The 72,089-nt window shown below is 42.8% G+C and overlaps 1 long non-coding RNA gene across 1 annotated transcript; it reads left to right on the top strand.

Annotated features, from left to right (window-relative positions):
• Positions 1 to 24,065: 24,065 nt before the first annotated feature.
• On the top strand, positions 24,066 to 41,139 carry LOC122733813. Its single transcript, XR_006353976.1, has 5 exons — positions 24,066 to 24,253; positions 25,615 to 25,814; positions 32,100 to 32,242; positions 33,262 to 33,448; positions 39,576 to 41,139. It is a non-coding gene; the product is annotated as an uncharacterized LOC122733813 (long non-coding RNA).
• The last annotated feature ends 30,950 nt before the right edge of the window (positions 41,140 to 72,089 follow it).

Here is a 72,089-nt window from a genome sequence, read left to right as displayed (position 1 = left end):
AAATAATAAACACATCCTAGTAAGAAAAATGCATGGGCTTAAAACAAAAGACATTTCCATATTTGCATTGTAAAAATCTCATGCCACAGTCTTCATCAGCTTTCTCGCAGGAGGTAGCAACATTTTCCAACACTGATCTTCTGAAATTGAGAGGAGTCATTGCATTGATCAGAATTCTTAAGTCTTTCAATGTTCTTTGTCTTTATAATGTTGTTATATAACTTATTGTCCTGGTTCTTCTCGATTGACTCTGTGTAAGGTCACAGAGATTTTCCAGGATTCTTTGAAACTCTCCTTTTCATGATTTTTTAATGGCGGCGTGATTATGTTTTGTTGCATTCATACACCATATTTGTTAAGCCATTCCCCCGTTGATAGACACCCTGCCCCATCTTAGTTTCAAGTTTTTTGGCACCACAAAAAGAGCTGCTATAAACATCTTTTTCACATGAGTCCTTTTCTTTTTCCTTTGATAGCTTTGAGGGATAGGCTTAATAGTGGCATCACTGTTAAAGGATGTGTGCGGTTTAGTAACTTGTGGGTCATAGTTCTACATTGCCTTACAGAATGGCTGGACCAATTTACAACTCTACCAACAGTACATTGCTTTGCCCCTCTGAGATTTGTTATTTTCCTTTTTTGTCATCTTTGACAATATGAGGATTATGGGGGTAGATCCTCAGAGTTGCTTTAATTTGGATTTCTTGGAAGAAAGAGGGTCAGCAAGAAATAAGTATAGTTCAGCTATCTGAACATGTCCCCTCCACCAAGATCTAGAAAATTCACCAGACCAACTCCTTATTTGGAAATCCAAGAAAAGAAATCACAGTGAACTGTTTTTTGAGCCCAGATCTCATAGGAAGACAGAAAGACTTGTGGGTACTAGGGCTAGAGTCTGACCAGAAACACATATGCAGCACTCCAGAGACTAAAACAGTGCTGAGGCCATTATACATCTGGGCAGGAAGCACTAGGGCAGTAAGAAGTCACAAGGGTTCCCTAAACCAGTAGAGAATGTGGGAACAAATGCCAACTGGCTGCTCTGTTGTTCATTAACCAGTTCTAGGTTATAGATTCAAGGTATACTGAGGAAGGAACCTGTGCCTAGAGATGACAGAAAGGAGTAGCAGTGGGCCCCAGGGTGTGAACTGAGCAAAGAATAAGTTCTAAAACAAGTAGTAACTGGGTATGGCTGCAATCCCAGAAGCTGAGTAGAAACTCTGTTCTAGCCTCCAGCCCAGCCTAAAGCTTTTGGTAGAACCAGGGCAGGAATCCTAGAACAAAGGAGAGCCTCAAGTTCTGCTACTCTGAAATAGCAGAGCTTCCCCAGTTGGCTGATGGTGGCAAAGTCTAGCAATAGCGTACTGGAATTCCCATCCAGGGACAAGGCCCCAGCCATTTTGTTTAGACCCAAACCTGGGTCATGAACTTGCAGAGCTTGGGACAGGAAGTTAGTTAGCTAACTTTGCTCTGGAACACAATGCTTTGGGAACACTGAAAACTTGCAGGTACCTGGTGTTGCAAACATTTCTCAGTCCAATGAAGAAAGAACAGAAACAGCAAAGTCTCCAAGCTGTAGAAAAATAGTTTTTGAGAGAGGACCTATCTCCCAATAAATCTGGTTTCAGGTGTAGGACCTGAAGACCCCAAACCTAGGGATCCAGGGGTTTCTATACCCACTCAGGGCTTAGACAAACTCTTCCCAAATATACAAAAGATTAAAAGTGCTCATATACCAAAAATACAGAGTGTACATATATTTTTCTTGACCCAAGTTCAATTTGCCACTACTAGTTCTCTTGACCTCCTCTCGACCTCTTTCAGTCTCCAATGCTGATTGGTCCCACACTGTCCTACACCCGTGAAGTTCTGACCTTGTATGGGTCAGTGACAAACACCTATAGAAAGGTTCATTTAGCACAGTTGATATTGGTAACTTTTTCTCTGGAGCTGATTGGCTCCTTCAGCTTAGAAGATGCTATTTCCAATACATTGTGGTTAACCACAAGGATCAAGGGACAACAAATTTACTATATAGGTGATACATAAGAACATATTACAGCATTTGCTTTATCCACTAAAGAATACATTAAGAACAAGTTACATAATTTCTAAGAGACTACATGAGTAAATTTCACCATTTACAGTCTATTATCACTTAAATCTAAGGACTGGGGAAAATCCCACTCATACTAGCTTAAGTTGTCCCTGTGATCCTGAAATAATACAACACTCAGCACCCCAGGAAAGCAGCAGAAGAACCCAAGAGTACAAAAGGTCAGTTCAGACATTCCTCCAGGAGTGTACAGAGCCTCACCCTGACATAAAACCCAGTCATAAAGTAGCTTGGCCTGGGGGGCAGCTAGGTGGCACAGTAGATAAAGCACCGGGCCTGGATTTAGGAGGACCTGAGTTCCAATCCAGCCTCAGATACTCAACACTTACTAGCTGTGTGACCCTGGGCAAGTCACTTAACCCCCATTGCCCCGCAAAAAACCAAAACTAAACAAAACACAACAACAACAACAACAAAAAACCCATAAAGTAGCTTGGCCTAATGAACAAACAAAATACAATAAAAAAAAAAAAGCCTCTTGTGATGACATGGAAGCGAAAGATAAAAAACCCAGAAGAGAATGACTGAAACATCTATAAGCAAAGCTTCATTTCAAGAAATTATAAAAGAAAAGAAAGAAAACTGCCCAGATATCTTAGAACCAGAGGACGAAGTAGAAAAAGAAAAAAAATCCATTAATCACTTTCTGAGAGAAACCCCTAAATAAAAATTCCCACGAAGGTCATTGCCAAAATTCAGAGCTTCCAGGTCAAAGATAAAATACTGCAATTGGTCAGAAAGTAAATTTAAGTATTGAGGAGCTAGTCAGCATCACACAAGACTTAGAAACCACCATGTTAAAGTTGGGAGAAAAACAAAAACAAAAACAATAAAGTAGGGAGAGTTTAGATATGATTGGAATTCAGTATGTCTATCTATAGAGGCAGCTAGGTGGCTCAGTGGACAGAGCACTGGTACTGGAGTAAGGGAGACCTAAATTCCAATATGGCCTCATACATTTACTCGCTGTGTAACCCTGGGCAAGCCGTGGCTCAATCTCTGTTTGCCTTAATCCACTGGAGAAGAAAGTGTCAAACTACTCCAGAGTCTTTGCCAAGAAAACCCCATGGACAGGATTGGCCTGATATGGTCCACAGGACGACAAAGAGTCAGACATGACTGAACAACAAATGTCTATATACACAGACAGCAATACATATATGTACAGATATTCATACATATGTGTGTATACACACACAGAACATCTGAAACTGTGTATTACATGGGCATGGAGAATTCCTTGGATGGAAACTCATTCTTACTAGTGCAGAGATAGTCTTAAGGGTTACATAGCCAGTATATGTCAGAGGTAGGACTTGAACTCAGGTCTTTATGACCCTGAGGCCAGTTCTCCACTCTGACATGCCAAGAGAAAAAGAAATAAAAAACAAAAAAAAATTGGTGGATTCATCAGTAAGTCCATTTAAAACATATCTTCAGTTTGGTTCAAATAACTAGTTTAATTGAATTTTTCACTTTCTTTTTTTTTTTTTGGCGGGGGCGGGGGAGCAATGAGGGTTAAGTGACTTGCCCAGGGTCACACAACTAGTAAATGTCAAGTGTGTGAGGCCAGATTTGAACTCAGGTCCTCCTGAATCCAGGGCCAGTGCTTTATCCACTGCACCACCTAGCTGCCCCCGAATTTTTCACTTTCTAATCGTTTGTTTTTGGTGGTGTGTAGACAGCAGCCTAAGACTAGATGTAAACATAAAGATTCTGTGGTTCTGTGTCATCTGACAACTCAGAGACTCATAGACTGTCTGAGCTAGAAGGAACTTGGAGATCTTCTGGTCCAAGCCCCTGATTTTACATATAAGGCAAAAGAGCCCCAGAGAGGGCCTAGCGTCTTGATTTTACTGGCAACCTTGGGGAAGGAGATATTCTAGAAAACTGACACCCTTTAAGGGACTTACCCTTTTTTCGACCGTTCATTTTTCTAAGTGAATTATATTCACCAGCTATATGATTAGAAGATGTTGAACATGACTCATGGCTGTTATTAGGAGATAGGTACTGGATTTGTGATTTGATTAATATAAGGAACTCCTATTTGAGGTACTTCCCACTACCAATGCAGGGCAGCACTTTCCTTGGAACTTACAGTCCTGGTTGCCTAGATTACTGAGAGGTTAAATAATTTTTTGTGTGCAACCAGGGTTACACAACCAGTATGTGTTTGAAGCAAGACTTGAACCCATGTTTTACTGTCTCCAAAGCCAGCTTTCTATCCATTATACATGCCTCTCATGAACCATGGATGTCATTATGAATATCATTTAGAGTTGTGTGCTCAGAAGTTAATCAGGACCACCTCCTCCATTAGGGGTGTGTGTGTATGTGTCTGCCTGTCTCCTTTCTTCCTTTCCTTCTTCTTTCCTTTCTTTCTTTCTTTTTTTTTTGTGAGGCAATTGGGGTTAAGTGACTTGCCCAGGGTCACACAGCTAGTAAATGTTAAGTGTCTGATACCGGATTTGAACTCAGGTCCTCCTGAATCCAGGGTCAATGGTCTATCCACTGCACCACCTAGCTGCCCCTCCTTCTTCCTTTCAAGAGAATCTGCTTCTATTTTTTATATGCACCTCCTCACCCCCCAAACCACCCACTATGGAGAGAAATAGGGCCATGTTCAAAGCCTGGAGGAAGCCACTTAATCCAACTCTCTTATTTTAAAGGTGAGGAAACCAAGTCCCAGAAAAAAATGAAGTGGTTTGCCCCAGGTCACATAGGCGGCAGGGCTGGAATTTGAACTCATGTTTTTTCATGATAAACCCAGTAATTTTTCTACTAAACTGTGTGATCATTTATATAAGATAAAAGTTTGTAGTCTCTATTAGTGATAGCATATATTACAATAACATCATAGAGCCATCTAAGTAGCAAAGCCTGGTAAATAAAAGCAATTCCACAGACATGGTATAATTGCATTCTAGGAAGACATTTGTCAAATTCTTTTATGGTATTTTGTTTGGACAAGATGGAGAGCTAGACTGTGATTTTTTTTGGCGTGGGGCAATGAGGGTTAAGTGACTTGCCCAGGGTCACACAGCTATTAAGTGTCAAGTGTCTGAGGCCGGATTTGAACTCGGGTACTCCTGAATCCAGGGCCGGTGCTTTATCCACTGTGCCACCTAGCCGCCCCCCCTAGCCTCATCATTTTACAGATGAGAACACTGAGGCCCAGAGAGGTTAGGCGATTTGCACAAGACTTTAGAGTGGGGGAGTGGTAGGGCAGGGAATAGAACCTAGTTCCTTTGACTCCAGTTGTGCGCAATTGAGGCTTAATATAGCCAGAAGTGAGGGAGAAAAGGAGAGAATAAGCATTTCTTATTATATATAATCTAAGTGTGTGTGTGTGTGTGTGTGTGTATATATATATGTATATATATATAAAAACACATAAAAATATATATGTATGTATATATGTGTGTATACATGTATATATAAATAAATAAATAAATAAATAAAATTTTTATTATTATTATTATACAAACAGCTTTTGTGTTCTAGGCCTTGTGCTAAAATGCTTTTAAAAAACACCCTAATATCTCATTTGATCCTTACTCTGGTGAATAGGTGCTATTATTATCTCCATTTTACAGTTGAGGAAATTGAAGCAGACAGAGCTAATATGTGTCTGAGGTCAAATTTGAATTCAGGTCTTCCTTACTCCAGGCCCAGCTCCCTATCTTCTGTACTACCACCTAGCTGCCATGAGCTGCCTTGCTTTGGCAGCAGTCTGTGTCGTCTACTCGCTGCCTGTCAGCAATTCCTTAGGGCACTCACCATGGTCCACAGCACCAAGGTGACTATAGGAAGGAGATGGCCAGGACTTGTGCTCTCCTCATGCTGGGGGCTGGGAAGTGCAGTGGGGATCATTGAGATAGTGCTGGAAGGAAGCACCTCTGACCTAACCTTGGAGGTGCCTGGCAGAATGTGCCACCTTGTCCTGCAGGTTCTCTATGTCACCCTGGGCTGCCCCATATCGTACTTCCCCTCACCACCCCCTAAAGGTTATCTTTCCTATTTGATTGTAACCTCCTTTAGTACGGGGGCAATTTCATTTGATTGTATCTATCCCCTACAATTAGCACAGTGAGTGCCTGGCACGTAGTCGTTGTTTGTCCTTTCATTCTCGCAGAGGACCATGCATGACACTGGGAGGAGATGTCATGACTTGCAGTAAATTGGATTTAAATGAGGGAGGTCTTTGCAAGGTCACCAGCTTCACTCTTTCCTCCAGAGCCATCTGGATCCAGTGGCAAGATATACATCAGGACAACTGGAGATGGCTCCAGATGTTTAAGGCAATTGGGGTTAAGTGACTTGCCCAGGGTCACACAGCTAAAAGTGTCTGAGGTGAGATTTGAACTCAGGTCCTCCCAACTTCAAGGCCAGTGCTCTAACCACTATGCCACATAACTGCCCCACTTGGTACATATTAGGTACTTAATAAATGATCTACATCTATATATACAATGCAATTTGTGGTGGGAAAGGACTCACAATGGCTTCTTTTTAAATTATATCAATGGTTTTGGCTTCTTATTGCCATTGTCACTTCCCACTGACCTGTTCCCTCCCCTTGCCCCTTTACTTCTTTACCCAGCCATCTAGTGTAACAAAGTACAGGCTGACATAGTAAGTCAACACCCTAAATTCATTTTCCACTTCGTGCCTACCATCTTTCAGCTGCCAAGATGTAGGATCTGACTAGAGGTGTTAAAGCCTTCTATGTTGTTTTCATTTATGTTATTTTAGTCATCATGTAAATTGTTTCTTATGTTCTGATGAATTTTTATCAGTTCACTCAAGTTACAAAATAATAGATTTAGAACTTAAAGGGACATCAGAGGTCAGATAGGCCAACACCTTCACAGCTGAGGACTGAGAGATTAAATGACTTACCCAGGGTAGTAGGATTTGATCCCCCAAGATTCTGACTCCTAACCCTAGTCTACTATATCTTCCTGAGTTTCTTTATAGACATCTTTTATGATTGCACAATAATCCTCCATTTCATTCGTTAGAGAAACAACATGGCACAGTGGAAAGCATTAGAGTCAAGCATAACTGTTGTGTGACCCTATTCAAGTCACTTAGTATCTCTGCAAAATAGGGGAGTGGTTGGATTCAGTGGGCTCTGCAGTTCCTTCCAGCTCTTTTTTTTGTATTTTATTTATTTATTTTTTCCCCGTTACATGTAAAGATAGTTCTCAACTTTTGTTTATACAAGCTTTACAATTTCAGATTTTTCTCCCTCCCTCCCCTCCCTCCCCCCTCCCCTAGACAGCAGGTAATCTGATATAGGTTATATATATATATATATATATATATATATATATATATATATATATATATATATATATATATATATATATATATATATACACACACACATAATAACATTAAACATATTTCTGCATTAGTCATCTTATAAGAGAAAAATCAGAGCAATGAGGAAAAACCTCAAAATAGAAAAACAACAGCACCCAAAACAAAAGAAATAGTATGGTTCGTTCAGCATCTATACTCCACAGTTCTTTTTTTTTCTTGGATTTGGAGATCCTCCTCCATCACGAGTTCCCTGGAACTCTCCTGTACCATTGCATTGGTGAGAAGAATATAGTCCATCACAGTAGATCAACACACAATGTTGATGATACTGTGTACAATGTTCTTCTGGTTCTGCTCATCTCACTCATCATCAGCCCATGCAAGACCCTCCAGGTTTCTCTGAACTCCTGTTCATCGTTTCTTACAGCACAATAGTATTCCATTACATTGATATACCACAGCTTGTCCAGCCATTCCCCAATGGATGGGCATCCCCTCAACTTCCAATCCCTTCCAGATCTTAATCAAAGCATTCTCAAATCTGAGTGCCCCGTGGGCATCTTTCCAAATCGTTTTCCAGAATGGCTCTGAACCAATTCACATTTCCACCAGTAGTTTAATGTGAATGGCCTCTGTGGCTTCTCCAACATCTAGTAATTTTCTTTTCCTGTAATCTTTGCCAGTCTAATAGATGTGAAATAGAACTTCATAGTTGCTTTAATTTTCACTTCTCTAATTATTAGTGTTTTAGAATACTTTTTCATATTGTTGTTGATAGCTTTGGATGTCTTTTCTTTGAAAACTGTCTGTTCATATCTTTTAATCATTTATTAATTGGGGAATATCTCTCAGGCTTATAAATATGAATCAGTTTCTTATACAGCTCAAAAATGAGATATTTTTCATATATAGTATCATCAGTACTAAATTATCATAGACAAAAGTAACAATGTTTGCTTTCGTGGTACATTTGCCCTTCCCCCAACCTACCTCCAACAAATATAACCCACGGTTCCCCCCATCAAAGGAAAATATTCCACAACCTATTTGAGACAAAAATCAATGTAGCATAATCAAAAGTTTCAAAACCTGTTCCCTCAATGATCAAAGTGTTGTCAGTTTAAACAGAGAAACTTGTTCTATAGATTTTTTCTCATTTATCTATTTCCCTTCTAATTTTAACTGCATTGCTTTTATATAAAAACTTAAATTTTATACCATCCAAATTGTCCATTTTTTTCCTTCTGTGAGCCTTTCTGTGATCTTTAGATTCAAAAAAGTAAATTCTTCCTTGCTTCTCTAATTTTTTATCATGCCACCTTTTATATCTAAGTGAGGTATATATTCAGAACGTCTGTCCGTCTGTCTGTCTGTGTATCTATCTATCTATCTATCATGAAATGTTAGGTTAAACTCACTTTCTGCAAACTACTTTCCATTTTCTTAGCAGTCCTAAGGTTTATCAAACACTGGACTTCTGTGTATGTTATAAACTTGATCCTTTTCACTGATGGATATCTTTCTTTACCAATCGGTACCAAATCATTTTGATAAGTACTACTATATAGTAACACAGTTTGAGATCTGGTACTGCTAGCTCTCACCTTCTTTCCCACTTTTTTCATTATTTCCCTTGAGATTCTTGATCTTTTGTTCTTCCAGATATATTTCCTCATTCCTTTCTAGCTCTACAAAGTAATTTTTAATTTGATTAGTATAGGGCTGAATAAGTAAATTAAATTGGGTATCATCTTTTTTATTATTTTGACTCAGCCTACCCATGAGCAATTAATATTTCTGCACTCATTTCAGCCAGTCTTTATTTCTGTAGAGTGTTTTGTAGTTGTGTTTATATAATTCCTGTGTATACATTGGTTCTTGAGTATTTTTTATGTTCTGCAGTTATTTTAAATTGATTTTCTCTTTTTCTTCCTTAGGGGTTTTGTTGTTAATCTACAGAAATATCTATGATTTGTGTGGATTTATTTTATATCCTGCACTTTTTTCTGGATTTCTTATTGTTATAATTAATTTATTAGTTAGCTCTCTGGTGTTTTCTAAGTAAACCATCATATCATCTTCAAAAAGGTATAATTTTGTTCCTTCTTTCCCTATGCTTAATACCTTGATGTCTTTTTCTTATCTTATTGCTATAGCTAGCTTTTCTAGCGGTATATGAAATAGTAATGATGATCATGGTGGCTTGATCTTATTGGAAAGGTATCTGGGTTATCCCCATTTTATATCATGCTAGTTCTTTTACTCCTATGCCTGTTAATGTTTTTAATAGAAATTTTCTACACCTCTTGATGTAATCATATGATCTGTGTTGTTCTTTTTAATATGGTCTATTATGTTGATAGCTTTTCCTAATAGTGAACCAACCTTACATTCTTGGTATCAATCCAAACTGGTCATCATGTATGATACTTTTGATATGTTGCTATAACTTCTTTGCTGGTATTTTGTCTAAAATTTTTGTGGAGATATTCATTAGGGATATTGGCACATGGTTTTATTTCTCTGTTTTGACTTTCCTTGACTTAGACATTAACAGTATTTGTATTATTGAAAGAATTTAGTAAGATTTTTTCCCCATTTTTGCAAATACTCTATGCAATATTGGAATTAATTACTGCTTTGAATGCTTAAAAGAATTCACCTATACATCTATGTAGTCCATAGGAGCAGGGGTTTTTCTTCAGGAAATTAATTTAAAGATTGTTTAATTTAGATTGGACTATTCAAATTCTACATTCCTTGTTCTTTTAAAGTGGATACTTTCTATTTTTGTAAATCTTCATTTCACTTTATTGGTTCTTTTGGTATATAGTTAGGCAACATAACTTCCAATTACTTCCTTTATTTTTTCTTCATTTGTTGTGAATTCTCCTTTTTAATTTTTGATACTGGTAACTTGGTTTTCTTTCTCCTGTTCAAATTAGCTAATAACGGTTTATCTCTTTTGCTAGGATAAAAAAAGCTCTCGATTTTATCTATTCATTTAATAGTTCTTTCACTTTCTCTTTTATTAATATGTTTTTGTTATTTTCATACTCAGAGAAGAAATAGCTCACAGACCTCCCTTATGCTGATCCATTTTTACTATGGGTAGCCTCACAGAGGTCTGGTTTTTCTTCTCCTTTTCTTCTTTTGTGTTTGCCTGGAAATTTCACCAACAGGACAGTGTAGTATTGAATTTGGTAACTAGTGAGTTAAGATTGGAAACGGAGGGAAGTGAAGTCAGAGGAGTAAGGGCCTGAGAAAATACTATAGGGTAGAGGATGGTGATAAACTAGTTTAGGAGGGATGGAGCATTGGGAGAGAAGGAATGGTGGGAGGGTACAGTCAGAGAGAATTGTCAGAATTTCTCACTGGAAAAGTGGGATATTTGTGAGTTAGTCAGGAATGACAAGTGACTGTTAGTGGAGGGCTAGATTATGGAATTCAAGGAGGCTGAGGAATGTGGCAGGTTGCGGGGGGGGGGGGGCGAGGAATCTGTTCACCATGCAATTTTTTATGGCTAAGCCAGTATATTTTGGATATCCATTAATGAGGCCTCAGAATGTTCCTCAGCCTGATATCATCTGGAGGTCTTCCCCAGCAGCAGATTGTCCCGCTTCTTTTTGTGGATCCTCCGGGACTCTGGTGAATATCATGAGTGAGCATCTTTTATTTTTCAGGAAAGATGTATTTGAAATATACTTCCTTTAGGTGTTAGGAGACCTTGGGCAAATCAGTTCACTTCTGGCGGCCTTTGTTTCCTCTTCAGCTGTGGCATTCTAGGCTCCTAAGAATTGGGGCTTAGTCTAGGGCATTATGTAACACAGACCGTCAAGAAGGAACGATGAGCACAGCACCTAGTGTTGTAGAATGAGCTCTGGATTTGAGTCCTAGCTCTGCCCCTTAGAGCATAGGTAACTTTGAGTGAGGCACTTGGCATTCTGGCGCCTCAGTTTCTTCAGCCTTAAAATGGCACTAAGACCACTTGTTCTTCCTGTCCCACAGGGGTGATGGTGAGGATTGAGTGAGATTCTGTTTCATAAGTGCTCTGTAAACTGGCAAGCATTTTATAAACTCCTCTATTATCATGAAGAAAATGCACAGCAGGAGATGAACTTTGATGTGATGCCATGGCAGAGGTCCCTTAAAGATGCTTCTTAAATCAACTCTCAAGGCAGAACATCTCACTCACCAGTCTTTTTGTCCTCATGTGAAAGGATTTGCTTGTAGCTAGAGGCTATTGCTACAGAAAGGTGGAAGAACTCTTGAGCTATTTTGCATACTGAAAACTCACCAACAAATTGTTTCCACACTACCATTGAACTTCCAAAAATGTGAAGTCCAAGGGCTAACAAACCTAAACGTTTAAAGAGTCATGAAATGGACGGTTTCCGCTTTCCATCTGGCTTTTATCAATTTTAAGTCAGTTTCAGAAGGACCGTTACACAATCAAAACACACCATCTCCTAGTCAGATAATTCAATTTTAGAAATGAATTACGTATGTGTCTATAAGTCAGTCCATCCCTATGCAGGAAGATATCGACTCCTGGCAATGAGCTAATCAGATCCAGTGGGAAAGGCTCTCCTTGTAAACACTTTCAACTCAAGAAGGCGGCCACATATTTCTGTGCTAGGATAAATCCAATCAGAAACATTTCAGATTTACAGAAAAGCCAAGTCAGAAAAAAGGCCATTCATTCCCAGCCCCGCAAGGCCTACGAGTGATTTGTCAGATCAACCAAAGGAGGGGCCAAGTCAGTGTTTAAAACAGCATTGAGCAGAACAGGGAACAGGAGCTACTCAATTGTATTTGGAACTTAGCATCCATGATTTGACATCCTGAACCTCTGACTACCTCCTTTGGAAATGGGAATAATTTCAGATGACTTCCTTTAATTATACAACAGTGCTCACAATACAAACAGAGGATAATAATGGTAAACCATGACCTTAGAAAGGAAGCTTTGGATTTTGACATGGACCAGGATCCATCTCGAGGCTATGTCACACATTTCTTTCTTTTCCATGCTTCCACCCTGAATTTCCACTGGAAACTTCACCATTAGGCTCATGTCTAGGCCTCTACAGAGAAGCTAACATGGCCCTGAGCTTGCAGGAAAGCATCAAGGCTAACAAAACATTGGCTATAGGCCAAGTCTTATCTCAACTGCCAGAAATTGCAAAGAATTTGGCCTGAAACCATCTCTTCTCTCACTGGACAGTCCTCCCTGATCAAGCAACCTTGACCTGAAGCCCTCCAACGAGGAAAACAGATTGAGGGTCACTAGAGAGGTTTTTCCTTTTCCTAGGACTTGCACAGTCTTCCTAACTCCACAGTACAAGGAAGGGCAGGCAAAGCCTGGGTTCCTCCTTCCCCTTCATGGAGATTTGGCCCAGAAACTCTACTATTGCCTGCACACTAACATCTCTGCTGCCACATATTCTATTTATGGACCGCTCTTGTAGATGAATAGGCTTTCCTTCCAGGTAACCAAACCCGTCCCAGAAGTACCTCTCATTTTGGTTCCTACCTAAAAATACTAGCTCTCCCATATTCCAGGAGGGAGGGGAAGGCGTAGGAAGAAGAGAGAAAGACAGACAGACACACTATGTGGTAAACCTTGGGCACATCAGCAGAAAAGGAAGTTTCTGCTTTCCAAGGATCTCACACTGTAATTGGGGAAGACAATAATACAGTGACAGTGGGGAAAACAGTCCGATAAGTAAATACAAAATATATACAAAATATTTCAGGCGGAAGTGTCCAGAACTAGGGGGATGCGTGTTGATCAGGAAAGGATGCTGATTTAGAACCAGAAGCCTTGTTTGAGGAAACTGAGGCCCAGAAATCTTCCATGACTTGCCCCAAATCATACAACTAGTGTCAGAGGCGGGATTTGGCCCATGGTCTTCTTGACTCTACATACAACATATTCATTACATAATGGACTTTGAAGGGAACTAGGGGTTCTAAGAAGTGGAGGGAGCCCTTGTGGGCATGGAGAAGAGATGGTAGATGGAATGTCATGTATGAAGCACGGGAAACTAGAATGTCCAGTACGTGAAGGGGAATCATGAGCAGTAAGCTGAAAAAAGTGGACTGGAGCCAGCTTGGGCTTTAAGTATCAAACGGAGGAGTTGGGTCTTTGAATCCTTTTCTAAGCTTCCTCATCCTGCTAGATTCTTATCCATGTCTTTGTTTCACTCCTTCACAAAGAATCCACCCAACACTGCTGGTTCTTTTCATATTTTGTGGATATCTGCGTGGTACCGAAGCTGGCCATTTATAAACCCTTGCTCTTGCTACATGACTGGCCTAGACGTTCTTAAAGATGGCTCGTGTGTACTCCCCCGACACTCTTCTTAACCTTACCATGCACCATCTACCTCTTTGACTGTTTGAATCACCATGACTCAGAAATGGATAGCATCACTAGAATTTAGATGATAGGAAATCTGCAAAATTTAAATCAGTTCAGTCATCCCAGGTCCTAAATGATGTTTCATCAGTAACAAAGCCCTCTTCTTAAAGGGTCCCAAATGTATAATATCTTGAACAAGAAAAGTCAGTGTGTTCAATTTGGTAAAGTGTTGGGGAAATTGTTGAGTATTCTTTTCAATGAAGGAAATTACCGACTTGAAGAAACTTTAAGAGTGGTGAATAACTTTCAGAATCAAGGGCAAAATGAGGCAATTGGGCTCCATGAGATCCAAGGTCTCTTCTGGTTTTCAAATCCTGGGAATCCAGAATCTGAACAAACATCACATCCATCACTTGCATCCTCTGAAAGCCTAATGGCATGATTCTTTTTCTTGGAGACCTTCCATTCAATTCAGATTTATACAGTGCATATGGCAAGTGAAAGAAAGTGGCTAGTCTACAAAAATGTTCCCCTCATCATCTCTGCTCTCCATCACCATCATTTCAGTACCCACTGTTTCTACCTGCCACTTCCAACATCAGGTTGCTGATGTAGTAAACCACTACAGACCAGGTGAGATCAACCTTTGCACTTTTTGATGCTTTCAGCACCAGAATGAAGACCATTCTAAGCAACCAGACTGTCGACTTCCCAGAAAATCTTGACATCTCTCTTAAGGGCTGTACAGTTATTGTGAAGGGGCCCAGAGGAATCCTACATAGGAATTTCAGCCATATCAATGTTGAGCTCAGTCTCCTTGGAAAGAAGGAAAAAAAGGCTCCAGATGGACAAATGGTGAGGAAATCGAAAAGAACTTGCAACTGTTTGAATTATCTGTAGTTATGTACAAAACATGATCAAAGGCATTACTCAGGGTTTATGTTTCGTCTTTTAGTTTAGTATGCCTGTAATGATAAGTGTCTAGAGAGCCACTGATTCCTCAGCACTGTTTTGGTGGTTGTAGCAAGATTTTCATTGGTGCTTTTGGCCACTTTGATGTCTCGTGAAGGAGCATTAGGAGGACAAGGCCAGTGACTTGTTTGGACGCTGGTAACCACAATGAGGAGATGGTTGGTATGAACCATTGGCTCCATGTTGGTATTTCTTGTCTTCTACTTCTCTAATAGCTAGGGCAGAGTGTGGTCCAGGAGGTCCCTTGCAGTATTATGGATGACAGTTGAGATTCTTGTGTATTGTTGACTTAAGTTGTGCTCCTCATCACTACTACGAGGGTGCCCATAATGCCAGCCACAGTAGCCATCTTGATAATAGAACAACCTAGGGGCTACCCTCCACTGGAAATCCATCTGGCCAGTCATATTGCCTTTTAGGTGATACAGTGGGTAGAGTACGGGGCCCTGGAGTCAGGAAAACCTGAGTTTGAATCTGACCTTAGACACTTACTAGCTTTGTGACCCTGACAGTCACATGACCTGTTTGTCTCAGTTTCCTTATCTGTAAAAAGAGGATCAAATGAAATAATAATTGTAAAGCACTTAGCATAGTGCTTAGCACCTAATAAATGCTATATAATCTTAGTTGTTGTCACTTCTCTTTCAACCACTCCATAGTTTTTTCCATTGTCCATACACAGATTTTTTAATGTGTTATTTTTCTTGATAGCCAATATATAAACATATCTTCTTTAGTGTCATTTGGATTGACATTGTTTTCTGATATAAAACCACTCGATGGTGCCAAAGATTTTGAGAGAAAAGAACTTTTCTTTTCTGGGTCTTCATGGATACAGGTGTGGCCAGGCCTCCAGGGCCTGGGGTGGGATGGTGGTTGTGGTGGTTTATTCATTCTGCCTCCTGTATCTACTTTGGCTTGAGTGGATGACTTGGCTTGGCAGCGATAGATGAATAGAACTTGGTGGTGGTCCCTTTCATGGTTTTCTTTTAGCCTCTGAATATTCCGTTCATATGCCATAACTTGTTTAGGCACTCTCCGGTAGATGGCTATCCCCTTAATTTCCAGTTAATTGTTAATACAAAGTATATATGTATGTATATACACACACACACATTTACATGTTTGAATACAAAGTGTCCTGTAAGTCTTACTGCAGTTTTAAGCTATATAACTTTAAGTGGCACCAAGCCTTTTGGAACACACTGTATAGTGAGAGATGATATAAATATTATACATAAATTTTTGTCTTCTTTCTTTGATCTCCTTGGAGTATAGGCCTAGTAATGGTATTGGTGGATCAAAGGGGATGCATAGTTTAGTGATATAGTTTTGGGGATATAGGTCCAAATTGCTTTCCAGAAGACCTAGACCAATTCATATCTCTACCAACAGTTCTCAAGTATGTCTGTGTTCCCACAGAACCTCCAAAATTTGTCATGTTCTCTTCTCATCATCTTTGCCAGTCTGATGGGTGTGAAGTATGGAATGTCGCAGTAGCTCTAATCTTAATTTCTCCAATTATTGATGATTTGGAACTTTTTTCATATGGTTGTTGAAAACTATCTGTTCATATCCTTTGAACATTTATCAACAGAGGAATGGCTCTTGATTTTATTAATTTGAATTTTCATTTCTTACATATTTTAGAAATGATATCTTAATCAGAAAAACTTGCTGTAAATATTTCTCTCAATCTGTTTACCTTATAATTGTAATTGAACTTGTACAAACACTTTAAAAAATTTTTATCACAAGAATTCTCTTTTTTCCCTCTGTGATCCTTTCTCTCTCTTGTTTGGTCATGAACTTCACTCCATACTTACATGTGAAGGATAATTTCTATTTTGCTCTCTCTAATATACTTCTGATGTCACCTTTGAAGTCTAATGTATATATTTGAAACTTATCTTGGTGTATGGTATGAGATGTTGGTCAGTAATTTCTATGAGATTGCTTTCCAGTTTTCCCAGCAGTTTTTGTTATGATGGAGTCTTTAACCCTAGTAGCCGAGCTCTTTGGGGCAGCTAGGTGGCACACTGGATAGAGTGTTTGGCCTGGAGTCAGGAAGATTCATCTTCCTCAATTCATATCTAGTCCAAGACACTTATTAGCTATGTGACCCTGGGCAAGTCAGTTAACCCTGTTTGCCTCAGTCTCCTCATCTGTAAAATGATCTGGAGAAGGAAATGGCAAACTACTCCAGTATCTTTGCTAAGAAAACCCCAAATGGGATCCCATCTGTCTGACAAGAGTCGGACACGACTGGAAAACCAAAGCTGCAATCTTCAAGTTTATTGAAGAAGTAAATTAATTTAGACAGTATTACAATTTTTATGATATCACCACAACTTACCCATGAGCATTTAATATTTCTCCAGTTATTTGGGTCTCTATTTTTGTAAAGAGTGTTTTCTAGTTGTTTTCCTATAGTTTCTGTGTGCATCTTGGTAAGGAGACTCCCAAGCATTGTATACATTCGGAAGGTATTTTGAATGAAATTTCTATCTTTACCTGTTGGATTTTGTTGGTAATATAGCTAGAAACACTCGAGATTTTTGTAGATTTCTTTTATATCCTGCAACTTTACTGAATCAATTGTTTCAATTAATTATTTGTGACTAGGTTTTTCAAGATAGACCATCAAATCATCTTGCATCTGAGTTTGTTCCTTTTTCTTCTCTTATTGCTATAGTTAGCATTTTTAGTACTATGTCTGCCACTAGTGAGGATAATGGGCATCCTTACTTTACCCCTGACATTACATATATAGTTTACTTTTGTCTTAGCTATATACTAGGTTAGGAAACAGTCCATTTATTCCTATGATTTCTATTGTTACTGTTGGAAACAGGTATTTTATTTTGTCAAGCCTTTTCAGCATCTGTTGATGTAATTATGTTTTTTATTATTTTAAAAAAATAATATACTCTATTGTCCTTCAACAAGCACTTGTGAAGTATTTACTATAGGTCAGGCACCATAATAAGCATTAGGAATACAAATGTAAAAAAGAAAGACAGTCCCTGCCCACAAAGAGCTTACATTCTTTTTTAAAAAAACCCTTTTTGTTTTGTTTTGTTTTTATCTTAATAGTATTTATTTTTTTTTCAGTTACATGTAACAATAGTTTTGTGAAAGAAGAATCAGAACAAAGCTGATGATTTCCATGGATTTATTTTATATCCTGCAACTTTGCTAAAGTTGTTCATTGTTTCAAGTAGTTTTTTAGTTGATTCTCTAGGATTCTCTAAGTATACTGTCATATCATCTGCAAAGAGTGATAGTTTTGTTTCCTATTCTAATAGGAATTCTATTCTAATTCTTTCAATTCCTTTTTCTTTTCTTATTGCTAAAGAAAGAGCTTACATTCTAATGGGGTTTGACAACACATAAAAGGAAAGTGAAATAGGATAGGAGAGGTAGCCACAGAGAAAAGGTGGAGAAATCCAGTGTGTCAGGTGTGGAACCTAGAGAAGAATAAAGACAGGACTGACTTGGGCATTTTCCTCGAAATGGAGGCAGTAGAGGCCATGTGTACTTATAGGGCGAGAAGTCTAGGGTAGAGTGAACTTCTAGACCAGTAGTGTCAAACTCCCATAGAAATGGAGCTCTAAGGGTTATGTACTGACTTAGAAAACAACATATTAACATCAAGTTCTGTTGTATTTTGATTTATTTTGTCAAGTATTTCCCAATCACATTTTAATCTGGTTCAGCCACATGTTCAAGACCTCCATTATAGAGTAAGGAAGTGGCAGGGCAGAGTGAACTTCCAAGGTGAGAAGGCTGTTTTGTCTTGGTGGAGAAAGCCAGGAGTGGAGCACTGAGGGAAATGAAGACATTCTTAGCTTGGGCTTTTTCCTTAAAATGGAGGCTCTAGCAGGAACCAGCCAATTGAAGAAAGGAGCCCTGTGGGGCAGAGTGAACTTTCAAGGTAAAAAAAAACTATGGAGAAAGCTCAGAGAATCAGGAGTAGAGTTCAGAGAGGAATGAAGATGTTGCTCTTCACATATTTATAGATTTCCTTATTTTAACCAACCTTGCATTCTTGGTACAAATTTAATCCAGTCATAGCTTATTATCTTTTTAATGTTGTTTGCAACCTATTTGTTAATATTTAATTTAATGTTTTTCCATCAATCTTCATTTGTGAATTTGATTTATAGTTTTCCTTCTCGGCTTTGTCTTTCCCAGGATTTGGTATCAAAACTTCATTTGTATCATAGAAAGTTTGAAAATGTACCCTTTCCCCCTATTTTTGCAAATAATTTATGTAATATTAGAATTAATTATTCTTTGATATAATTCACTTATGACTCAATCTGGTCCTCGGTTTTTTCTCTGAATATTCATTTATGGCTTAATCAGTTTCTCTGATCTGTTACTTTTTATATTAATCTTTTAAAAAAATTTTCTGATTATTCATCTATTTTGTCTAAATTATCATTTTGTTAACATATAATTGGGAAGAATACTTTCTCAGGGTTTTCCTCTTCAATTCTCCATTTTCATTTGTGATGTGAACAATTTGGTTTTCCTCTCTTTTAATTTTGTTAATAATATTTTCAATTTAGGTTGGGTGGTTGTTGCTTTTCTAGGTTTTTTTAACTTACATATCCAATTTATGGAATTATTTGTTCTTTCTTGTTGATGAATGCATTTAGAGATACAAATTTTCCTCTAAGGATTTCTTTATCTGTATCCCCAAAGTTTTGGTAAGTGGTTTTATTGCTGTTATTTTCTTATTATATTTTCTATTGTTTCTATGACTTGTACCTTGACCCACCAATTCTTTTTGTGTGTGTGTGTGGGGGCAATGGAGGTTAAGTGACTTGCCCAGGGTCACACAGCCAGTAAGTGTCAAGTGTCTGAGGCCAGATTTTAACTCGGGTCCTCCTGAATCCAGGGCCGGTGCTTTATCCACTGTGCCACCTAGCTGCCCCCCACCAATTTTTTAGGAATAAATTATTTAGTCCAGTGCTTAGGACAGTGCCTGGCATGTAGTAGGCATTTAAAAATGCTTATTAATTCATTTATTGATTTATAGTCTCTAGTTTTTCATTTTTCTTCACAGGGCCTTTATTGAATATAATTTTTATTTCATTATGGTAATTAAAGTATATGTGTTTAGTAAAGTTATGCTTTTCTATATTTTTGAGGTTTTTATTTGCCTATACGTTGTCAATTTTTATAAAGGTCTCATGCACAGCTGAAAGATGTATAATCTTTTCTGCTCCCATTCAGTAATAACCAGAGTTGTATCATATCTAACTTTTCTCAAGTTACATTCAGGTTCTTATCTCCTTTCTTGTTCATCTTTTAGTTAAATTTATCTAGGTCTGAAAGGGGGTACATTGAGGTCCATGACTGCTATAGTTTTGAGGTCTGTTTCTTGCTACAGTTGGATTACTATTTTTCTTTAAGTATTTAGATGCCATTTTAGGGTGCCCTATATTATATTAAATATTAATATCAAAATGTTATCTTTAGTGAATTTGTTTACTGTTTTTCAGCTTATCTATTTTAGCATAACTATTTTTATTGTAGTCTACTCTGAATTAACATTTGTTACCCTTGTTTTTTTGAGTTTTCCTGAAGCATAATAAATTGTGTTCCAGTCCCTCGTTTTAAGTCTGCATGATTTTTTTATGTTTTAAATGTTCTTACAAACAACATATTTTTGGGATTCTGCTTTCTAATCCATTATGCCATACTCTTCCATTTTATCAGTGAGTTCATTCCATTAATATCCACAGTTATGATTGTTAATTGTATCTCTCTCCATCTTCTCTTCTTATAGTTTTCCTCTCTTTAACTTCCTCCTCCCACTTTACAAAGAAAGTGAAGTTCACTTCGTAGTCTCTCTTCTTTTTCCCTTGCCTTGCCTAATATCACAGGTTTGTTTTCTTTCTTTCTCTCCCTACCTCTTCAAAGATAGTTTCTTTATTACTATTCCTTTTCCTATCCTTAACACCACAAGTCCTCTCTGTCCTTTTTTCCTTGTTGCATGTCCTTCCTCCCTCTCTCTTTCCCTTTATGAACCTTTGGTTCAGATGAATATGAATTTCATTCATATCATGTGAAATAATGAATTCTCTCTCCTTTCTTTCCTCCCCAGTATCATCTCCTATTCTTCCCATTTCCTTACAAAAATACCCCTAAGACCTTTGCCTGTCTTTTTAAACTTTCTAAGTGACCTTTAAAGACCTTCCAATTCTGAGAGGACACTTGTTTCTTCTCCCCCATTAAAAGGTAAACAATTCAACCTGACATAGTTCCTTTCAGTAGATTAAATATATATATTCTCCTATATTTCTCTTGTTTCTTACATTTCAACTTTTGGGGCAGCAAGGTGGTACAGTGGATAGGGCACTGACCCTGAAGTTGAGAGTTCAAATTTCACCTCAGCTGTATGATCCTGGACAAGTCATTTAACCTCAGTTACTTCAAACATCCAGGGCCATCTACCGTTGTTCTGATATGTATCTTGTTAGTGAACCCAGATGGCTCTGGAGGAGAGAGTGAAGTTGGTGACCTTGCACAGCCTTCCCTCACTTAAATCCATTTCATTAAAAGTCATGACATCACCTCGATGGCACGGTCCTCTTCAAGAACGAAGGAGAAGCAATAACAACACCAGCAGCAACATTTCCATATCAAAATGTTTACTTGGTTCTGGACTTTTCACCTGAAAATCCTTGGAAATTCTCTATTTCATTTTCCATTTCCCTTCCCTGGACAGCATTCTTGATTGTTAGCCTTTATATTTTACCTTGGGGAATATTATGTTCCAAGCACTTTTTTGTTTTATCTTGCCAACTTCCAGGTCTCCTGTGATCCTGATTGTGGCTCCTTGGTACTTAAGCTGTTTCTTTTTGGTGGTTTGCAGTTTTTTTTCTTTGACCTGGAAATTTAGAATTATGTCTCTGATGTTCCTGGAAATTTTTATTTGGGGGCTCCTTTCAGGAGGCAACTGTTATGTTATTTCTATTTTTTTTAATTTTGCTTCCTGTTTCTAAGAGTTCTGGGCCGTTTTCATTTATGTGTTCTTGAAATATGGGACTCAAACTTCTGTAGTTGCTTTGTTGTGATTTTCATATAGTAAGATTCTTAGATCATCTCTCCTTGTCCTGTTTTTCAAGTCAGTGATTTTGATAATGTTTACTTTTTTCAGGCTTTTGATTTTATTTTAATATTTCTTTTTTTTTTCAGAATCATTTTCTGTTTGGCCTATTCTTAATTTCTGGGAGTTCAGTTCTTGGGTTAGGTCAACTCTCCTAAGGAATTAATTTTCCTTGCCATTCTTTCCTTCCTAGATATTCTATTTTGTATCTATCTCCTACCCCTAGGTCACCTCATGCTGAATACTGGTATCCTGATGTGGCTAGGAGCCTGGGATCATCCTTTACCTACCCTGCCTTTTCTCTGTTTAGGGTTTCCACAGGATTTTGGTAGCTTTGCGTTGTCTTTGCTTTAGTACAGAACTCTATGAATGAATTTCTGATTCTCTTTGGTTTTCTTATGGTGCATTTTAAGAGCTCTACTGGGGTTATTTTTGTGGAATCTGTGCTCCTCTAGGACTGAACATTTCACTGTCTTCTTATGATTTTCATAGAATTCTGTTTTGATTGTTTTCTTGGCAATGCGTATGTTATTTCCCTAGTTGAGCTTATTTTGCTGCATCACTTCAGATATTTTCCCATGTTTTGTTGTATGTGAAGCTTTTTTATCACTGTCCTCACAGTACAATCTCTGTCAAAAAAACATTCTAGTTACTCTGTTCACATAATGACAAATGGTTCCACCAACAGTACATTGTGTGCTAGTCTTTCCACAATTCCTGCAACATTGACTATTCCCATCTTTGCCATTTTATTAGGTGTGAAGTGATTTTTTGATTTGCATTTCTCTTATTGTGATTTTGAGCAATGAGAGGCAATATGGTATAGTGGATAGAGCCTCGGACTTAGAGTCAAATCAATAAGTATTAAGTACTGTATGCCAAGTGCCATGTTGAGGATATAAAGAAAGACAAAACAGTTTCTGCCTTCAAGGAACTCACATTCTAATGGGGGGGGGGAGGTTAGGGGTAGGTCAGGAAGATGTGTTTGGATCCTGAACCAGACACATTAGCCGTGTGGACCTGGGCAAGTCACTTAACCCCACCCCTGGACCTCAGTTTCCTCATCTGTGAAATTAGGAGTTTGCCTGGATGACTCCTCGGGTTCCTTTCAGTTCTGTCTCTGATACCGTGACCTTGTGCTTCATATGGTCGTTAAAGAGTTTGTCATTCTTCTCTTAGTTCCCATATATCTTGGATATCGGACCCTTACCAGGATTATTTGATACAAAGATTTTTTTCCCCAAGTCAACTACTTTCCTTCTTATCCTAGTTTATTTTGTTCATGAAAAAGTATCTCAATTTCATATAATTAAGTTTTCCTATTTTGTCTTTAGTTATTGCTTCTCTCCCTTGTTTGTTTAATAATTCACCACCTAGCCATAGCTGAAATGGGTACTTGGATCAACTTCTAACTTTTTTATGGTAAGATCTCTAATAATTAAGTTACATATCTATTTTGGATTTAATGTGTTATAAAATGTTTATACCCAATTTGTCAGACTGCTTTCCATTTTCCCCAGGTAATTTATGTTTTGGGGTTTATCGAATACTAGATTATACCACTATGATTGTTCCTTGTGTAGTCTTTTCTACTGATCTACTTTTTGTTTTTTGTTTTTCCAGGGCAATGGGGGTTAAGTGACTTGCCCAGGGTCACACAGCCAGTAAGTGTCAAGTGTCTGAGGCTGGATTTGAACTCAGGTACTCCTGAATCCAGGGCCAGTGCTTTATCCACTGCACCACCTAGCCTTGGGGGAGGGAGAGATATTTGGTAGCAACTGTTTTATACTGTCTTAGTCAATATCCTTTTCTAAAAGCTAATGGAAGTCTCTTGCTGACTAATATTTAATGGGAAGTACACCAGTAGGAACTTTGGAGCCAGCCTCTTAGGGTCACTCCTAAAACCCTAAAGGAAGACCCAGTTAACCACACACTCAGAACCTGTTTCATCAATGTGAGTAGGAGTTGGAGAAGTAGCGTTGCAGGGGGTGTTATATTTTTGTAAATAAAAGCTTGTGATTTTATGGTTTTTTCTTTGTTAATTCCATTTTCCTCCTTCTTTCAATCAGGTTGCCTAAAGCTTGACTGATTCTGTTATTTTTTTTTTTAAAGAACCAGCTTTTAGTTTTATCAGTTCTATAGTGTTGTTCCCCATGGCCATTGCCAGTCGTCCTGACTTATGTCTTACCTCTGGACTCAGATGACTCTGGAAGAGAGAATGACTCTGATGACTCTGTACAGCTCCACCTCACTTAAACCCAACTCATTGCAGATCAAGACATTGTCCTCCTGCTGTCATTGTTCTTCTTCTTCCAGAATAAGGGACAAACAAAAATTTGTGAGTAGTAGCTGCCCTCTGGGAACCCAACCTGCTTATTCAAGTTGAGCAGTGCTGCTATTTCTCTTCCTCCTTCTCTCAGTGCATCAACTCCGCTCCCCCCAACTAATGAAGTTGTCTTTTCCCATTGTACCCCCGCCCCTTTTCAGGCACTGACTCAGTCTCTACCTTCCACTGTCTGTCCTATTTTGTAGCAGCTCCCTTTTTCTTCACTGTTTAACCCAAACACCTATTCCTCTGTCCCAGTATGTATACTCTTCCACTTGGAAATTCCATCTCACAAAATGCATTGGTTCACCTAGAGAAGTCTGTGGTGCTTCAATTCTGCTCCTGTTTCTTTAAGTGAAGTCTTTATGGTCTACCTGATTCATTGACTATAACTCTTTGTCCTTTTTTAAACCTCGTTTCAATCTTTTTTAAAGTAACCTCTGAACATCAGGTAATTGGTTTCCTTACTTCCTCTTTTTGTGACAGGTGTGCATGTTCACACTTGTGTTTCTGTTGTTTTCTTATGTGCAAGTTGACAGTTCCATTCTCATCTGTTGGGTTTCACTTTTGGTTCTTGTTTTGTTGCAAAAAAGCTTCCACCTCTCATTCATTGAATGTCCATATTTTTTCCTTGCAGAGTAGGTCATTTGTGACTCTAGCTATAGATATCTACTTTTCATTTTTTAGGGCTGAAGAACAAAGTGGATAGAAGAAAGTGATTTAAAAAGCAGCCTGAATATAGGAGAAGTTACTGATTTTATACAGAATTTTTCTTTTGTTTTTATTGATTAAATTCATAATAAAGGGGAAAAAATGTAAAGGTTAAAGGAAAGTTAGCTTCAGAGTTGTTCTGCTTAGCCCTAGAGGGCAAATTTCACGACATTAGGATGAGGAATAGGTCAGAAGGTACCTGTTGTGTGCTGACCCTCCACAATAGCTACTCTTCTTTAACAGTGCAGAAGTTGTCAATTCATTGTTTTTTAAAGTTATCCCTCACAGAAAATCACTTACACAATAGCCTAGATATTTATACATGCCATTATATAGGTATTATATAGTTTCATATATAATATACATCTCTCTCTCTATATATATATATATAAATATATATATATATATATGCATGTATATTCCTAAGCTATTAGATTTTTCTTATGTTGGTTTGTCCAAAGTGACAGCGGCTGAATGGTTATGAAAACAGTCAAAAATCCCAAGTAATCTAATCTCTGCAAATTCCTCCCAGTCCTTCAGTTTGAAATAACTAACTCAAGCAAAGAAATTGAACCAGATTCCAACAACGATGAATTGGTGGAGATGCATTTTAGAAAACTAACAATCAATCTCCTATGATACTCTGAATTCTTTTTTTTCAGGCTGAAAGCTTTATTGGTGATGACAGCTGACAGACATTCCTTACAACATCATGGACTTGGAAAGTGGTTCACATATTTTGGCACTTCATTTTCAAGAGGAACTGGAGTAAGTTCCTGCCAACATTCCACAAAATTACACCTTTCAAGGGCTTTTTTGATGTCTCCACTCCTTTGCTCCAATATTCCTGGAAAATCCTCGAGTAAGTACAGTTCGTTATTGCATTCCCCAAAGAATGGCCTCCCCGTAATCAACCCTTACAGAGTTCAGGAGGTCCCCATTTTCATGGGGGAAGTGCTTTAATCAAGATGAATTTTTTCCAGTTTTCAGTAATCGGAGCTCTTCCTGAGTTTGCTTCAACCCTCCTTTCAGATGAAATTATCAAATTTCCATGGCAATTAAATGAAAAAGTTTGAGCAAATGGATCACTCTGTACAATGGACAACTAGAAGCAAGTGAAATTGACTTGGGGGGAGGAAGGGAGGGGGCACAGGTTTCAGCATGCTGGCTGCAAAGCTGCCCTTTCACAATAGAAAGGTTTTTGTTTTCTTGCCAGATACATTTCCTCAGTCATTTTATCTGGATCCCCTACCAAACAAGGCTGATTCTAGCCAAAAGGACTGTAATCAAGAAAACAAATAACAGCATAAAAATTAATTATGCAATTAGACAGGAAAACAAATGGCTGCTCCTAATTCAGGGCAGATAGGAAGGATTGTCCAATTGGTTAGCCTTGTAATGCTAGCCATCACTGCAATATGATCTAAAAGACTTCCAAGGAAAGAGGTTTGAATACTGGATTGACTGTTTCTCAGAAATAAAAAACCTCGATTTTGAAAGCAGAGTTGTAACTGGGGTAGGGTAACCTGAGGCTTGCCCTAGGCCACTGCAATTTTGAGGTTGCAAAATTTGAAATGATTTTTTTAAATGTCAAATTTTAAAGATTGTTACATTTACATTTTAAGTACTTGTATCCCAGTAGCACAGAAATAACTGAGCTTACTATCTAACAGCAGGAGGTAACAGGTATCACAGTAATTTGGTAGCTTCTCCTTACATGCATGCCTTCCCAACAGGCCTGGGGTCCATCCCACCCATCTTGCTGCTCGTGCTACCCCTTCCCCCTTTACAAAGAATTTAGCAAGAAGTATAACATGTGCTTCTGCTCCAGTACCCCCTCTTCTCTTCCCCTCACCCAAACCTTGATCACAGGGTTTCTCTTTTTGTTTCCTTTAATCCTTCCTTCATTAATGCACCCTCCGAAGTTCAAGATTGTTTTGCTTCTGACTAATCCTTCCTGCCTGTTTCCCTGTTGAGTTTGATCTTTTTCTTCACAAAACTCTTTGTGTGGGTCCAAGCCTCACAGCGTTTGCTGTTTTCTCAAGCTGGAACAATGTCCCAGAGACTCCCTCCTAGGGCTAGTGTTGGGGTGCCCACGTTTCTCCCTCCTACTTAAAATAATTTGTGTTAATTACTTCCTGAATGGTTTGAATATCACACATTATGGGGGCAGCTAGGTGGCACAGTAGATTAAGCACCAGCCCTGGATTCAGGAGTACCTGAGTTCAAATCCAGCCTCAGACACTTGACACTTACTAGCTGTGTGATCCTGGGCAAGTCACTTAACTATCATTGTCCCGCCCCCCCCCCCAAAAAAAATATATATATATATACATATATATATATATATATATATATTATATTATGAAGTAGATTTGAGTCCTTTGAATACTAAGATCTTTACCTTGTTCTTGGGCTAACTTAGGGAATTTGTGTGAAGCACTGCAGAGTTCTTCCTGTATTTGTACAACAGAAGACCTGGTTTAAATCCTCATTTTGCCACTTCTCTGTGATCTTAACTTCTTTGGGCCTTGTGAGTGAAATGACCTTTAAGGTCCTTTTCGGCTCGAAAAACTATTCTACGATTTCTTGTATTATTTCAATTTCTAACACCTTACCTATATCGTTTCTCTGAAACATCTGAAATCTATTCTCCAAAAATCTAGGGTGCATATTAAACTGTATCCTGCTGTCTCTATCACCAGCTCTAAGATAGAATGGATAATTAGTTCTTATCGATTAGAGTTTTTATGTCACTGTAGTTGAACAAATAGTATTTTTAAAGGCAGAAAAGGAAAAAAATGAGCATAACTTTACATGGCAAAGGTCTGAAGATACTTGTAGACCTTTCTACCTCTATAAAGAGATGAGGTGGGAGTGTCTCCTCCCACCTTTTCTTTTGTGGTTGTGCTTCCCTTGGAGTCATGGTGTGTATTGCTCTCTTAGCCCAGCTTCTTTCATTTTCCATCAATTCATGTAACTCTTCCATTACGTTTCATGTACCACAATTTGTTTAGCTGTTCCCCTACGCGATAGCAAATAACTTATCACAAAAAGTACTACTGAAAATATTTTGGTGTATATGGGGACTTTCTCCTTATCAAGGGCTTCTTTAGAAGAGTAAGCCTAATAAAAGAATTTCTGGGTCAAAGAGGATGGGCGTTTTAGTCACTTTATTTCTGTAATTCCAAATTCCTTTCCAGAATGATTATACTTCTTTGAAGTTCTACCAGCAATGCAACAAGATGCCCATCTTCTCACAGTCCCTTCCAACATTGCTTAGTCTCATCTTTTATTGTATTTGCCAAGTTGCAGAGTGTGAGGTAAAATGTCAGTTGTTTTGATTTATGTTCCATTATTATTAGCAATAATATTTTGTAATTCTTCTGAGAAGTTTGTTCATATTCTTTGACCACTCATGTATTGGGGAATTAAATTAACATCCAAGACATATCTGTGAGAGGTGGGATCTGTTTCTCAATATTTCTTGATAGTATGATGGTCATGGATCCATTTCAGAATATGGTGTAAGGTGTTAGTCTAATCCTGATTTCTGCCAGGTTGCTTTAGTGTTGTCCCAGATGTTATTTATTGAACGAGGAGTTCTTTCCTAAATAATTCATGTTTTCTAGTTAATTGAACACTGGGTTATTAAGTCCTATTATTTCTGATTCTCCTTTGTCTAGTCTGTTCCCTTATTCTGCCTCTCCTTTTATTTTTAACCAATACCAGATGGATTCAACGACTGTGCTACTTTATATTACAGTTTGAGGTCTGTAACTGCTCTTCCCCCTTCATTCCCCTTGATATTCTTTATCTTTTGTTTTTCCAAATGAATTTTGTTATTTAATCAAGCTCTGTAAGGTATGTCTTTGACAGTTTGTTTTTAATGCTATCCAGTGTTAAAAGTATGAATTAACTTTGATATTGTTTTGTCATTTTTATCATATCGGCAGGCCTAGCCATGAATACTGAGTATTGTTTTCCCTTTCAATCACTGTCTTGGATTTTATCATATAGGAATGTTGACTTTTGAGGGTTGTAGCCTGAAATTTTGCTGAAGATGTTCATTGTTTCAATTAGCATCTTAGTTGATTGATTAAGGGTTTCTAAGCAAACTATATTATCATCTGAATATAGGGACAGTTCATCTCCTTTTCAATGTATCTTTGCACTTTTAATTTCTTATGATGCTCGACTTTGGATTTAGAGAAATGGCTTTGGGGATATTAAAAAGGTCTCTTTCTCTTTGTAGGGTTGGGATTTTGATTGTATAAATGAGTGTTGTGTTTTGTAAAAGGCTTTCTCTGCATCTATTGGGATAATCATCATTCTGTGTGTTTCTTGTAAGCAACAGTGTGGGGTTTGGGTTCCATATCGAATATGTCACCTTTTAATTTTAGTGGACTGTTTCCATTTAAAGTTGAGTTAGCTTTATATATAATATGTATTTCTGAACTAACTGTATCAGTTTGCTTTTCTTTCTCTTGCTCTTTTCATTACATAGTATTCCCTTTCTGTTTTTCTCTGATTTATGGTCCTCACACTTTTTAGTCTCTTCTGGCATTAAAGCTCCTAAGGTGCCCATTTTGTGTCCCTTACTCTTAAATTTCTATGTTATTGCCTTGCAGATGCTGGAGTGGATATTTGCTCTTTGGTAGAAAACTTCCTATTTCCCTGGTCGTGCTGTTCATTTTTCTTTCTTGCTCTTTTTTCCCATTGACCATGAAGCCTGATCCATGGCCTTCCCACTCTTCAGGAGGTCACTTGCCCCCAAGAGCCATGGTGAGGTAGGATTGCATGGTTTCAAAGCACCAAACGCTTGCACTGTAAGGTTCCAATATTCAGTGCTACCCCTCCTACAACTGAAACAAGAGTTCCCCATTTCCTTCCCCCGTGCCCCCTCATCCACTCTCCCATATGTTCTCTTTGTCCTGAGAGACTATAGGAGTTCTTTTTCTTAGCCTTGATTTGGCTCTATCACATATTCCCTCTTCCTCTTCTTTCCTCCTTTCACTTTGTCACACAAAAGAATTGATTCCCCTGTAGGCAGCCTTTTGTGAGGGTTCCTTGAGAATTGTTCAGACCTGTTTCTCTTAGATTTGCCTTTTGATTTCACCCTTATCAGTTTGTATATTTGTAGAAAAAAAAATCTCTTAATGGTTTCTTTGTTGCTACTTTCTTTGGTTGCTCTATCTACTTAGCTTTCTTGTATTGCTGTTGTTTGGGGTGTTTCTTTTCTAAGAATTCTTCAAATGCCTCAACTTTTTCCCTTAAGGATTAGGTTCCAAGTTTCAGGGTGTGGCACAGAGGCAGGTTCTCTTGAAGCTGGTATCATGCTTGCAACCACCCTTAGCATTGCCCGAATCCTGAGGGCCAGCCTGGACCTGAACTCTTCAGGGGCTGGGAAGGCCTCAGTTATGCCCCACCCTCTTCTCCCCGATCCTTGCATTTTCTTTTGCAAAGCTGTACCCAGGCCTGCTGTCTCCTGTTTTCCTCTTCTCCAGTTTCCTGTTCAGATGTGTATCTAGTAGAGGAATCTGGGATTGGATAAAACTATAGAAATCTGCTACCTTTTCTTCAACCACGGAAAGCCCTACATACCAAGGAATAACATTGTTCAAGTTAATCTCTGTGTCAAAGAGAATAACGACAACAATAATAGCAGCTAACATTTACACAGCACTTTAAAGTTCACAAAATGCTTTGCATATGTTATCTCAAAGAAAACTCTATATTGGATGAACTGATATTTTTGGTGGACCTTAGCAAGGAAGTGATGTAGAGAGGTAGGTTGGCTAAATGGGTGCTGAGATATCAACTCCCCAGGGCTTGATCAGAGGGGAACTATTAGAGTGTAAGGCCCTGAAGATTCCTAACTAAATTCATTCATTGTTAGTTTGTTACCCTACCACGGTTGCTGCTCTGATTTATTACTTACATGCTCTTTTATGTTTTCATCTGTGACAAATAACTTTAGTGGAAAATTAAGAGATGGTTGGTGAATATCTAGGAATGGAAGTAGTGATTACAAACAGCCAGCATCAAGAACAGGTCATGCCAGACTAACCTCATTTCTTTTTTTTCTTTTTCTTTTTTTTTTTTTTTAGTGAGGCAATTGGGGTTAAGTGACTTGCCCAGGGTCACACAGCTAGTAAGTGTTAGGTGTCTGAGGCCGGATTTGAACTCAGGTACTCCTTACTTCAGGGCCGATGCTCTATCCACTATGCCACCTAGCTGCCCCTCATTTCTTTTTTGATAGGATTGTTAAATAGGAGAGGAATACTGTGAATGTAGTTTACCTAGATTTGACGTATTTTAATTTTTTGAAGGGATTTATTTTTTGCAATATAATGCCCAACTGTAAGTATCACTAAAGCATCCTATCTTCCTTTTACATTAAATTTTATTTGTTATGATTGGCAAAAATCTGCCTTCTCTCTCTCTCCATCATTCCCCATCCCCACACAAACAAATTAAGAAAGAAAAGCAAAACCCATGTTGCAAACATGTGTAGTCAGACAAAACAAATCTCACTGGACATATGAGAAAAACGTCTCATTGGGTACTGTGAATCCTTCACCTCTTGGTCAGCAGGTGGGTAGCATGCTTCATCCCTAGTGCTCTGAAATAGTGGTTGGTCATTAAGGTGATAGGTGGTAACAGTTGCAGAGTCTTTCAGAGTTGTTTGACTTCACAGTATTGTTGTCAGTATAAAGTGTTTCCCTGGTTGTTTTCACTTCACTCTCCATCAGTTCATGCAAGTCTTTGTTTCTCTGAAATCATTCCTTTCGTCATTTCCTACAGGGCAGTGGTATTTCATTCTCTCCATATGCCCCAACTTGTCTATCCGTTCTCCGGTTGATGGGCACCTCCTCAGTTTCTAATTCTGTTCCCTGCAAAAAGAGTTGTAAATATTTTTTTTACATTTTTAAAGTTTGTTTTGCTTAGCGTTCCACTCATCCCATCCTTAGTTAACTCTCGCTCTTATTCTGCTTTTTCCCCTTTCCCTCCTTTAACTGGTTCAGATGACAGTCGGATTCTGCTCAAATGCACTCCCTGCCCCTTCCTCCTTGTTTGTATAAACTTCTACTTGTCCACCCTGATTATAATTGCCCCTAACCTTCTTCTCCATCCTTTCCCCCAGGGTATTCTACATCTGTTCTTCCCTTTTGTCTTCTTTTGACATCATCAAGGCATAAAAAACCTACTCCCAGACCTGTTGCCTAGTTAAACTCCTTCTGTGACCCCTGATAGAGTTCAGAGGGGTCATATGTGTCATCTCTCCAGGTAAGTATGAAAGTTATTTATTCTTGTTTAGTCTCTTGATGTTTCATTCATGTGTACCTATTCGTCTTTCTCTTGCCACCTTTGGTCCTCTCATCGGGAATGCTTGGAAGTCCTCTATTTTGGTCTTACTTTTTTACTCTGTAGAATTATACTGGGCTGTAAGCGTTGCTTTATTTCGCCTTCTGGAATACCATCAAGCTCTCAAATCCTTTATAGTGATGGTCACTAAATGGTATGTGATTATGACTATGGCTCCTCCGTACCTGTTTTTTTTTTTTTTCTTTCTAGGTACTTACGGTATTTTCTCTTTGCCCTGGAAACTTTGGGATTGTGCTATGCTCCTCAGAGTTTTTATTTGGAGGTTTCTTTCAGGAAGTAAATGGTGGATTCTATTTCTACTTCCTTCTCTGATTTTAAGAGATGTGATCAGGTTTTTTTTCTATGATTTCTTGAAATATGATTGATGCAAAGGCTTTTCTTTGCTCATGGATCTCAAGTAGTCTAATTTTTTTTTTACATTCTCTCTCCTCAACCCGTTTTCTAGGTCATTTGTTTATCCTAGGAGACAACTCACATTTTTTTTTCAGACTTTTGACTTTATTTAAATATTTCTTGATGGCTCAGAGGCATTAGCTTATATCAGGTCCATTCTAATATTCAGGGAGGTTTTTTCCCCAAACGTTTCTTCTTCTAGCACTTTCATAGGAATTCTGGTTAGACTAGTAGTGTCCAAGCTGCATTTTCTTAGTTACTTTTCCTATCACTGGAATAGCTGTTGCGGTAGCATTGTTTTCATTTGCTTATTCTTGTAACCTGTTTTCTAACTTGGTGTTTCATGTTAGGGTCGAGCTTGTGTCCTCTGGGGTCATTCTACTCCTTTCTTGGAATTTGGAGTATTGGGTTGTGCCAGGATCTAAGGGGGACAGCTCATTTGGGGGCCCCATGGTGGCCTGATACATGTCAAAGTCTGAGCACTGCCCCTCTGGTCTGAGGTTCCTCTCCTGGTCGTTCCTCCACAGGCTTCAGACTGGAACCAAGAGCCCACTACACTCACAGCATCAGAGCCACACAGATGCTGCTGCTGCTGCTTCTGAACTTCCTCTTCAGGCCACAACCCCTCCTCACTCAGTCCTGGATCTGCTACCCAGAAGCGGAGAGTGAGCAGCAGACCTGGCACTTGGCAGCTATTTCTGCACCCTTCATAAGGTAAGGATGCCCCCTCCAGCCCACACATACACTCCCTATTTCCTTTCTCTCCCTGACACATACTCTCTTCCTCTCTCTCTTCTCTACTTCTCCCACACATACTCTATCTCTTCTAACATTCCTGCTCACACTCTCCCTCTCCCTATCTCCCTCACACACTCATACTCTTAACCAATCTTCTTTATTTTTTCCTGCCCCAACTCCCATACACTCTCCACATCTCTCTTCTATCACTTCCTTCTCTACCTCCTCTATTATCCTTTATCTATTTCTTCCTCCCCCCTACACACTCTCTCCTTTCTATTCTCTTAGACTGTGTATATATCTTCCTTTCTGTATCAACTCCTCTCCCACACTCAGATAAACACTCTTTCCCATCTCTTTGACACACACACATTGTCTCGATTTTCTCTCTCCCTTCTCTACCTCTATCTTTTCTTCTCCCCTTTCTCCGTTTTATACCCACCTCACATACTCTCTCCCTAGCTCTCCTCTTTCTCCCTTCTTTCCCAGTCTCTTCTCCTCTCACCCCCCAAGTCACATATACTTTTTCTCCCTATCAGCTTTTCTCTCCCTTCCTCACTCCTGCTTCTCTAACAATCCCACACACTCTCCCACATAAACACTATCCCCTTCTTTACCTCTTCCTCTCACATACACACACTCTTTCCCTATCTCTTCCTTTCTCCGTCCTCTACTTCTTCTTCCCCCACCTCGCACACACTCTCCACATCTCTTTCCTATCACTTCCTTCTCTACCACTCCCACTCACTCTCTTTACCAATCTCCCCTTTCCCTCCCTTCTTTCCCTCCGCTGTATCACCTAAATACACTCTTCTCTACCGCTCTTTTCTTCTCCCCTTTCTTCCTCTATCTACATCTCCTCTCCTACACCTCAACACTCTCTCCCTTCTATCTCTGACACCCAGTGTCTATTTTCTTTCTTTTCTTCTCCCCTTTTACACCCACCTCAGACACACAAACACATACACTCTTTCTCCCTCTCATTTTTTCTCTCCCTTCCTCACTCCTGCTTCTCTAACAATCTGACACACTATCTCTCTCTATCCCCTTCGTTACCTCTTCTTATCCCCTTTCTCCCCCCCACTCATACATAAATACTCTATATCTATCCCCCTTTTCCCCCAACTCTCTTCATCTGTTCTCTCCTATCTCTCTCCATCTCACACACTCCCTCTCCCTCTCTCTCTAACATCCTCACTCACTCATACATACTTTCTCTCACAATCCCACACATTCTCCAACATATCTCCCTCTATAGCCTTCTTTACCTCTTCCCAATCTCCTCCATACTATTTCCCTATCTCTTGCTCTCTCCACATCTCTCCCTCCTCCCCCTCCCTTTACCAATCACCTCTTCCCTATTTCCTCTCCTCCCCTTTCTTCCAATCTCTTCTCTCTCCCACTTTCTCTCCTTATCTCATACACTTACTCACACACAAACACACTCTATCAATCTCTTCTTATCCTTGCTCTCCACCTTTTTTCACACTCTACATCTCTCTCTTCTTCTCCCCAACTCACATACACACACATATTCTTTTCCAATTTCCTCTATCTACATCTCCTCTCAATCTCTACCTCCCCCACTCGCACACAGTGTCTATTTTCTCTCTTTTCTTCTCCCCTTTTACACCCACCTCAGACACACACACACTCTTTCTCCCTATCATCTTTTCTCTCCCTTTCTCCACAACTTCCACAGTTCACACTCTATCCACATGTCCTATCTCTCTCACACACAAAGACACTCTTTTCCAATTTCCACTATCTACATCTCCTCTCCTTCCTCCTCCCCCCACTCTATCTTTTCTTTTACACCTAAACTCTCTCCCTTGTCTCTCTTCTAATCTCCCTCTTTTCTCTCCTACTTCTCTAACAATCCCACATACTCTCCAACATATCTCCCTCTATACCCTTCTTTACCTCTTCTCTCATACATACACTCTCCACATCTCTTTTTTTCTACCCCTCTCATATACTCCCTCACACTCACACTCCCTTCACCTCTTTCCCCCCAACTCACACAAACACACTCTTTTCCAAATTCCTCTATCTACATCTCCTTCCTATCTTCTCTTTTACACCTAAACACACTCTCCCAATCTCTCCCTCTCCCCTTTCAACTCTCTCCCCCCTTATCTCATACACTTACTCACATACAAACATACTCTCTTTACCAATCTCCTCTTTCCCTCCCTTCCTCACTCCTGCTTCTCTAACAATCCGACACACTATCTCTCTCTATCCCCTTCCTCCCCCCCACTCATACATAAACATTCTATATCTATCCCCCTTTTCCCCCCCACTCTCTTTATCCGTTCTCTCCCTCCCCCCAATCACACCCACCCTCCATCTTTTCTTTTACACCTAAACACTCCCTTGTCTCTCTTCCTCACTCACACACTCATACATACTTTCTCTCCCTATCTTTCCACTCTATCTCTCTCTTTTCTCTCACAATCCCACACATTCTCCTATCACTTCCTCCTCCCCCTCTTATATACTCCTTCACACTCCCTTTACCAATCACCTCTTCCCTCTCTTCTCTACATCTTTCTTTTCTTATCCTCTTTTCCCCCAACTCACACAAACACACTCTATCAATCTCTTCTTATCCCCTTTCTCCCTCCTCTACTTCTTCATCACCCACTCATACATAAACACTCTATATCTAGCCCCTTTCTATCTCCTCTTTCCCATCACTTCCTTCTCTACCTCCCCAACTCTCTCTCTCTCTCACACACACTCTTTTCCAATTTCCGCTATCTACATCTCCTCTCCATCTTTTCTTTTACACCTAAACACTCCCTTCACCTCTCTCCCAATCTCTTCCTTCCCTTCTGTAACATCCTTTCTGTATCTCCCACTCACATACAAACTATCCCTTCTCTGCCCTTTATCCCTATCTCCTCTCTCATAGACTGTGTGTGTGAGGAGGTAGAGAAGGAGGGGATAGATATAGAATGTTTATGTATGAGTGGTGGGGGAAGAGGAGATGGAGATAGAGGAAATTGGAAAAGAGTGTGTGTGTGTGAGAGAGAGTTGGGAGTGTTTAGGTGATACAGAGGAGAGAGAAAAGAGAGGGAGAAAGGGCAGAAGTAAAAAGAGGTAGAGGAGGGGGACAAAGAAATAGAGAAGGAAGTGATAGGAAAGAGATGAAGAGAGTGTGTGTATGAGTAGGGGGGAGAAAGAAAAAGAGGAGATAGAAAGGGGCTAGATATAGAGTGTTTATGTATGAGTGGGTGGGGAGAAAGGGGATAAGAAGAGATTGATAGAGTGTTTAGGTGTAAAAGGGAAGGAGAGGAGATGTAGATAGAGGAAATTGGGAAAGAAGATAAGAAAAGAAAGATGTAGAGAAGAGGTGATTGGTAAAGGGAGTGTGAGGAGTGGAGGAAGTGATAGGAGAGAGATAGAAGGGAAGAAGAGGAGATAGAGTGGAAAGATAGGGAGAGAAAGTATGTATGAGTGTGTGAGTGAGGATGTTAGAGAAAGCAGGAGAGAGAAGGGAAGGAAGAGAGACAAGGGAGTGTTAAGGTGTAAAAGAAAAGATAGAGTGGAGAGATAGGGAGGGTGGGTGTGATTGGGGAGAGGAGATGTAGATAGCGGAAATTGGAAAAGAGTGTCTTTGTATGTGTGTGTGAGAGAGAGAGTGAGTGTATGACAGGGGGAGAAAGAAAGAGAAGGGATAATAGAGGAGGTAGAGAAGCAGGAGTGAGGAAGGGAGAGAAAAGATGAGAGGGAGAAAATCTAGACTATGTATGTGTGTCAAAGAGATGGGAAAAGAATGGAGAAAGTGTGGGGGGGAGAGGTAGAGAAGGGAAAGTGTGTCTAGGTGTAAAAGAGAAGATAGGGTGGGAGGAGAGGAGATGTGTGCGTGTATGAGAGGGGGAGAAGAAAAGAGAGAAAATAGAGACTATGTGTGTCTGTCGAAGAGATTGGAAGAGAGACAAGGGAGAGAGTTTAGGTGTAAAAGAAAAGACAGAGTGGGTGTGATTGGGGGAGGAGGAAGGAGAGGAGATGTAGATAGAGGAAATTGGAAAAGAGTGTTTGTATGTATGAGTAGGGGGGAGAATGGGGAGAAGAAAAGAGAGAGAAAACAGAGTATGTGTGTCTGTTAAAGAGATAGAAGGGGAGAGGAGATGTAGATAGAGTGTGGGGGGGAGGAGGAAGGAGAGCTGTAGAGAAGGGAGTGTGGGTGAGAGAAGAGACTGGGAAAGAAGGGAAAAAGAGGAGAGCTAGGGAGAGTGTGTGTGACCAGGAATGTTAGACAAAGGGAGACAGTGTTGAGGTGTAAAAGAGAACATCGAGTGGAGATGTAGATAGAGGAAATTGGAAAATAATGCATGTGTGTGTGTGTGAGAGAGAGGAAGAGATAAAGAAGGGGATAAAGGGAGATAGTGTTTGTGTGGGATTGTTAGAGAAGCGGTAGAGAGAAAATAGGGTCTGTGTGTGTGAGGGGGGAGAAGAGGTAGAGAACGGAAAGAGTGTTTAGGTGTGAGTGTAAGAGAGGGAAAAAGAGGAGATTGGTAAAGAGAGTGTGTTTAGGTGTAAAAGAGAAGATACAGTGGAGAGATAGGGAGGGTGTGATTGAGGGAGGAGGAAGAGAGAGAGGGGATAAGAAGAGATTGATAGAGTGTGTTTGTGTGTGAGAGGAAGAGGTAAAGAAGGGGATAGAGGAAGATAGTGTTTATGTTGGACACTGTGTGGGATTGTTAGAGAAGCAGGAGTGCAAGGAGAAGAGACTGGGAAAGAAGGAAGAATGAGGAGAGCATGTGTGAGCAGGAATGTTAGACAAAGGGAGAGAAGAGAGAGAGTGTATGTGTTTGTGGAGAGACCGAGTGACAGGGCATAGGGAAAGGGGAGAGGAAGAGAGAAGAGACATAGGGAGTGGAAAGTATATGTGTGTTTGTGTTTGAGTGTGAGGGAGGCGACATCCTTACCTTATGAAGGGTTCAGAAATAGCTGCCAAGTGCCAGGGCTGAGTGAGGAGGGGTTGTAGGCCTTGGGTTGTGGCCTGAAGAGGAAGTTCAGCAGCAGCATCTGTGTGGCTCTAATGCTGTGAGTGTAGTGGGGTCTTGGTTCCAGTCTGAAGCCTGTGGAGGAACGACCAGGAGATGAACCTCAGACCAGAGGGGCAGTGCTCAGACTTTGCCATGTGTCAGGTTACCATGGGGGAAGTAAAAGCTTGTGGGGCCCTCCATATGAGCTGACTCTGAACTCCAAGAAAGTAGTAGAGGGGCAGCTAGGTGGTGCAGTGGATAGAGCACCAGCTGTGGAGTCAGGGGGACCTGAGTTCAAATCTGCCCTCAGACACTTCTAGCTATGTGACCCTGGGCAAGTCACGTAACCCCAATTGCCTCACCCAAGAAAAAATAAAGTAGTAGAATGACCCCAGAGGACTCAAGCTCAGCCCTAACATAAAACACCAAGTTAGAAAATAGGCTACAAGAATGAGCAAACGAAAACAATGCTACCACAACAACTGTTCTAGTTATAGGAAAAGTAACTTCTAAACTTGAGAAGGGCTCCAAAACACCTACAATCAAAAAGCATCCACAAAAATGCAGCTTGGACACTACTAGTCTAACCAGAATTCCTCTGGAAGTGCTAGAAGAAGACCAATTTGGGGGGGAAACCGCCTTGATTATGAGAATGGACCTGGTATAAGCTAATGACTGAGGCATCAAGAATGTCCCATAAATAATAGTCTCACACACATACACTATCTCCTCTCCCCTTCTATCTTTCTCACATACACTCACACTTAACATTCTCTCCTTCTCCCTCTCACACATAAACACTCTCTCCAAATCTGTTCTATCTCCTCTTTCTGCCCAACTCTCACAGAGAAACACTCCCTATCTCCTCTCTCACCTTCTCTACCTCTCTTCTCTTCTCCCCTTTTTCTCTCACTATATTCTTTGTCTCACACATTCTCTCTCTCCACTAATAGAGTGGATGCCTGAGGTGGGCCCAGACTTAGGCCAGCCTATAGCTCTTACTGCACCAGAAGGTAGACAATAAATATGGCACTTTACCTTGAAGAAGTTTGGAAGTTTCCTTGTAAGTCGATTAAGTGGCGTTCTTTTGCTGTTTCTCATAGATGAAATGGAATGTCTACAACCACAATTTGAGCTCAGTCTTGAAGGAAGCCTGATGAGAGAAAAAAGCCGTCTATGAAATAAGGGTGAAAAGGCACAGAACCACAGACTGAAAATATGGCATCCTAGACTTCAAGTTGAAAGGGACTTTTCAGGTCATCTGGTTGGTTGAATTCCCTCATTTTAGGAACAAGGACCTGAAGCTCTGTGACATTAAGTGACTTGCCCAAGGTCACACTCAGTAGCAGGGCCTGGATTTAAACTTGGGTCTTCTGACTCCCAAATTTGCACTCTGTACACTCTCTCTGTAGCTATCTCAGTGTAACAAAGACAGACAACATAGACCTACCTCACTGATGCCAAATTTTCAAATGAAATCCATACAGAGTGATCTATCTAGAAAATGATTCACTAGGACTAGGTTAGATTCATAAAGATGGTTAACATTAGGAAAGCAATAAGCATAATCACAGAAGCAGCCAAGATAACAAAAAACCCACCCAAATACCACAAGAACTTCAGAAAATAAAACCTTTGCTAAAGACCTAGCTCGCATTGTTGGGAGTCGAGACACTGGAAGACATTTTAGTGACAAGAGAAATAAAGCAAACATGTGCCTTTCCTCCATTCTTATGACATCATTCTACAAACTCTAGCTGTAGGGATAAAACGAGAGCAAAGGTGGACTCAAACCACCAGTGACCAGAGAAGGTGACCAAGTCCAGGGAGGCTCAAAGCTGTTCTCCCATATGTCAATCCCTAGAGTGTGCTGGTTTAATGAGAATGTTCACATCAAAAACCAACTATTTCAGGGAGCCAAGAGAAAGTCTTTAGCTACCAAGGAACCAAGTAGCCCAGAATTGTGGCAAAAGGATTAGAAAACTGAAGAATTAAGGCGGTTAAAAAAGAAAGGAAGAAGAAAATTCACCATTTTAGGTTAAAAGCAACATGTCCACATCATTAGGATCAAACAAAGAGAGGTGAGAGCTTGCTAGTACACAGATGAGAAGACACTTAGTCAGGGTGAAAGTAGAGAGAATGTGAGATATACAAGTCCCTATTCCCTCCAGGAGCAAACATGAAATCCTCTGCTTGGCATTCAAAGCCCTTCCTAACCCAGCCCTCATATACTTTTCCAGTCTTCTTACACCTTATTCCCCAATATGTACTCTTTGATCCTGGATGTTGGATGAACAAGACCCTCCATCTCTCAGCTCTGGCTTCCTCTAAGTGCACCATGGGTGGAGTTGTGAACTGATCCAACCATTTCGGAGAGCAATTTGAAATTATGGCCGAAGGTCTATAAAACTATGCAAAGCCTTTGCCCCTAGCAATAACACCACTAAGTCTGTATCCTAAAGACATCAAAAGGGAAAATAGCCTATTTGTACAAAAACATTTACAGTACCTCTTTTTGTGGTGGCCAATAATTGGAAATTAGAGGATGTCCATCAGTTTGGGAAATGGTTAAACAAGCTATGGTATATGATTGTGATGGAATATTATTGTGCTATAGGAAATGACAAGCAGGAGGATTTCAGAAAAACCTGGATTTACTTACATGAACTGGTGGAAAGAGAAGTAAGCAGAACCAGGATAACACTGTACATAGTAACAACAATATTATATAATAAAGAACTGTGAATGACTTACCTATTCTCAGCCATACAATGACCCAAGACAATCCCAAAGGACTCACGATGAAGCCCACGATCCTCCTCCAGAGAAAGACCTGATACTGTTTCACTTCCTTTCATTTTTTTTGTTCTCCTGTACAAAATGACTAATGGAAATGTTTCATACAATTGCACATATATGATTATATATACACATATATAAATATATAAAAGCCTTCCCCAATCCCTCTTAATTCCAGAGCTTTTCCTCTGTTAATTATTTTCGTATTTACCCTGCATATAGTTTGCTTTGTATATATGTTTGCATGTTGGCTTCCCTGTAAGGTTGTAAGCTCCTTGAGGGAAGGGGCTGTCTCTTGCCTCTTTTTGAATCCCCAGTGCTTAACATACTGCCTGGCACATAGCAGGCACTTAATAAATGGTTTTTGAATTGAAAAATACATTCCTAGCCCTGCAGTCAGAGGAAGGTGATGTCTCTTGACCTACCGGCGGAAACTGGGGAGGGAAGGGAGAATGTCCAGGGACTTTTAAAAGGATAGTTGTATGAACAGAAGCAACAGGCACCCTTTTGCATGGGCTATGCTTCCCAGGACCACCACCTACCCAAAGGGATAGAATGTATGTACCCACCAAGTAACTACCAGCATCTAAGTCTGAGGCTTTAAGTCTTGGAATGTCCAGGTCTTAGGATTGGCAAGTAGTGTAGGCCTATCTTGCCCAAAATATATCATAGCAGTTCTTCCTGTGGTAGCCCAAACCAAAAACTAAGGAGGAGGATATCATCCTCTTGGAGAAATGGCTAAACCAATTTGGATGTATGAATGTAATAGAGGAAACTGGGAAGATCTTTATATGAATTGATGCAGAGACAAGTGAGAATCACACTCCTTACCTCCTGACAGAAAGATGAACTGAAAGTGCAGAAAGTGACGGACTTTGTTGGGAGGATTGCTTTTCTTGGTGGGGAGGAATTTGGGTTTTTTTTTTAATTTCCTCAATGGTAGAAGAGGTAGTTGGAAGAACAGATTAATTTTTGAAATTGTTACCTGAAAAAAAATAAACTAAGAAATAAACTAAGAAATAAAAAGTATAGGCAGGTAATAAAGGCAGGGCACAGCCTAAGAGCAGGCCATGACTCTGGAACCAGCCCCAAACAGATTATGTTGTCCCTCTCATGGATCGCCACTTCAGGGAGCAAGGTCCACAAAAATAAGGAGCCTCCAAAAACAAAGCAAATACAAAGCTATGCAAGGTAGAAGTGCACAGGGTGTGGAATGGCAATTAGAGAGATAGAGAAAGAACAAAACTTGTCTCTCAGGAGTCCTCTATTTTGTATGAGGCACACACAGAAGGAATGTGTAAGGAGAACCCACAAATAAGAGCCTGGACTGCGGAACAAAGGAAGCCACACACAAACATCATGCAAGTTAAGAGGGGAACAGTAAGGATCCAGAACCACACTCTTATCTGGGCTGAGAAAGGGAAGGGTAAAAAGGGAAAAATTAATAAAAGCATGGTTAATGTCAACTCAAAGAACTTGAGATTGGGCAGAAAAATAGGAGAGCCTGTGGCGTAAGACTTGGGTCATATTTGCATAAGCACTAATTACAAGGGGAATAAGAACAAAAATTATAGTATTATAATGGAAAAACAGCATATTTTTCAACATCTCACACAGTACCTTTTTTGTTGTTGTTATTCAGTTGTGTCCAATTCTTCATGACCCCATTTGGGGTTTTCTTGGCAAAGATACTGGAGTGGTGTGCCACTTCCTTCTCCAGCTCATTATATAGATGAGTAAACTGAGGCAAACAGGGTCTTGCTCAGGGTCATACAGCTACTAAGTCTTGAATACCTTTACAAAACCCGTTGTGTTCTTGGACATAAAAAGGTGGAAATATTAAACATATTCTTAACAAACTCATACAATAAAAAAACCATAAGCAACCAACACAGACCTAGATGTAGACTAAGTAATAACCTGAGCAACGAGTGGGATCAAATTACAAATGATAGACATAATTAATAGCTATGTACAAGAAAATAAGGCAGCACACCCAAATTTGGAAAATGCCACTTAAAAAGTCCTCAGAGGAACAATCACACTTCTGAAAATATATAGAAACAAAAATGAGGATCAAAGAATTAAACATGTAATAAAAATAAATAGAAGCAAACCATCCTAGAACAAACACAAAATAAATCATAAAAATAAGAGGACAAGAGAGGAAAATCAAGTCATCAAAATAAAAACAAATAAGGTTAATTAAAAATCTAAAGAGCAGAAATTCTTTGGAACTTAAAGGGAAATGGTTACTACAAATATAAAATACCCAAATGGACAAAACAAGAAATGGAGATGTTAAACAATCTTAGAGATTCAGCAAACCAGAAATCATCTACATCAAAGGGCCAGGTGGATTTTCAAGTGAATTCAATGAAATGTTTAAAGAAGCAATTAATACTCATAGTACAAAATTGTTCTCATTCATAGAGAAAGATGGCATTCTATTAAACATTTTTTCTGTGACAAATATTGTTTTAATAAAACCAGGGAGGGAGAAAGAAAAGAAAATACAAGAACTATAGAACAGTAATCTCACTAATGAATGGTGCTGCAAAAAAATCTGATCAAAGTGACTATGGTAACACTTGTAAAAAAATATTCACTCTAAGCTGAATTTGTACCAGTAATAGGAGAGTGGTTCATCAGGAAAACAATAAGCATAATCAAGCATAAAAACAACAAAAACACATGATACCCATACATGCCAAAAAAAGCCTCCGGAAAAGTAAATACGATAAGTCTGGTGGGATCTGTTCTTGATGAAACAATCACCTGTTGCTTTTCTAGATATTCACTAACCAAATTTTGAGTCATGGAATCTAGAATTTCCATAGAAATGAAGTCAAGCTCACTGTCCTGTAGTTTGCTAAATCTGTTGTCTTCCCCCTTTTCAAAACTGGGACACTTGTCTAATATTGTGGCACATCTCCTATTCTCTCCAATCTTTCAGGTACCACTAACTGTCTAAGCAGTTACCTCCACCAGTTCTGTCTGTACCCTAATGATGTCATTTATTTGGCTCAAGTGACATGAATTAAAGAGTAGCTATGTCTTTGCTTAGATCTCCTCACTTGACTGGGGAGTCGGATCACTTCCAGGTCTGAAGCAGAAGCAAAAGAAGAGACTTTGCCTTCTCTCTAACATTCCAGTCTGTCCCTGCTTTGGTCCTCCTCTTCTCAGCTAATCTCTCTTTAAGAACAGCTTTCCTGGGGCAGCTAGATGGCGCAGTGGATAGAGCACCGGCCCTGGAGTCAGGAGGACCTGAGTTCAAATCCGCCCTCAGACACTTAACACTTACTAGCTGTGTGACCCTGGGCAAGTCACTTAACCCCAATTGCCTCACTAAAAAAAAAACCAAAAAAAAAAAAAAAGAACAGCTTTCCTCATCAGCCTCCCCTTATTCTGAGCTTTAGCACTATTCTAACAAGATCATGCAGCTGATTTCCTGGTAGAATTTTAATCCAACGGGTCTTAAGATAGAGAAATGCCATCCAAAATAATTCAGAATAGAGGAGAAAGAGGAGAGCCAATTTTGGAGGCAAATTGCACCTCAGACAGTTACTATTTAGTCCCTATTGTGACCTTGGATATCATATCACCTCTCTGGCCCTCAGTTTCCCCACCTGTAAAATGAGAGGGGAAAAGCCAATTCTCAGCACCAAATCCCTTGGGTGTTGTTAAATGGTTCAATAGCAGAAATAGATATGGTTTTGTCAACAGAAATGTCATTGAAGGAGCTGTACTACCTACCTTACGCTTTATCTCTGTACCCCCCAAACCCAAGGTGCCTCCACCTGAGTTGAAGCTGAAACTTCTCCTAGGAGCTGTCTTCCTCATTTGAACATGAGCAGGGGCTGCTTTTCTGTTTGTATTCCCAGCACTTAACACAGTGTACACAGTAAGTGCTTAATAAATACTTATTCATTCATATACCACAAAAAATGGTGATATAACCTAAATATAAAAGGTTATAAAGTTAGAGGATGGTGAATAACTTAGAAAAAAAGAACAATGCATTTCATAGCCATCATATTGCCAAAGATAACTAGAGAAAAACATGGCATCTCTTAGAGAGAAATATAGGAAGCCAGGTACACTGATGCATTGTTGGTAAAGCTGTAAATTGGTCCAACCATTCTGGAAGCATTTTAGAATCACACAAGTCATGAAAGTGTATGCACTTTTTGATTTGGCAATACCACAGAAGAGCATATATCCCAAACAGGTCAATCATAGGAGCAAATGTATTATATAGATAGAACAGACATACCTGTTTATACACTTTTAATACACTTTTGTGTATTAAAGACCTAGAAACAATGCAGATACCCATCAGTTAGGAAATAGTAAAATAAACTGTGGAAAAATGGGTGGAAAAAAAGAAGGCCAGGGAAATTCTCTCATAATCAGAGTGCTGAAGTTGATACCTATAGAAATATGAAGGAGGGCGTGGGGGAAACCACACTCTCATCTGAAATGGGCAAAGGAGGGAAGAAAACACAGACATACTTAAGTTGAGTATAGAAATACATTTGACTCAATAGGGAAATAGGAGGAAAAGGAGAGGAGAGGGGGAACTTGAAGGAATGCTAATTAGTGGAGGGATGATATCTGTAAAGCATTTATTTTTTGTTTATCCTTGTTTTTTGTGGGGCAGGCAGGGTGGGGTGGCTTATGTCTGGGGCCAGATTTAGGCTTGGGGCTTCCTGGGACCAGGGCTGGCGCTTTGTCTATGTCACCTAGCTGACCCATGATGACATCTTTAAAATAAAGTTATGGGGTAAGAGGAATGCACTGGAAGAAAGGAGAGGTGTAAGGTGGTAAAGGAGCTCACATAAAAGAAACAAGAAAAAGCTTACGGAGTAGAGGAGTGGAAGGGGAGATGGGGAAGGAGCAGGGGAGTGAGTGAGCCTTATTCTCATCAAAATTGGCTCAAAGAGGGAATAACATACACATGCAAGTGCATATAGTAATATATTTTGCCCTGAGGGAAAGTGGGAGGGGAAGGGAATAAGGGTGGAGAGGCATAGGAAGGGAGGGCAGCTTGGGGGAGGGGGCAGTTAAAAGCAAAACTCTTTTGAGGAGGGATACGGTAAAAGAAGATAGAAAATAGAGTAAATATCGAGGGGAGGGAATCGGATGGAAGGTAATACAGGTTAGCAATAGTAATTGTGAAAAGAATGATGAGCAGGATATCAGAAGGACGTATGAAAAATGCAAATCATCAACAAAGAAAGAACTGATGGTATGTGAATACAGATTGAAGTATAATTTTATTTGTTAGTTCCTCTTTCTAAAGGTATTTTGTCTGTTTTCTTTCACAACCTGACTAATGTGATGATGTTTTGTATGACTGCACAGGTATGCCATTGAATTGCTTGATTTCTTAGGGGAGAAGCAAGAAAACTTGGAATACAAAGTTTTAAAAAATCAATGTAAAAAATTGTTTTTTTTTTAACATGTTACTTAGGGGAAATTCTAAATAAATAAATTTAAATCTAAAAAAATTATCAAATTAAAAGCTATTTTTAAGAAAAGATTAAAAGTTGATTACATTTTATCTAATCTGATTAAAAGGCAAAAAATTAAATCAAATAAAAAATAGCAAATTAACAAAGTGAAGTCACAAAATCTGAAAAATAAAAATTATCATAAAAAATTATACATTTATGCTAACGAAACTGAGAATATGCCAAAAAATAGAAGAATATGTTCCAAAATATAAAACATTCAAACTAACAGGACTCTAAATAGAGATAATAATAACTCAATTTCAAAAAAGGAAACAGAACTAGCTTCAAAGGAAGTTCCAAAGGAAAAAAACCTCTTGGTCCTGCTGGATTCACAGGAGAATCTTGGCAAATATCTTAAAAACAATTAGTACGAATACTACAAAAAAGTTGAGAAAGAACACACCGCACTACATTCCTTTTATGAGACAAATATAGTCATAATACCCAAAGCAGGGAAGAACAAAGCACAGGACAACAATACATCAATATTATTAAGGAACAGCAATTAAAAATTTTAAATAAAATCCTGTCAAAAGAATGCAACAGGGGCAGCTAGGTGGCACAGTGGATAGAGCACCGGCCCTGGAGTCAGGAAGACCTGAGTTCAAATCCGGCCTCAGACACTTGACACTTACTAGCTGTGTGACCCTGGGCAAGTCACTTAATCCCAATTGCCTCACACACAAAAAGAGAAGGTAACAATTCATTCAAGAAATCATTCATTAGGACTAAGTTGGATTTGTATCAGGGGCATGAAAATTGCAAAAATCAAATTGATTCTATTCTGAAGTTGATTCCATTTTGTATCACCACTGACATTTTATGTAAACTACCTAAATCATATTTAATTTGTCTATGAGTTAAGTTTAGAAGTTCAGCTTTCCTGTAAATTGCAAAGTATTTCTTGGGTTTTTTTTGTTTGTTTTGCGGGGCAATGGGGTTTAAGTGACTTGCCCAGGGTCACACAGCTAGTGTCAAGTGTCCAAGGCTGGATTTGAACTCTGGTACTGCTGAATCCAGGGCCAGTGCTTTATCCACTGCGCCACCCAGCTGCCCCCTGCAAAGTACTTCTTAAAGCTATAAGGAACAACTTAAATAGTAGAGCAATGTTCAGTGTGCTTGCTGGGGCCATGCTAATAGAGTAAAAAATGATACTACAAAAACTATTTTACATTTTTAATACTAAACCAGTCAAATCCACAAAAGGATGCTTCATAAAACTTGAGAAAATTTATTTAGGAAAAAAATCTACGATAGCAAGGGCAATAAAATAAGGTAGGGTTGAAGGGAGAATTATCCCTTTCAGACCTCAAACTACATTACAAAGACCAGTCATCAAAACCATCTGGTATTTGTTGAAAAATAGAGGCAGAAGAATGGAACAGACTAGACAATAGAGAACCAAAAAACAATGGAACTTTATAACCTAGAATTCTCTATATAATTAAAAACAACTGGGAAAACTGCAAAACACTCTGGTAGAAATTAGGCTTAGAGCAATACCTTACACTGCATCCCACAATGCATCTAAATAGATCTGTGACCTTAATATTAAGCATCATATTATAAGGGTTTGGTTTCCAGCATATACAAATAGAACAAACATACATGCATACATATATATGCATGCATATATATGTATATATATACACATGTGTGTATAAGTGTATACGTATGACCAGAAGCCATTCCCCAATTCATAAGTAGTCAAAGAATATGAACAAATCTCTCTCAAAAGAAGAATTGTGAACTATCACCAAACATAATAAACATCCCTAAGAGAAATCAGAACTTTGAGGTTTCAACTCCTAGCTAGAAAATTGTCCGAGATGAAAAAAGATGGTAATAGTCAACGTTGGGAGGGGTTGTAGGAAGACAGGCGCTACTGTTGGTAGAGTTGTCAATTGGCACAACCATTTTGGAAATCAATTTGGAATTATGTATTTTAAATGACTCAACTATGCATACCCTTTGACCCAGAGATTCTATTACTAGGCTTATTCTCTAAGGAGGCCATTGATAAGAAGAAAGTCCCTATACATACCAAAATAGTTGCAGCAGAACTTTTTGTGACAGTAAAGAATTAGAACAATTAGGGTTTGGAGATGGGGGAGGTTGGTTATGAAGGGCTTTGAATGCTAAACATAGAAAATCCTCTATTTGAACCTGAAGGCAATAGGGTCAAATAAACTGGAGTTTATTGAGTAGGAGGACTGACATGACCAGACCTGTGCTGTAGGAAAATCACTGTTTTGGGGGGGGGGGCAATGAGGGTTAAGTGACTTGCCCAGGGTCACACAGCTAGTAAGTGTCCAGTGTTTGAGGCTGTATTTGAACTCAGGACCTCTGGAATCGAGGGCCAGTGCTTTATCCACTGTGCCACCTAGCTGCCCCCAGGAAAACCACTTTTGAGGCTGAATGGAGAGTGGACTGGAATGGAGAGAGACTTGAGGCAGGCGGACCCCTCAGCAGCTATTGCAGTAGTGGGGGCATGAGGTGATGAGGTCCTGTAAGGGGAAGGGGGCATATTGAAGAGATGCTACAAAGGTGAAACTGATGGGTGCTGGTGGTGAGAGGAAGGAATGCAGGATGACTACTAGGTGCCAAGGCCAGGACTTGGGAGGGTGGTGTTGTCCTCTACAGCAATGAGGAAAGTGACGCAGGGCATGGCTTAGGGAGAAAGATAACGGGTTTGCTTCTGGACTTGTTGACTTTTAAAATGTCTATTGGACATCCAGTAGGAGATGTCTGGTGAGGGCAAGAGACAGATCTGAGACTCATCAGCATAGGGATAGTAATGGAATCCATGGGAGCCCCGAATGCCAAGTAGTGGAGAGGGAGAAGAGAGGCCAGGCTAGAAGCCTGTGGGACATATACAGTTAGATAGCATGATCTGGAGGTGCAAACAAAGGAGACTGTGGAGCCGGCTGTCTGATACAACTGAGAAAAGAGAGCTGTCCCCAAAACCTCGAGAGAAGAGAGGGATCAGCAGTGTCAAAGACTGCCGAGAGGTCACAGAAGTCACAAGGAGCATGGGGAAAAGGCCATCATCTGTTCACCAATTATTAATAGGTGCTGTGGGTAGAAGAGATAAGAAGGATAAATTTTAATTAAGACGCTGCCCCTGTCTCCATGGAACTTGACTAGTCTGGAAAAAGCAACACAGGCAGCTACAGTCAGGGAACCTGGGTTAGAACCCCACTCGGCCACTGTGTGACACTAGGGAAGTCACCTTGCCTCACGGGGCCTCAGTTTCCTCTTCTGCAAAAATAAGGGAGTTGAACTGTTTGAGTTGGGAAGTACCTTATCGCTCCAAACCTATCGATATAAAACAATCCAACTATGCACAAGGTTCTATGTCAGTCAGGGACACAACGCTAATGGAAGACTCGTTGAAGGCAACGTGGGACTCATTCGTTTGTACATGGAAACACGAGCTATGCCTGATCTCTCTCTGCCCAGCTTCTAGGCTCTGATTCGATGCCAGGTCTGAGGAGAAGGAGAGCCCCAGAGCCTCCTCAGCCTGGCTCAGCCACACTAAATCAATGGCTAAGAATGAGGGCCTCCTAAGGAAGATCCTTCCCCCATGTCCTGGACTGTCAAGAGCTACAATCTAGAAACTCTCCGGGTCCAAACTCTGACATTCTAAGATCCTCTCACTGTGTTCCCTCCCAGCCCAGGCACTCTGAGGCACGCTGGGTTCTCCAGGTCTAAGGGCCCTCATTCCCAGTCCCAACATTCCTTTCAGCTCTAATATTCCCCGCTTCCTGGTATAAGGCGCTTCCCTCCCAACACTGAGCTGCCCTCTTTTCGGATCTCTGCCTCTGCCTCTCTAGTTCATTCTGAATCCTCACATGTCCTCAGACTCTCTCCTTCTTTACTCCAAGGCCCTCCCAGATCTGACATTAAATGCTCTTAGGCTCCTTCGGGCTGTGATGTTTAGTGGTCTAAGGCCCTTCCACCTCAGACATTCTCCATTTTAAAATGCCTTGGCCATGGTACCACAGAGATTTGGCCTTGGGGTCCCACTGACATGGAGTCAAAGCCCCAGAAGACTGTCAAAGACTGTAACTCACAGCAACATAGCAGGGGGCACTGTGGTGTCCAGGTGGGCTCAGACCCAGGGTCCACCCTCAGCCTGGGTCCAGGAGAAGAGTCCAAGATGCTCCACTGTGAGAGTAGGAAAGGTTATCGAATAGTGCACGGTACCCTCACTCCTCTACACAGTGGGGCACCTGGAGGAGAAACTGCAGGCTGAAAGGTTAAGTCTGCTGATGGGACAGGAAGTCTTGTCTCCAAACAGAGGGTTCTCAGTGCTGGGAGGACTGCTCAGCCTGAGGCACCAAAGAGGATGAGGGAGCCCAGGAAGAGCCTTGGCCTCTGACCTAACCTCCCCAGAAAGTCTCTGTCCACCATTCTTTCTGACAAGTGCTTGGGCCTTCCCCGGGCTCCACGTCCTGGGAGCCTTCCCTCCAATGCTCAAACGAATCTTCCCCTGCTGCTTCCCAGGGTCCATCTTCTAGGGCCCCTTCTGGCTCTGAGCCTCCAGGGCCCATGTTCCCAGGCCTCACCTCGGCAGCTCTGACACCCTGTGTGCTCTGGTCTAGGCTTCCAGCCCCCCTGGCATGCTCCATTCTAGGCTTGAAGGGCCTGCATCCTGAGCTGTGGCCCTCATTTCTGCTCTGCCCAATCCAAGTTCTTAGGCCTCCCAGCTCAGACTCTGTCCTTCTAAGCCTGTTCTCTGATCTGAGATCCCTCTGAGGTCCCTCCTTGGCTCTGACACTCTCACATGCACATTCCAAGTTATTCATTTGGGCAGCCAATACACATTTATTAAGCACCTACTATATGCCTAGCACTTTGCTCAGCATACTTAAGAGGTACAAAGACGACCAAAAACTGTCTTGCCCTTGAGAAGCTAATGGGGGAAACAACATGCAAACAACTCCAGACACTCAAGATACATCCAGGTTAAAGTGGAGCTAATCAATGATGGGAATGGCCTAGCATTCTGGGGCATCGTGAGATGCTTCTCATACAAGAGGGAACTGCAAGAAGCCAAGAGACAGAGATGAGAAGGGAGAGACCTCCAGCAGTGAGGGATAGCGAGTGCAAATGAACAGGGTTCAGATACAGAGGAACTTGTAGGAGGCAGAGCAAGGAGGCTGGTGTCACTGGATCATGAAGTACAAGGAAGGAAGAAGATGGAAGAAGACTAACAAGAGAAGAGGGGACCATAAGGTGAACAACTCCCGAGTATCTCACACATTTCTTAATTGATCTTAATTGACAGGTGTAACAATTGGAATGACGCCAACTGCTGGAGACTTACTGTAGGAAAGCTCCACCATGAGGAGAAGGCCTCTGAGGGCAAGGCCATGTGGCTTTTCTTTGGCATCAGGAAGTGACGTTTGCTTGTGGGAGGAAGAGAGGGTGAGGCTGACGCTCTGGCTCTTTTTCGCCAGGAATCTTGTGGAGAGTGGAGCAGAACTGTAGCTCCCCGAGATAGATAGATGAATCTAGGTCTCTCTCTCTTTACCAAATTCTTATTCTCCTTAATAAATGTTTAAAAGTCTAAACTCTTGCTAAAGCTTATAATTTATTGGCGACCACTCATTAGATTTCAGATAGTATAGCTAGAATTTTAGCCCCTTACACAGGGAGCTAGTGGAGTTTACTGAATTGGGGGGAGGAAGGGTGGAGCATCAAATGATCATATCTGCAATTTAGGAACATTCATTTGACAGGTGAAGAATGGAAGATGAACTGGAGTGGGGAGAAGCTTGTAGCCAGGAGACCAGCCACAAGGCTACAGCAATAGGCTAGGAGTGAGGGGGCACCAAGGTGGTAGCAATGCCTGAGGAGACAAAGGGGTGGAGATGAGAAACTTTATGAAGGTGAAATTGACAGAACTTGGCAAACGATTGAATGTGAGGGGTGAGAGAGGAGAGTCAAGGGTGACACACAGCTTGAGAGCCTGGATGACTGAGAGGGTAGAGGTGTCCCCTGACCATTACAGATCTGGGCAGAAGAGGCAGAGAGGGAAAGAGAATGAGTTCGCTTTGGGACATCCAATTTGATACATCCAAAAGGCAGCTGGACTTGGCAGGGTTGGAGGTTAGGAGACTGGGACGAGTCACAGAGATCTGAGAGTCAGCCTAGAAATGATCAGTGAAGTCACAAGAGATGATCAGATCAAGTCTAGAGGGATTAAAGGCCTAGGATCAAAGCCTGGGGGATATTCCCCATTAACAGGCGGGGCCTGGCAAGGATCCAGCACAGGGGACTGAGAAGGAGTGGACAGACAGGTACAAGAACAGTGTCCTGGAAACTTCAAGAAGAGAGAGTCCAGCAGAAGAGGGGAACAAAACGTCTAAGGCTACAGAGAGGTCGAGAGGGACCGAACTTTTGATTGGGTGATTAGGTTCTCACTGGGGGCTTTGGAGAAGGGAGTTTCGGTCGAATGACAGACTCCAGAATGTAGTGTCAAGTTGAGAGTGAGAGGAAAGGAAAGGGAGGGAGAATGGTCTTCTCAGTTTTAGCCACAAAGGGGAAGAGAGAGAGTCTGCCAGCTTGGTGAGATGGACAGACACAATTACTTTTTTGCTCTGACATTGTGTTTTTTGCACTAAAACCCATTGCTAAGAAATCGGGGGGGGGGGGGGCAGCTAGGTGGCGCAGTGGATAGAGCACTGGCCCTGGATTCGGGAGGACCTGAGTTCAAATCCGGACTCGTCTGAGTCCTTGACACTTACTGGCTGTGTGACCATAGGCAAGTCACTTAACCCCAATTGCCTCACCAAAAAAAAGGAAATCGGAGCCTTTTTACATTCTAACCTTCCTCCCCCCTATGCTCCCCACCCTTGGGAAGCTTACGCCCTTGGCTCTAATGCCTCATGTGGAGATCTGACAAGCTCGGTGTTGTGCCTCCTTAGTTGGGATGCTAATTCCTACTATTCTAGCTGTGAAATGGATTCTGCAGACTCTATACCCTCCTAGCTCAGAATCCGTTTTCTGTTGGGTTTGGTTTTGTTTTGTTTGTTTTTTGAGAAGAGATCAGGGTTAAGTGACTTGCCAAGGGTCACAGTGACAAGTGTCTGAGGCTGGATTTGAACTCCGGTCCTCCCAACTCCAGGGCCACTTCTCTGTCCACTGCACCACCTCAATGCCCCAGAACCTGTTTTCTGTATTGCAGCGTTCCTCCTTTAAACACTGTCTCTCGTGGTTCATGTTCCTACGGTTCCTGTTCCCCAGCCAGAAAACCTGGGTTTTCCCTATGTTCTACCACCTTTCTTTGTGCAAAGCCTTTGCAACTCAATGATGCCTTGTTCTAGCCTCCCCTCCAGCTCTGACCTTGTCTGTTCTAAGGCCTCATCTCACTCAGGCACCTTTTGTTCCACCAAAATCCTGTTCTAAGGCCAGCACTGCCTAGTACACAGAGACCCAAACTTGGAGTCAGCTACCCCTTCCCTTAAGTCCTACCACCGAACGCCACTAGACTCCATGACTATCACTTACAGCCAGGGGCCAGGGGAGCTAAGGCCTGGGGTTCCTGCTCCCTCCTCAGGCCATGGTCGATGAAGAGCCCAAGGTGCCAGTTAGTGAGAGAAGGGTGAATTACTTGTTAGATCACAGCATCCTCACCGGTCTCTACACTGCCTGACGCCTGGAGGAGAAAGCACCAGAGGAGGAAAACGGAAGGGCAGGGGGAACGCGAGACCAAGAATGGGACAAGAGGCTCTCTCCAGACCAAGAGGGGCCAGGGGTACGGTGACCCTAACCCTGACTCTGCCAAGCTGGAGCCCCCACCCCCACCCCTGCCCCCCCAGCTACCATCAAGGGCCTGCCAAGGAAGATCCCTGGCCTCAACCCAGACACTCCACTCAGCTGTAGCCCCAGGGTTCCTTAAGACAGGTAGCTGCTACAATGTCCAGTTCCATCTTCTAGCATCCCTTCCTTCAGATCTTCACATTCTGAACTTGATGTCTGTCCTAAGGTCCTCTGTACTCTTTTCTGTAAAGCTTCTCATTCCCTGCTCAGGCAGTCTGAGTCACCATGTTATCTGTTATAAAGCACTTCCCAGCAACACTGTGTTGTTGGGTTCTAAGGTTCCTCACTCTCAGCTGTGATACTCATCATTCCAGCATTCCTTTGGGTTCTAACATTCTGCTTCATAGCCTAAGGCAGTGGTGACATCAAAACCAGCGTATTAACTTAGAAAACCACAAATGACCATTATCTATGTCGTATTTTATTTTACTTGAATTAAACATTTCCCAATTCCATTTAAACTGGGGAGTACTACAGGTGCTTTTGGCTGCCAACTCCCTCCCAGCACTCACCTACCTTGTACTATGTCCTCAGTTCTCTTCTAGCTCTAGCAGTCTCTATTGTGTATCTGCCATTAGGTGTGTTGATTTCTTCTGGCAGTGACACTCTAAATTCCAAGGGCCATTTGCATGGCGAGCTTACTACCCCCTGATGTTCCTTGCACATGTTTTGAAGTCTCTCTGACTCTGGTTAGTGTGACCCAGGCAACTCTCAAAGATTGTAACTTACAGTGATGTGGGAGGCCCCAGGCGGTGTCCAGGTGTGCTAAGGTCCAGGGTCCTTCTTCAGGTTGGGGCTGGTAGAAGCTTCCTAGATGTTCCACTGTGAAAGAAGGGAGGGTTACCTGGTAATACACGGTACCCTCACCCTTCCACACGGCAGGGCATCTGGAGGAGAAAGGGTGAGGATAGAGGAATTCCAATGGGCAGGTAGAAAATCAAGGTGTGGTGCCGGCCCAGGGAATTCTGCCTCCTGACCATGATGCCAGTGCTGCTGCTGCTGTTGCTGCTGCACAATCTGAGGTCCCTTGGACATAATCACTCTGTGACAATCCATTAGTCACATAAAGATTGGTTGGGGCCATTGACTCTCCCAAGTCTCCCTTGCCAAGGGCTAGGCTGCTACGCAGGATCCAAATCTGGGGTCCAAGGTCCAGACTCAGTGGGAGATAGTACCAGAAGCCTAGGTGCTCCACTGTGAGAGGCAAGAACGAGCCTGAAAGAAATCCCAGTTTCTTCCCCCACCTCACACCATTGGATACCAGGAAGTCACAGGAGGAGAGCAAGCATTCCTTTGAGTTGCTGACGCTCTCTGCTTTCTACTCCAAGGCCCTTGTTCCAAGCACTACCATTTCCTGTGCTATGGCCTGATGGTCCTCCTGGCTCCCACACTCTATTCTGTGGCCTTAAATCCCCACAGACTCACGTTTCCTATTCCAAGGCCCTTCCCGCCCTGACATGTGATATGCTATCGTCCATGTCTGACTTCTTTGTCTATGCTGGCAAACAGAGACTTGACCTTGGAGTCCAACTGACATGGCTTTAAGTCCTGCCTTTGACATCTGTCTAACATGGGAAGTCATTTAACTCCTCATTGGCCCAAGCATCCCTCAAAGACTAGAACTTACAGCAATGTGGCGAGGAGTCCAAGTGTGCCGAGGCCCAGGGTCTCTCTTCAGGCTGGGTCCAGTAGAGGGGTCCAAAATGCTCCACTGTGAGAGAAGGGAAGGTTACCCAACATTGCACGGCATACTCATCCCCCTCCACACAGTGGGGCATCCGGAGGAGAAAATCTGGAGGAACGAAGGACCTGAGAATTCAGGGAGAAAACTTCAGTGGCACCATAGGGTACGTCATCCCACCACCAAAAAGAAGGCTGCCAGCGACTGGGCGACCTTGGGGCTGCTGCCACCACTCAGCCCGAGGGCACCAGACCCCTGAACAGAACCCTCCACTCAGGGCTTCTTGAGCCATGGGCTGACCCCATCCTCACGTTCTAGGATCATGGCCCTCCTTGCCTTCTGATTCTAGCATTCAGTGCTTTTAGGGCTAAGAAGCCTTCTTCTGGTTGCCATCCTCTGCATGGTTATTTCTAATGAGTCTCACTCTGGGCTCAGATACTCTGTCAGATGGTCTCAAGTTTCGCCCACTCTTTGAGAGCAAACAATCTGGGTTCTAGGATTCTCAGGTTCCCCAGTCCCAGCTGTGACACTCCATGTTCTACCACTCCTTACTTTCCCTCCCCTGGCACTAACATTCCATACTCTAGTCTACGGTTCCTGCTGGGACTCACAATGTAGTCTCCCAGACTCTCATGTTCTGTATTCTGAGGCCTTCCCAGGTCTGACATTCAGTGCTCTGAGGTTCCTTCAGCTTGTGACACTCTAGACTCCAAGGGTCTTCCCGATTCTGTATCGCACTGTATACTCTACAGTTCCCTGTCTAAGGTAGCACACAACACAGTCATTCAAGACTTGGCTTTGGGACCCACTGGCATTGCCCATAGGCATCCTGCCTTTAGACACACACTGTGTGACCATGGGAGGCCCCAGGACCCTGACCCCATCCTGGACTCCCGACTCACTCTCCACTCAGATCTAGCTCCTGGATTTGTTTAAACATTGACTTGGGACATACCCAGATTTCATGCTTTAGCTTCCCTCCTTCCAGAGTGATACCAAGTTCCATGTTCAAGCATTAAGTTCTTCTAGTTCAGACACTCTATGTTCTATCATCTAAAAGCCTACCTCTAGCACCTGGACCTGCACTCTCAGCTGTGAGACTCACAATCCATGCTCTGTGAGCTAAGCTTTCCTGCCTTGCACCTCACCTTTGCACTTTGTCCCTTTCACCCTTTGTTCCAAGCTCCCTCCTACCTTCTTTAACATTCTAAGTTACTTTTCTACCCTGACCCGTGTTTTCAGTTGACTTCTCTCTGACACCCTTCATTTCTTGTTCTACTCTTTTTTCTTCCAGACTCTGATGCTTGTGTTCTAAGGTTCTTCCCAGGTAGTATACCATCTTTCTTTGTGCAAAGCCTTTGCAACTCAATGACGCCTTGTTCTAGCCTCCCCTCCAGCTCTGACCTTGTCTGTTCTAAGGCCTCGTCTCACTCAGGCACCTTTTGTTCCACCAAAATCCTGTTCTAAGGCCAGCACTGCCTAGTACACAGAGACCCAAACTTGGAGTCAGCTACCCCTTCCCTTAAGTCCTACCACCGAACGCCACTAGACTCCATGACTATCACTTACAGCCAGGGGCCAGGGGAGCTAAGGCCTGGGGTTCCTGCTCCCTCCTCAGGCCATGGTCGATGAAGAGCCCAAGGTGCCAGTTAGTGAGAGAAGGGTGAATTACTTGTTAGATCACAGCATCCTCACCGGTCTCTACACTGCCTGACGCCTGGAGGAGAAAGCACCAGAGGAGGGAAACGGAAGGGCAGGGGGAACGCGAGACCAAGAATGGGACAAGAGGCTCTCTCCAGACCAAGAGGGGCCAGGGGTACGGTGACCCTAACCCTGACTCTGCCAAGCTGGAGCCCCCACCCCCACCCCTGCCCCCCCAGCTACCATCAAGGGCCTGCCAAGGAAGATCCCTGGCCTCAACCCAGACACTCCACTCAGCTGTAGCCCCAGGGTTCCTTAAGACAGGTAACTGCTACAATGTCCAGTTCTGTGTTCTAGTCCCCCTCCCTTCCAAGACTAAAGAGCCCTATTAGCTATAACACTGTGTTCGACGTTCCCTCCTGTCTCACACAGTATGTTCTAAGGGTCTACCTTTTTATGTCCTCATGTTCCTTCAAAGAGACAGTATACTTAAGTGCATAGGAGAAGCTGGCTTAAGCCATGCTTCTGACAAACACAGCCACTTTGTGATGACAAGTGTTTCATTCAGCTTTCTGTCACTTTGTCCAACCTGCTGTCAGGGCCCGGTCAGAAAGAGGCGCCAGCTTGATATTCCCTCCTGAGGCAGACAACAGCAGCAGGATCCTAGATGCTCAACTGTGAGAGGCTGCCAGATTACCTGCAGGAAAACACTGCATTTTTCCAGCCTCTATATTTCCAGAACCTAGGGCCCTCCCACCTCTAGCACTCTGGGTTGCTTGGTTCTAAGGTCCCTCCTACCTCCAGAATTCTGGGTCCCCTGGTTCTGATGTCCTTCCCAGACACTCAACGGCGTGAGATAGGATAAATTACTTGAGTAAGAGCACAGCATGTTATCCATCTCTACGCTGCTGGGCACCCAGAGGTCAAAAGGGAAAGCATCTGCCTTCTAGACATTGCTACTTTGCCCCTTCTGCAAATGCCATTCCAAGGTTAAATGAAAGTATCAGCTGTAACATTTCAAACATTTTCCAAGTTTTCCTATCCCACTGACTAACTCACAGCAACGTGGCGGGGGGCGGGGGGGGCACTGCGGCGTCCAGGTGGGCTCAGACCCAGGGTCCACCCTCAGCCTGGGTCCAGGAGAAGAGTCCAAGATGCTCCACTGTGAGAGTAGGAAAGGTTATCGAATAGTGCACGGTACCCTCACTCCTCTACACAGTGGGGCACCTGGAGGAGAAACTGCAGGCTGAAAGGTTAAGTCTGCTGATGGGACAGGAAGTCTTGTCTCCAAACAGAGGGTTCTCAGTGCTGGGAGGACTGCTCAGCCTGAGGCACCAAAGAGGATGAGGGAGCCCAGGAAGAGCCTTGGCCTCTGACCTAACCTCCCCAGAAAGTCTCTGTCCACCATTCTTTCTGACAAGTGCTTGGGCCTTCCCCGGGCTCCACGTCCTGGGAGCCTTCCCTCCAATGCTCAAACGAATCTTCCCCTGCTGCTTCCCAGGGTCCATCTTCTAGGGCCCCTTCTGGCTCTGAGCCTCCAGGGCCCATGTTCCCAGGCCTCACCTCGGCAGCTCTGACACCCTGTGTGCTCTGGTCTAGGCTTCCAGCCCCCCTGGCATGCTCCATTCTAGGCTTGAAGGGCCTGCATCCTGAGCTGTGGCCCTCATTTCTGCTCTGCCCAATCCAAGTTCTTAGGCCTCCCAGCTCAGACTCTGTCCTTCTAAGCCTGTTCTCTGATCTGAGATCCCTCTGGGTCCCTCTTACTGAGGTCCCTCCCTCCTTGGCTCTGACACTCTCACATGCATGTTCCAAGTTTCTCTTCTCCTCTGGCACCAGGCTCTTTGGACTCATGCTGATCTGAGGAATTCTGACTATTTTTCATGTTTTCATGGTACTTCCCACTTCTACTCTTTACTTCAAAGTCCCTCCTCCCAGCTTCTGTCCCTTGTCCATGTTCTGAGGCCTCTTCTTTCCAGCTGTGGCCTTTTAAGTCCTACTAACTGTGTGACTGGCCAAGCACCCTTTGATCTAGGAGTGACCCAGGACACTCTGTACAACTTTCACTTGCAACCAGGGGGCAAGGGAGGTGTGCAGCTGCAGGGGCACTAAGGCCTAGGGTTCCTGTTTCCTCCTCAGGCTGGGGGCGAAGCGGAGTCCTAGACGCCGGACAGCCAGAGAAAGGTGAGATACTCAAGAGAGTACAGCATCCTCACCACCCTCTACACTGCCAGGCATCTGGAAAGCAAAGTGCCTGAGGAGGGAAATGGGAGAGCAGGGGCAACCTAATTCTCCAGACAGAGTCCCCATGGGTGGCATAAACCAAGGCTGATTCTGCACAGCTGGAGGCCCCTAGTGAGCATCAAGGGCCTCCTCAGGAGAATCTCTGTCTCTGACACCTCCCTCAGATCTAGCTCCAAGGTTCCTTCAGATGTGCAACTGCCACAGTCCCAAGTTCCTCATTCTAAAATCTTTTCTGCCATCATCGGTGTACCAGGAAAGGCCCCTTTCACTGCCCCATTCTGTGTCCGAAGCTCCCTCCGGGCTTAGAGATCACATGCCTTAGTGGAAATGCTCAAACACAGTAATCTTTGGAAAGCTCTCAGAACGGTACCTGGATCACGTTGTGCTTGTTCCATTGTTCAGTTATGGCCGACTCTTCGTGACCCCCCAGATTACGGCACACCAGGCCCTTCTGGCCTCGGCTACATTGCAGAGTCTGTCCAAGCTCATGCTGATTGCTTTCATGACACTATTCATCCACCTCATCCTCTGCTGTCCCCTTCTGGTTTTGGCTTCAGTCTTTCCCAACATGGCAGTCTTTTCCAAGGAGTCCCATCTTCTCATTACGTGGCCAAAGTATTGAAGCTTCAGCTTCAGTATTTGACCTTGCAGTGAACAGTCTGAATTAATTTCTTTGAGTATTGCCTGATTTGGTCTCCTGGCTATCCAAGGGACTCTCCAAAGTCTTCTCCAGCACCACAATTCAAGGGTGTCAATTTTTTAGCACTCACCTTTCCTTATAATCCAACTCTCAAAGCCATACATTGCTACTGCAAAAACTGTACTTTTGGCTATACAGACCTTTGTCAGCAAGGTGATGTCTCTGCTTTTATTGGCAATAGTTTTCCTTCCAGGGAGCAAGTGTCTTTAATTTCCTGGCTGCAGGGATGTTTAAGTCCAGAGTAGTGCTCCATAATGGCTTCTTCTCTTCCTCCATGGCAATGGCTTCAAGTCCCAGCTCAGTCAGCCACATGGCCACTCATTGTTTGACCATGGGTGAATTACGTACCGTCTGAATGAGCCAGTGCCAAAAACGTGTATACAGGATACAGGTGCACTTAGGCCAGTGGTATTCATTTCCTCCACTGTAAGGAGTCCCAGACACTCAACGGCGTGAGATAGGATAAATTACTTGAGTAAGAGCACAGCATGTTATCCATCTCTACGCTGCTGGGCACCCGGAGGTCAAAGTGGAGGAAACAAAAGGGAGAGCATCTGCCTTCTAGACATTGCTACTTTGTCCCTTCAGCAAATAACATTCCAAGGTTAAATGACGGTCTCAGCTGTAACATTTTATGGTCAAAGTTTTCCTGTCTCTGACACTCGGTGTTCAAAGGGCTGAACACCTTCTGTTCCGATGCTCCTTCAGAAAGCCTGTATAGGCCGGTGGATGGACAATCCCACTTAGATCATGCTTCAGACAAACCCAGTCATTTGGGGATGATCAAGTGTTCCCCACTTGTCTTCTCAGTAGCTCACTCAACTCCTGTAATTTCCAGTGAGTCCAATTCGGATTGACACCACAGTTCAGATTGGGTCCCTCGTGAGGCAATGTAGAACGGCAGCATCCTCAGTGCTCAACTGTGAGAGGCTAAGAATTTACCTGACAAAGAGCATGGTATGTTCCCAACCTCAACACTGTTGAGCACTTAGAGGCCAAATTCCAGATGAAATGAAAAGCGCTGTCACTGCTGCGCCAGTTAAGATCACTTCTGAGGCTCAGCCCCATGTTCAGAAGATCCTTGCCACCTACCTGGACTCAGCTCCACTCCTCTCCCCCTCCCTCTCCCCCTACTCCTCCTCCTCTCCCTCCCCTGCTCCCGCCCCTCCCCCCAGCAATCCAGGGCTCCTTCAGACAATGCATTAAGTTTCAACCATCCCAAGCTCCCAGAACCCTGAGCTTTATGTCCTAAGGTCCTTCTGGCTATGGGTTTTGTTGTTTGGAAGGCTTCTAACTCTTGGCTCAAGCACTTGATGTCAAATGTTCTAAAATCCTTCCTACCTCCAACTCTGGGTGTTCTCTGAAGGTCCATTGCTCAAGGCTGTGATACCCTCTCTACCTTCTCCTGCTCTTTTGGGCTTTATTCTTGGCTTCAGAGTCCAGGGCACACGAACATTCACGTCTCCTATTGTCTGATTGCATTTTAGACTGGCTGGAGCTGCCTTCAGCACTGGCCTCCTCTGTTCTATGTTCTAGGGGACAGTCTAATTCTGATCCTCTCTAGTCTGTGTTCCTACATCATCTAAGAGTCTCATCTTTTCTTCCAAGGCTCCTGCCAGCTCTGTCTATACTCTGTCCTTCCCGAGATGAGTGAGTTAAGCACTTGGCCCTGAAGTCCCACTGACATGGCTATAGGACTTGCCTTTGCTATTGGACAGTCACTTGACCTCTCAGTGACCTAAGCAACTCTCCAAAGTGATAAATGACATGACTAAGAGATCCCAGTGTGCTCAGGTCTAGGACCCTTTCTCGGGTTAGGCCCAGTACAAGAGCTCTAGCCGATCACTATGAGAGAAGAAAGAGTTAAAGGGCAGAGCAGGGTATTCTCATCCCATCTAGAACAAAAACTAAATGGAATAAGGAATTGAGGCTTGAGGAGGAAATATGTCTGCTAACCAGGCTGGAAAGCCTGTCTCCAAACAGAGACACCAGCCTGTAGCAAAATGGCCTAGTGCTGCTGCTATATAGTTTGAGGTCACCAGAGACGATCAGGGTCTCCCAGAGAAGCCTCTTGCCTCCCCCCCCATCCCACATCTCCCTCCAGGGGGCCTTAGGATCCCTTCTGCATCGCACTCTGACAATCTGAGTCTTATATCCTAAGGTCAGTCCTCCTGGCTCTGATCTTCCACATTGTATTTCTTCAGGCCTCTCCTTCATGGTTCAGTTATTATTTCTTATGCTACATTTTCCAAAGCACCCTCCGAAGGGGGAGGGGAGATCCCTGGCTCCCTGCTGTGACATGCTAGGAACTCCCGTCCCTTTAGGGTCAACCATTCTGTCGGAGAGTCTGAGGCACCTTAGCCTCAACAATCCATGTTCTGGCTCTGACCTTTTCTAGTCTGTGTTCATCTCAACTTCTCATCTTCTCCACTCAAAGGCTCTTCTAGCAAGGATATTAAGGGTTCTTCTGTACCGTCTAGTTTCTAGCTTCTATATTTAAAGGGCCCTTCCATTGCTGCCATTCTCTGTTGTAACGTCTGTTGAACAAGGTAGCAAGTTATTTTGTCTTTGACAAATACCATGTGACCATGCAATACCACTTAATCTCTTAGTCAGAAACTGTAACTTACTTCAACGTGGCACGGATGATACAGAGTCCAGGTATGCTCGGGTCCAGGGTCCTCCATCAGGTGGGGTCCAGGAGAAGAGTCCTAGGTGCTCCACTGTGAAAGAAGGGAGGGTTACCCAATAGTGCACGGTACCCTCACCCCTTTTCACACAGTGGAGCATCTGGAGGAGAAAGGTCAAGGATGAAGGAAATGTAAAGTTCAAGTGGAAAACTTAAGTCTGTTGATGAGACATAAAACCCTGCCTCCAAACAGAGCTGTCAGTGATAGGATGAACTGCTGCTACTGCCCTACCACTGGGCTCCAGAGGATCAGGGCCTCCTGGGGAAAACACTTGTCCTCATTTTAGACTCCTGACTCAGATCTAGTTCTTGAATTGCCTCTGATGTGCACTTTTATTTCCCTAATTCCCATATTTGAAGATTGCTCACTCCAGAGCTTGATACCAGGTTCTACATTCAAACACCTTCCATGCTAAGGTTGTGAAGGATTGCTTTCTCCAGTTTAGCTATGACAATCTCTGGTCCATGCTCAAAGCTTCTCTGCCTTCCTAGATTGTTACTTTAGGATGGGCCACTCTGGGGTCTGTTCTTGTTTGTCACTCTCAGTATCTGCATTCCTATTTCTAAGATCCCTCCCCTCCGGGTTTTGACCTTCTTGGTGGCAAATTCCAAGTTGCTTTCTCCTCTGGCCCTCAGTGTTTTGTGCTAAAACCTAGGCACTCTTGCTCTTTTTTCCATGTTCTAAGTTCCCTACCACTCACTTCTGCCACATTTCTTTTTTTCTCCTAAGGTCCCTTCCCCTACCTCTGTCACTTGTCTTCTATGTTCTAAAGTCCTTTTCCCCCAGCTAAGACCCTGTGTTCAACCATCTTTCTATGTCCAACGCTCTTCCAACTCAATGACTCCTTGTTCTAGGCTCCCCCTTGAGCTCTGACCTTGTCTGTTCTAAGGCCTTGTCTCACTCGGACACCTTTTGTTCCACCAAAGTTCTGTTCTCAAGCCAGTACTGCCTAGTACACAGAGACCCAAACTTGGAGTCAGCTGCACCTTCCCTTAAGTTCTACTACTGAATTTAAACCTCTACCACTAAACCTCAGAGTGAGTGACCCAGGCCAGTCTCCATAACTGTCACTTACAGCCAGGAGGAAAGGAAGTGTGCAGGGGACAGGGGTGCTAAGGCCTAGGGTTCCCATTCTCTCTTCAGGCTGGGGGCGAAGCGGAGTCCTAGACGCCGGACAGCCAGAGAAAGGTGAGATACTCAAGAGAGTACAGCATCCTCACCACCCTCTACACTGCCAGGCATCTGGAAAGCAAAGTACCTGAGGAGGGAAATGGGAGGATAGGGGCAACCTAAGACCAGGAATGAGCCGAAGAGCTCCCTCCAGACAGGCTGCTCTCGTGGCCGAGGGGACAAATGATAGTACTTCTGATTCTATCCAGCTGGAGGCCCCCTTCCCAGTAAGCCTCCTAAGGAAGATCTCTCACCCCTCCACTCAGTTCTAGCTCCAGGCTTCCTTAAGACATGTCCTTAGGACCAAACTGAATTCCACACTGTGGAGTCTGGTCTTCTCTAGACTACGACACTGTTTTACACTGTTCTATTCCTTCAGAGGCAATTTTGGTTCTAATACTGGATGCTCTAAGGTTACTCCTGTCTCAGACACTAAGTAAGAGCCTACCCAACCTTCTATCTCTGAATGGGCCGTCAGAAAGCCATTCTTTTTCTTTTTCTTTTTTTTTTAAGCGAGGCAATTGGGGTTAAGTGACTTGCCCAGGGTAGTGTTACCTGTCTGAGGCCGGATTTGACTCCAGGGCCAGTGCTCTATCCACTGAGCCACCCAGCTGCCCCAGAAAGCCATTATTTTTCAGTGGACAGGCAAACCTGCCTTCAAATGCCTCTCAGCTAGACACAAAGTAAATCACTGTGTGAGCCTCCGCCAATCACTTCACCTCTCCATAGCCCAACAAGCTCTCACAGTTTGTAACAGCCAAAGGTCAGGTGGGCTGAGTGTTGGTGTCCACGATCCATCCCAAGGCAGGTTCAGGGGGTTGAGTTCAGAGGTCCATATTCCATCCAGAAGCAGCGTCAGCTGGGCTAGATGCTGGGGCAACACAGTATACTAACTAAGGCCCTGTAGGGGCCCAACTGAAAAGAAATTACCTGAGAAAGAACCCATACAGAATCCTCTTGACCTCTACACTATAAAAGAATGATGATAATTTAAAAGACCCACAGGGCAAATGGGAGAGAAGGGCTGTGGGGGAAACCTGCTTGGTTATGGGATTGGAAATCCAGGCTCCAGACACACAGTACTGGAGGGGGGAGAATTCCTAGTATTGTTGCTGCCCAGTCCCAAGGCCTCCAGGCGAAGGTCTGTGTCCATCCTGGGGCGCCCAATAGGCCCTAAGAGCCTTTATACCTGCATTGGCTATAAGCCCAACTCTATGTTCATGGACCCCTTCCTCCAGACTGTGAGTTTTCCATCCTAAAGTCCTGTGTGCTGTGTTTTCTAAGATCTCTTACCCCCAGCTCAATCACTCTGAGTCAGTCTGTGTTATGTTTTCTAAGATCCCTCGCTCCTAAGTCCCACCATTCCTTTCAGCTCCAATATTCCCTTCTTCCGGGTATAAGGCACCTCCCTCCCAACACCAACCTGCCCTCCTTTCTGATCTGCCTCTGCCTCTCTACTCTGCATTCACATCTATTCCAGACTCTCCCCTTCCCTATTTCAAGGCCCTCTCAGACTTGATATCAAATAGTCTTAGGCTTCTTGCTTCATAGCTAGATTCCAAGGGCTAGATTCCTGTGGTGACGGTCTAAGTTCTAACCTTTCTTTTTTTTTCTTTTCTTTTTTTTTTTTTTTGCAGGGCAATGGGGGTTAAGTGACTTGCCCAGGGTCACACAGCTAGTAAGTGTCAAGTGTCTGAGGCCGGATTTGAACTAGCCACCCCCCATTCTAACCTTTCTTGAGTATGGTACCACACAGAACAGCAAAGAGACAGCCTTGGGGTCCCACTGGCATACCTTCACATCCTGCCTTTGATACACACGGTGTGACCACAGGGAGTCACTTAGCCTCTCAGTGTCCCAAGAGACTGTAACTTACTGTGATGTGCTGGGGGCATTGGAACATCCAGGTGTGTGGGCTTGCTCAGCTTCGGGGTCCATCCTCGGGCTGTCTCCGAGAGGAATCCGAGATGCTCCAATGTGAGAGTAGGAAGGGTTACCTGATAGTGCACGGTACCCTCACTCCCCTCCACACAGTGGGGCACCTGGAAAAGAAACTGCAGGCACCAAGGGACTGCAGGCTGAGAAGTTAAGTCTGCTGATGTGATAGGAAGTCTCGTCTCAGAACAGAGGGTTCTCAGTGGTGGGAGGACTTGGGGCTGCTGCTGCTGTTGCTGCTGCACAGCCGGAGGCCCCAAAGAGGATGAGGGGGCCCAGGAAGAGCCTTGGCCATTGCCTGCACCGTCCTTCAGAGCTTGTCCAGGTTCTGTGTTTGATGATTTCCCCCTCCAGAGCAAACCATGGGTTTTAGACTTCAGCCTCCCTCTTTGGGAGAGTAACAGAAATTAGTTCATAACTGACATCACTTTTGCATGCTCGACCTTTTTATTCTCTCCGCTCCACAACTGAATTCTCCACCTTGGCCACCTGTCTTCGATTTCCTAAGCTCCTTTCTTCTGAGCTGTGAGACCCTGTGTTCTACTGTCCTAGGTCCAAAGCCCTTCCAGGTCAATGATTTCTTTTCTGACCCTCTCTCATTCTGCCATCTTCCGTGTCCAAAGTGCCAGGGGGCAAGGGGGCGCTAAGGCCTAGGGTCCCCATTCCCTCCTCAGGCTGGGGGCGAAGCGGAGTCCTAGACGCCGGACAGCCAGAGAAAGGTGAGATACTCAAGAGAGTACAGCATCCTCACCACCCTCTACACTGCCAGGAATCTGGAGAGCGAGGGGCCTGAGGAAGGAAATGGGAGGGCAGGAGCAACCTAATTCTCCAGGAATGAGCTGAGGGGCCCAAAGCCCTCTGTGCCGTTCTCCCTAAGGCCTCTCACTGCCAGTTCAGGCATGTTCTGGGCCCTCCCACCTCTAGCACTCTGGGTTCCTTGGCTCTAAGGTCCCTCCTACCTCCAGAACTCTGGGTCCCCTGGTTCTGATGTCCTTCCCAGACACTCAACGGCGTGAGATAGGATAAATTACTTGAGTAAGAGCACAGCATGTTATCCATCTCTACGCTGCTGGGTGCCTGGAGGTCAAAGGGGAAAGCATCTGCCTTCTAGACATTGCTACCTTTTTTTCATAAAAGTATTTTATTATTTTCCAGTTACAAGTAGAGATAGTTTGCAACATTTGTTTTCAGAAGATTTCTCGTTTCAGATTTTTCTCCCTCCCTCCCCGCTCCCCAAGACAGCAAGCAGTCTGATATAGACATTGCTACTTTGTCCCTTCCGCAAATGCCATTCCAAGGTTAAGTGATGGTCTCGGCTATATTTCAAACATTTGGCAAGTTTTCCTGTCCCGCTGACTGTAACTCACAGCAATGTGGTGGGGGCACTGCGGCGTCCAGGTGTGCTCAGGCCCAGGGTCCACCCTCAGCCTGGGTCCAGGAGAAGAGTCCAAGATGCTCCACTGTGAGAGTAGGAAAGGTTATCGAATAGTGCACGGTACCCTCACTCCTCTACACAGTGGGGCACCTGGAGGAGAAACTGCAGGCTGAAAGGTTAAGTCTGCTGATGGGACAGGAAGTCTTGTCTCCAAAAAGGAACAAGGCACCCTAAAGGAAAGTCAAGGGGCAAACCAAACTCCCACCACCAAGAGAACCGTGCCACCCTCACCATCTCCTCTCAGGAGACAGCCCAGTACCATGAGCCCAAGAGGCCTAGGAGTAGCTGTGCACCTCTGAACTTTATGTAAGCTCCTGATCCAGGTTTTCTTCTGGGTGACCTTAACGCACATCTGCAGTAGATTGCTGCTGGCCCCAGTACCCATTAGCAGTCTAGGAGACTGCACCAAACTGCTAGCTCATCATTACTCTAAGGTCCTTGCCCAGGTTACTCAGCTGTACACTGCAGCCCTGCCTGACCTTAAATCCATAACCCTGATTCAGAATCAAAGCCACATGGGGGCCCCTCCAGGCCTGGTGGGTGCTAGATGCAAACCACTCCTTCCCTGGTACACGACTGGTGCCCCCCTTTGGACACTCTGAGGCCAGGTCAGTTACAATGAGAAGAAACTGTCCGATGCTCCTTGTGTGGCACCTAGCTACAGGTGCCATCTGCAAGGTTATCCTCAGCGTTCCTCCTCTTCCAGGTACGCTGTACAATTGGAAAAGCTCAGGACCTTTCCTGGGTGGATCGACGGCCAATGCCTGGAAACCCCTGGTTATCCCTGTTGCCTTGGGCTAGAAAAATGAGCCGCAATGACTCCTGGGGTTGGTGCACTTACCTGATCTGTTTTGGCGTAGTTGTGGGAGGAAAGCTGGGATGTACTGGTGCTTCTGACTCTGGCATCTTTGCCAGGTTCCCATATGCTGATGAGCTGTCCTAAGGTGTTCCGCCCCGGGCTGGGACCAGCACAGAAGTCCAAGATGCTCCACTGTGAGAGTCCAGAGGGTTACCCGATAGTGCCTAGTACCCTCAACACTCTGCACATAGAGGGTGGGGGGGGGAGCACCTGGAAGAGAAAAGTTGGGAAAAAGACTCAGGAATTCAGGGAGAAAACTTCCATCTGCTTAAAAACAAAGGGTCCCCAGCAATAAGGTGACAAAGCTTGTGGCTCTAACACTTGGCTTTCTACCATCCTTCTGTCTGATATTGCATGCTCCAAGGGTCTCTCTAGGCACCTTATTATCTTACAGGCAATGTTACCTGCTTGACTGAGCCCTGACCCTGGGACAGGAAAATCTTTAAGTCCTGCCTTTCTGTCAACTCTTAGAGCTTCTAACAACCAAGGGGCAGGACTGGCGTGTGGATCCAGAGTGGATTCCGGCCTGGGGTCTTCGCACCATCCTCAAGAAGGAAATAGTAGCCAAGTCCTAGGTGCTGGACTTCGAGAGATAAGAAAATTACCTGACAGAATACAGTAACTTTCTTGTCTCTACGAGGTCAGGCACCTGGATCCCAAAGTACAGGAAGAAGGAAGAAGCACAAGCCCAAAGAATGGTGGCTAGTGGGGGGTAAGGGTGAGAGGGGAATATGTCGAGGCTGTTCCAGCTCCATAAGCTGAGGCCACCATTAAGGATCAGGGCCTGCCCCAGGGCTCCCTCACACATAAAAGTGCTACAAACCCAGGAGAAGTTCTACGTTTTAATATCCCTTCTCCTCCACCCCTGACTCTGATTCTAAGGCCCCCTGCCTGTGTTTCCCAAGACCTCTCACTCCCAGCTCAGGCATTCTGAGTCAGGCTGGGTTCCCTACTTCCAACATCCATCCATCACTCCCAGCTGTGACGCTCTATGTTCCACCATTCCTTTCGCCTCTAATGTTCTCTGCTCCCTGGTGTAAGGCACATCCCTCTGAGCACCAACCTGCCCTAATCTATGTATCTGACTCTATTCTTCATCCCTACGTTCCCGGCTCTCACGTCCTCTGCTGACGTCTCTCTAAAATTTGAAACAGGGGGCAGCTAGATGGCGCAGTGGTAAAGCACTGGCCCTGGAGTCAGGAGGACCTGAGTTCAAATCCTACCTCAGACACTTGACACTTACTAGCTGTGTGACCCTGGGCAAGTCACTTAACCCTCATTGCCCTGCAAAAAAAAAAAAAAAAAAATTGAAACAAAATGTTCTTCGTTGTCATGAGGTTTAGGCACTCTCTATCAGAAAGGGCCCTTCTAACATTGACACACTCCATTCCACCATTTCTTCCACCATCTAGCACACAGCACAGTAGGTAAACACTTGGCACTGGAATTCCACTGACCCAGCTCCAAGTCCTGCCTTTGGTATATACTCACCATAAGAAGTCACAGAACCACTCAGTGGTCAGACAATTGTCTATGACTAGAACCGAAAGCAGGGGCAGGGGGATGTAGGGGATTTGGGTGTCCTCAGGACCAAGGGCTGGATCTAGCAGTGAACCCTAGATGCTCAACTATGAGAGAAGGAAGAGTTACCTAGGATTGAATGGTATCCTCATACCCCTCTACACACCCAGGTAAGTGGAGGAAAAAGGTGGGAGGTGGCATGGCAATGCTAGCTGATGCTGTACTACCTGAGGCCACCAGTGAGGACCAAGGCCTCGAGCCTCTGCTAGGGGATTCTCGGCACTAACAGCATTTCTTCTGCATTTCACGATTTCTTTAAGCTAGGATTCTCTAAGTTCCATGTCCTAAGGCTCCCTGGCCTACTCTGCTGTTCTGGGGGCCTTTTTCTAAGGCCCCTCCCTGCTGGCTTTGATGCTTCCTGTTCCGAATCCCACACTCCCTTTCTCTCATCACATCCTGCGTTGTATGTTAGCTCAGAACTCTTCCTGGACACTCCCTCTTTCTTTTTATCTAGGATGAACCTAGTGCTGCTACTGCCACCCAGCATGAGGCCACTAACAAGGATTAAGGCCTTCTAAGAACAAATCCCCAGGCAAAGTCCTCTTAACTCAGAGCCAACCCCAGCAGGAGATTCTGCCATACTGTGCAGAAAGACGCCTTTGGAACCCAGAGACTCAGTGGCCTAAACGTTACTCCTTCTCAGCCGCAGTGTGCTCTAAAGGTTCTAGACCTACATTCTAATACTCCTTTCCCAAGCAGCATCACTTGGGGGTCTGAGGAACAGCCAAGAAGTGTCTGCAAGGTGGCTTCAAGCTCTGCCTTGGGTAGACGTGACCACTGGGTAGTCACTGAGCCTCAGGGTGGTGCCAAGAGTCAAGGGGCAGGGTGCAAGGTAGGTTCAGGCCTGAGTACTCACTCCCTACTCAGGCAGGGAAAGGTAGAAAAATCCTGGATGCTCAACAGTGAAAGAGGAGAAAATTACCCAATAAACATGATAATTTCTCCACCTCTATACTGCTAGGCACCTGGAGGGCACGGGAGTCTGGCAGCAGGGAGAACCTTGTGAGCTTCCCAGGAATAGCAGCCATTCCATGCCCTGGACTCCCCACTTGGACCTAAGGCTAGGGCTCCTTCAGACATGCACTCAACACACATAAGCAAGCCCAAGTTCCACCTTGTCAGGTGCCCCTGGCCAGCCTGATCTGAGGTTTCACGTACCACTGTTAGTCCTTCCGGGATCTCACACACCATATTTACTGTTCCTCCTGGCTTGGACATTCAATGTGCATTCTACTAAGGACCCCACCTCCCAGCTGACACTCTGGGCCATTCTCATTTCTCCTATTATGACTCTGTTACATGCAGCCTAGTGCAGAGACACCAAATTTGGCGAGTCAGGGACATTCTTGCTTTCCATCCAACCATGATACATGGTAACAGCATGATAAGGACAAAACCCAGAAACTAAGGGACAGGGGAAAGTGACAGGACACATGGGTTCCTGCTTCTGTCTCAGCCTGGGGCTCAGAGCAAAGTCCTTGGTGCCAGGCTAAATTACCCCAAAGAGTATGGCATCCTCACTGCCCTCTACACTGC

Source organism: Dromiciops gliroides, chromosome X (assembly GCF_019393635.1).
Source record: "Dromiciops gliroides isolate mDroGli1 chromosome X, mDroGli1.pri, whole genome shotgun sequence".
Lineage (NCBI taxonomy): Eukaryota > Metazoa > Chordata > Mammalia > Microbiotheria > Microbiotheriidae > Dromiciops > Dromiciops gliroides.
This window is presented reverse-complemented; position numbering and strand designations above follow the sequence as displayed.